At 31.8% G+C, this 68,965-nt stretch overlaps 5 protein-coding genes, 2 long non-coding RNA genes and 1 pseudogene across 11 annotated transcripts; 2 read left to right on the forward strand and 6 right to left on the reverse strand.

The window, feature by feature from the left end:
* Nucleotides 1–3,802: 3,802 nt before the first annotated feature.
* LOC129301901 (cysteine-rich receptor-like protein kinase 2) lies at nucleotides 3,803–18,151 on the reverse strand. 3 transcript variants are annotated; one of them, XM_054940529.1, is made up of 9 exons: nucleotides 17,566–18,143; nucleotides 14,310–14,710; nucleotides 13,311–13,436; nucleotides 12,761–12,888; nucleotides 12,467–12,680; nucleotides 11,686–11,917; nucleotides 11,157–11,313; nucleotides 10,700–10,932; nucleotides 3,803–4,164 (listed from the first exon to the last, which is right to left on the reverse strand). In XM_054940529.1, exons 1-8 carry the CDS (start codon nucleotides 17,955–17,957, stop codon nucleotides 10,702–10,704), a joined length of 1,881 nt encoding a protein of 626 aa, XP_054796504.1. In that variant the 5' UTR covers nucleotides 17,958–18,143; the 3' UTR covers nucleotides 3,803–4,164; nucleotides 10,700–10,701. The 3 variants fall into 3 exon arrangements, with proteins under 3 accessions (XP_054796504.1, XP_054796505.1, XP_054796506.1); XM_054940530.1 differs by lacking the exons at nucleotides 3,803–4,164; nucleotides 11,157–11,313 and having other exon boundaries at nucleotides 10,706–10,932; nucleotides 17,566–18,151; XM_054940531.1 differs by lacking the exons at nucleotides 3,803–4,164; nucleotides 10,700–10,932; nucleotides 11,157–11,313 and adding an exon at nucleotides 11,387–11,546 and having other exon boundaries at nucleotides 17,566–18,150.
* A 900-nt stretch (nucleotides 18,152–19,051) lies between these two features.
* On the reverse strand, nucleotides 19,052–23,317 carry LOC129301902 (cysteine-rich receptor-like protein kinase 2). Of its 2 annotated transcripts, XM_054940533.1 has the most exons (8): nucleotides 22,847–23,317; nucleotides 21,658–22,058; nucleotides 21,382–21,507; nucleotides 21,028–21,155; nucleotides 20,664–20,877; nucleotides 20,173–20,404; nucleotides 19,709–19,865; nucleotides 19,052–19,511 (listed from the first exon to the last, which is right to left on the reverse strand). In XM_054940533.1, the coding sequence occupies exons 1-8, from the start codon at nucleotides 23,236–23,238 to the stop codon at nucleotides 19,323–19,325; spliced, it is 1,839 nt and encodes a 612-aa protein (XP_054796508.1). In that variant the 5' UTR covers nucleotides 23,239–23,317; the 3' UTR covers nucleotides 19,052–19,322. The 2 variants fall into 2 exon arrangements, with proteins under 2 accessions (XP_054796508.1, XP_054796507.1); XM_054940532.1 differs by lacking the exon at nucleotides 20,173–20,404 and having other exon boundaries at nucleotides 19,709–19,782.
* Nucleotides 23,318–26,000: 2,683 nt separating this feature from the next.
* LOC129301909 (uncharacterized) lies at nucleotides 26,001–27,087 on the forward strand. Of its 2 annotated transcripts, XR_008591120.1 has the most exons (4): nucleotides 26,001–26,132; nucleotides 26,304–26,575; nucleotides 26,676–26,728; nucleotides 26,831–27,087. It is a non-coding gene; the product is annotated as an uncharacterized LOC129301909 (long non-coding RNA). The 2 variants fall into 2 exon arrangements; XR_008591119.1 differs by having other exon boundaries at nucleotides 26,012–26,575.
* Nucleotides 27,088–30,479: 3,392 nt separating this feature from the next.
* On the reverse strand, nucleotides 30,480–40,645 carry LOC129301907 (cysteine-rich receptor-like protein kinase 2; annotated as a pseudogene).
* On the forward strand, nucleotides 40,579–44,967 carry LOC129301906 (cysteine-rich receptor-like protein kinase 2). The gene is made up of 8 exons (XM_054940538.1): nucleotides 40,579–41,081; nucleotides 41,997–42,391; nucleotides 42,489–42,611; nucleotides 42,722–42,849; nucleotides 43,124–43,344; nucleotides 43,451–43,675; nucleotides 44,017–44,167; nucleotides 44,402–44,967. The coding sequence occupies exons 1-8, from the start codon at nucleotides 40,594–40,596 to the stop codon at nucleotides 44,714–44,716; spliced, it is 2,046 nt and encodes a 681-aa protein (XP_054796513.1). The 5' UTR covers nucleotides 40,579–40,593; the 3' UTR covers nucleotides 44,717–44,967.
* A 4,908-nt stretch (nucleotides 44,968–49,875) lies between these two features.
* LOC129301910 (uncharacterized) lies at nucleotides 49,876–50,638 on the reverse strand. The gene is made up of 3 exons (XR_008591121.1): nucleotides 50,519–50,638; nucleotides 50,231–50,427; nucleotides 49,876–50,129 (listed from the first exon to the last, which is right to left on the reverse strand). It is a non-coding gene; the product is annotated as an uncharacterized LOC129301910 (long non-coding RNA).
* Nucleotides 50,639–51,312: 674 nt separating this feature from the next.
* Nucleotides 51,313–53,225, reverse strand: LOC129302580 (cold-responsive protein kinase 1-like). Its single transcript, XM_054941507.1, has 5 exons — nucleotides 53,118–53,225; nucleotides 52,734–52,947; nucleotides 52,277–52,457; nucleotides 51,819–51,921; nucleotides 51,313–51,543 (listed from the first exon to the last, which is right to left on the reverse strand). The coding sequence occupies exons 1-5, from the start codon at nucleotides 53,223–53,225 to the stop codon at nucleotides 51,313–51,315; spliced, it is 837 nt and encodes a 278-aa protein (XP_054797482.1).
* On the reverse strand, nucleotides 53,118–56,491 carry LOC129301903 (cysteine-rich receptor-like protein kinase 42). The gene is made up of 4 exons (XM_054940534.1): nucleotides 56,027–56,491; nucleotides 53,998–54,401; nucleotides 53,447–53,567; nucleotides 53,118–53,245 (listed from the first exon to the last, which is right to left on the reverse strand). Exons 1-3 carry the CDS (start codon nucleotides 56,440–56,442, stop codon nucleotides 53,542–53,544), a joined length of 846 nt encoding a protein of 281 aa, XP_054796509.1. The 5' UTR covers nucleotides 56,443–56,491; the 3' UTR covers nucleotides 53,118–53,245; nucleotides 53,447–53,541.
* Nucleotides 56,492–68,965: the final 12,474 nt, after the last annotated feature.

Consider the following 68,965-nt stretch of genomic DNA (forward strand, 5'->3'; position numbering starts at 1 on the left):
ATAGTCATCAGATGGTCTTCCCAGATTGTTCGCAACACGTAGCGAAGGGACTGCTATTTCTATAGGCAAAACGGCCTCGTGCCCATATGTTAACACATACAGGCTCGTTCCCGTAGCTTCTCTTTTATATGTCTGGCATGCTCATAGTGTCTCGGGTAATCGTTTATACCATTCTTGACGATTCTCTTCAATTGTTTTCTTTAGAATTTTAAGGATGATCTTGTTGGAAACTTCAGCCTATCCATTTGCCTAAGGGTAATATAGTAAGGATGCCAATAATTTAATCCCACTTTCCTCGGCGAAGGCCTTGAATTCACTTCCAGTGAACATTGTCCCCTGGTCTGTTGTAATCATTTAAGGAATCCCAAATCGAAACACGATTTGTTCACGTACGAAGTTAATGACATCACCCTATTCTACTTTCTTTATAGGGGCGGCCTCGACCCATTTAGTGAAATAATCTATGGCCACCAAGATGAATGAGTGGCCCTTAGATGAGGTCGGATAGATTTTCCCTATTATATCCATGACATATCCTCAAAAAGGCTATAGTTTAATGATCAGATGCATGTTTGACGCTGGCACTTGTTGTGTTAGCCCGTGAGCCTGACATTTCTTCCACCTTCTAGCGTATTCGATGCAATCTTTTGTAATCAATGGCCAATAGTATCTATGCCTACGTATTAGCCATTATATCTTTGGCCTCGATTGATAAGGCCTGCAGACTCCTTCATGTACCTATCTTAAAACCTCCATATAATCAGTGAAGTCCAAACAACTAAGTAATAACCCATCGAAGCCCTTTCTGTATAACTCATCTCTAATTAAAATAAAGTGTTGAGTGCGTATCCTTATTCTGTAAAGATAACATTAACTAGGATCTTGCAGATAACTCTTAAAATCATCTCTCCAATCCTGGGCTAACCCTTGCGAGACCATACTACATTGTACTGTCAAACCATGCTGAACGATTGAGGGATATTCTTTTCATTCCACCGCAATTATTTTTCTAGTGAGTTTAGGCTACAACCTTAGCCCTAATGCTATTTGAGCCAGTTCATTGGCTTCTCAATTTTAAGCTCGAGGAACGTGAATTAATGTTACTGTTTCGAACACCTTTAGAATCTGGGAAGCCTTGGCATAATACATCATTAGAGCTAGGTTCGTGCACTTGTACTCAAAATTAACTGTTTGATGACTAACTGAGAATCCCCCTCTATGACTACCTCACGGGTCTTCATTTCTTGAAGAATCTCAAGCCCTGTGAGCAGTGCTTCGTATTCTGCCTAATTGTTAATACATTCAAAATTCAATTGAAGAGATAGTATTGTTTTTATCCTCGTAAGAGATATCATCACTATACCAGCCCCAGATGCCTATTCAGTACTAGGTCCATCGAACTTAAGCACCCAGGGCCCCGAATCTATTAAGAACACAAGTAGTTCCCGCTTATCTTCAAGGAGCCTGGTTGAGGGATGATCAGCTAGGAAGTCCGCTAATGCTTGGCCATTAACTAATTTTTAAGACAAGAATATTAAAGAAAATTCTACCAAGGCCAAGCTTTATTTCCCTATACAGCCCATCATGACTGGCCGATTAAGCATATACTTAATTAAATCAGAATAAGAAACTACATACACAATTGCGTTTATTATATAATGCCTTAATTTAGTACAAGCATAATATAGCATTAAGCACGCTATTTCCACAATTGAGTATAGCCTCAATGGGAGTTAAACACCTACTTAAATAATAGACTGCCTACTCACATCCCCTATCAACATTTTGGGCTAACATACAACCTATGGACGTGGTGGTAGAAACTAAATATAATAGAATGGGGTGTTCTCCCTCGGGGCTACTAAGACCGGAGGTTTTGTCAAGTGTTCTTTAAACTTGTCAAAGCCACCTGATGATATCTAGTCCAGGTGAATTCCTCAGCATTTTTAAGTTTCAAGAGTTCAGAAAACTCCTTCGTCTTTCCTGTAAGGTTCGGGATAAAACGCCTGAGATAATTGACTTACCCCAGGAACCTTTAAAGTTCTTTCTTATTGCTCAGTGCCTTTTCCTCCAAGATGGCCCGTGCTTTATTCCGGTCTACTTCAATCCCTCTTCTGTGGACCAAGAATCCAAGGAAGTTACCTGTAATTACACCGAAAGCACACTTTAGTGGATTTAACTTAAGGTCGACCTCCCTCATTCAGAGGAAACTCGTCCTCAAATGTTCAATATGATCATGTGCCTTCTTAGATTTTATCATTATGTCATCTATGTATACTTCTAGATGCTTTCCTATCATATTGTGAAAGATGACATTCATAGCTCGTTGATAGGTGGCCCCGACATTTTTCAAACCGAAGGGCATAACTACCCATTCAAATGTTCTAATGGAGCCTAGACACCTGAAAGCGGTCTTGTGAATGTCTTCTTTTGTGATAAATATTTGATTATATCCGGGGAAGTAATCCATAAATGATAATAAAGCATTTCCAATCCCAGCATCTATTAACTTGTCTGCAATAGGCATTACATACACGTCTTTAGGTATGGCCATGTTTATGTTTCAGAAATCTACGCAAACTCGCAGTTTCCCATTCTTCTTGATTACTAAGGTGTTTGAGAGCCACTGAGCATACCTGCAGGGCCGTATAAATCCGACCCGTAGGAGGTGTTTGATCTCCTCCTTTACTCGTCGCTCTACTTCTACGAATATTCTCTTGGTGGGCTATTGGTGTGGTCTATAGTTTGGCTTTATAAGAAGCCTGTGTTTTACCGACTGCCTAGCCAGCCCTGGCATTTCATCATAGTCCCATGCAAAGTAGTCCTTGAATTCCAGCAGTGTTAACTTGATGGCATCCTTCTGTTCTTTATCTAGTAATAAGCTAATGAATGTAATCCTCGGCTTTTTTGGGGGCCTGAGGTTTACTTCTTCTAATGGATCCTAGACCTTTGGGGCTATGTCTTCGAATTTCAGAGGTGTAGGGTCTAGCTCCTACAGTTGTGCTACCTTCTGGGTCTCATCTTCATATACAACTTTGATCCCATAGATCTTGGGTCCGTAGTCTTCTAGTTTCTCTTGTATATTGTGTAACTATAACTTTTGGATGGCTGCGGCTGCTACGACCTTTCCTTTGTTTGTTTTAGTCATCAATCAATTCTATGATGGGCTCGTGCCTCTATGAGGTTAAAGGCACTATAGCGTCCGTTGTTGTTCTATATGAGAGGATTCTTTGAGCCTTTCGAAATGTGAATGGGCCCATGTTAGCGTCGTAATACCTCGTATCCACGAAGTCAGTAGCTACTGTGAATGGCTTATCTTCAGCCCAGACCACTTCTACCTCCTCTCCTTTTCATATAAGGAGCATCTAGTGTAAAAGGGTGTCTTAAATTAAGACTTAATCATCAGACTAACTATAGTAAATCAAGGACTAACCTAAAAGGATTATCCTATAAGAGATTAACCTAAATAAATTCTTAACATGAATTTTCACAAACAATTCAATACAAAGGGATTCTAAGTCTTTAAAATATTCTAAGAACTCGTATCATTCAATTAGACATATGCGAAAGCATGATAAAGAAAACACATCAACATGGGAGAAGATCTTCTCCCTTTATTTTCTCTCTATGCCTTACTCTATAATACATATATATATATTTACAACATAATATTTGGCCACTCAAACCCTTCCATAACTGGCAGCGGAGGGCTAAGGTCTCAATCACATTTATCACAATGACTATTACCTAGTCATCATACTCTATATATCATCTATTCATCAATAGCCCATCATATGTATGAATTTTCCTTTTCATTTACATATGAATAATATCAACTGCTCACCCTTAGACATTAAAAACATAAGGGGAGACTATAACAATATTCAAGTTCTCAAATTAAGTAGATATTAACGATTTCCACTTGCACGAATATTTTAGCCTGTTAATATAGCACAAGCATCAAACCATATTTCCAATGGCCCAAAATACATTTTCACCCAACACAAAACCTATAACGCAAGTGGATCAAGAATGTATTATCCTAATTGTCAATATCATAAACTAAATACACATATCAAAATAAAAAGAGAAAGGCCTACAGAAGTGATTACTATCACTTGGTCTAATACTTCTTTCCTCTGTTCTTCTGAGATGAGCTAGCTCCTGTAATATGTTAAAAGAGAGGGGTGAGTACAACCACTCAATAACCAAAGTACATCTAAGTTATACAAATACATGATAATTAATCATGAATGTAAGTGGCCAATAAATTTATCAAGGTGACCATGCAAACAATCACATTAATAATGTGTTAATCACATTAACATTTAACTCATGTGAATAATTTTAAGAATAAAGTCAAGTATAAAATTTACACAAATAGCTACATATACATTATTCACATAATTACTATATGTTCTCATTTCTACAATTATAATCATATTCTCAACATAGCCATCAATCACTCAAATGGCATGATAATAACAATATGCTTGATCAATCTCTTCCTTAATCTCCTTATTTCCTCTGACATGAAATCAGTGGGCTACCAACCGGAAGGGATCGTCCATGTGGTGAGACTACCCAAGGCCTTAATCATATCGTGAAGGGCTATCAGGCCAGGGTTACCTTCCTCACTTATGAACACGATTTCCCCTAAATCACACACTATGGAGTGTCATACCCAAAACTAACTCTACCCAAAGCTCCAAGTTGGCCAATTAGGTCAAGTTCCTTAATAGGAACAATGCTATAGTACCTTACAAGGTAAGTAGCGACTATAACCCCTAGGATTATTGGTTAATAGCCAAGTACCACATGGATTTTGCATAACCACTAACTCCTTCACTGAGGTGAACTCCTGCCATATGATAATGCTCATGAGAAAATGCATTTCAAAAACTCATATATATAATTCACAATTATCCCACATGCTCATCAACTTTCTTGCTAAACAAACATCAAGAATCATCATATTTCCATCATGCCTCTTGCATTAATTTTTATATTATCACATAAAACCATATTAGCATCATATAAAACTCAACATGCTCATATACAATTCATCACTGTACATAATCCACAACTTATAACCAAGAGTATACACATCATCATCAACCATCAATCTCATTACTCACACCAAGTCACCATTAACTTGATCATAAGTCATAGAGTCTCAACAAAGCCACATGCATTACAAACAACCATTTCAAAATTTAGACACATATATATATATATATATGTATATGTATATGTATATGTATATATATTCTTTTATTTCACTAATATAATTAATTAATTAACATACAAATGCATAAAATAGATTTGGTGTCAAAAGAAAATTAATCTACAATTGATCATATCCCAATATGTCAATAATATTATTAACACAATTTTCACTCAAACTCTAACACCTAAGTACTTATTTTATTTTATTTTATTTTTTTAAGACCTTAGTCTTAGCCCTTTGAGTTCTAAAATTTAATTTCATGTATTTGAACCTATCTACTTAGTTCAATAGTCTCCTTCATAATAATTTCATTGAAGTTTGGCTACAAAACATCATTCAATAATTTTTAAATATCAAAATTTCTCTTTTTATTCCAAAAATTCGCACATAAAAATACCCAAAAATTATAAACTTGATTTCAAGCCTAGAATCATTATTTTATAGCCATAATAATTTATTTATCATCTCAAATAATCATCTAACTATCAACAAATCAATTTATATTTTTAGAATTAACCAAAAATATATCCATAAGGATCTAAGGATAAACTCAAATACGTCAAATTTCAACTCTATCAACAAAATAATACTCTAGAATATTTATTACACTACTAACAACCTCAATAATCAGATTTACTCATCAAAAATTCATCCCTCTTTCAAACCCTAGGTTTTTTAAAATCTTAAAGTCTACAACTCAAAGGGAAAAACGACTAAGAAAAAATGTTTAGAATACTTAACTAATCTTAGAATACTTAAAATCTCATCTGAAGTATCTTATTATGGAGCTTTATCTTCTAAATTAGCTCTTACAGCTACAGCGTCGCTCACTCTCTGTACACGGACGCTGAACGAAAAGGAAGAGGAAGGAAATGAAAAGCCAAAAAGGCTTTGTTAGCTTTTAAAATTCGTGTGGGTCCCACACTAATTCACACCTCTCTCTCTCTCTCTTTTTCTTTTGTTAATACATTACACACGCCGAATTGTCTGCCCCATCTCTTCATTTCATGTTTTTTTTGCACTATTTACACCTTAATACACACAAAAGCAAATATTACTTCCCTCCCCCCTCTTAAATTTTTTTTATGTTCCTTTTTATTCTTCTTTTTTTAATAATAATATTATTGCTATTTTTATTTACTATAAAATCATAACTTAAGATTTTAATCTAAATTAAATCCAATAATAATCTTCTAACTAAAATTATTTATATCTAAATATTTCTCCAAAATTACTCATTAACTTAATTAACCTTAGGTTAATTTTTGGGATGTTACATCTGGTGCAGTGAAGAGGGTACACATTCATTGGCATGGATCCAATCCCATCCTAGGAGGGCCTGGTATTGTGCTACGGTACTGATTATGAAGAAGGCCGTCAGTGACAACTTGGTCCCGACATCCACCTATAATGGTAGCATGTCGAGGACCTTAGATACATTCCCAATGAACCCTACAACTGATACCTCAGTCGGCATCAGATCATGCTCCTCTTGTCCCATCTTGATCATCATGTGAGCTGGCAGAATGTTCACTATCGAGCCATTGTTAACGAGGACCCTAGTCATTGGTCTCCTATTGAAATGTGCCCTAATGTATAAAGGCTTCAAGTGCTGAGTCATATTTACGTTGGGTTTCTCCAGGATAGCCCGCTTTAGTTTTCCTTTTATTGCTTGCAAAGTAATTTGATAGACGGGCTCTGCAATCTCTTCTTTCTGTGCCTGTGTGCTTATAGGCTCGTACTCTTCTTCTTTTCTTGGCTCCATTAGGCAGTACTGATACACGCCCATCTGTGTTAGCCTCGAGGAGTCTTACTTCTGCTAGCCTTGGGTATTGCCAGTGGTGGACCGAAAGTGAAAAGGTAATGTTTATGAGACCACGCAACAGAGGTTGAGTGGTATCTCTCCAATGTGGATGGTCTCATTTTTTTAATTTTCGACCTCGCTTCCTTTGTCCTGATCCTCGGTGGACTTCCTTTTGAACTTGCTAGCCTCCTATTGGATGTCGGGGCTATCCTGTACCTTAGTTTTTTGCTGTTCAAGATACCTCTGTGTAGCCCATTTTCATTGAAGACGTCGCTTCTTGGTTCTTGTCAAGGTAGTTGGGAATTTCTTGTGCCTCACAACTCTCCATTTCAGAAGCAGCACGTTGTCAAGTGGTGTAACAAACCTACCCGAGCCCTTAGCAACTTTTGGTTTTGAAGGAAGCTTTGTGCTATTCCTTGATGGCGTTAATGGTAGTAATTGTAGGCCATCAAGCCCTATATCCCAGCCTATTAGTGTCACCGTGAATGGTTCGCCTGATCTAAGGGGTGCTGAGTACTTTACAAAGAAGTCAAATCTACCAGATAGTTCCCCTAGGCGGTCCCAGACCACCTTAGATCTATCTAGTTCTGTTATCACTAATCCCCTTAGGCCAACATCCCATCCTGAGGGTTATTTGCTATTTTTCTTCCATTTCTACTGACTGTCTCCGTTTTGGGTTTTCCCCAAGCGGTCCCAAACTACTTTGGAGCCATCTAAGCTTTTCATGTTCTTCCCCTCTAGGCCTATGTCCCATTTAGAAGACCTATTCTTATTGGACCAGCTTGTAAGCTTCCCCAGGTAGTCTCATACTGTCTTAGAGTTTCCTTGAGCTACTTTACCCCTGTTCCAAACGTTCTAAGGTCTCCTATCCTTCTGCTTCCCATCACTCTTTTTGAGCCGTCATTTGCCAGAGGTTATCTCCACCATGTTAACCGTAGCAAATGGGGGAAATGGGTCTTTGTCTACCACCATGGATTCTTCCTTAGAGAATTTTAAAACTCTCTTGTTGATCCGGTCCTAGATGATGTTCTTGAATCCCCAACATGCCTTAATACCATGGCTCCACGAGTAATGATACTTACAGTATTCCTTCCCTCTTTGTTCTTCCTTCGAAGGAATCTTATGATCCATGGGCAGGGAGACGAAGGTTTCCTTGAGGAGGAAATCAAAAATTTCCTCTATTTTAATAGTATCAAAGGTGTACTGGACTACATTCGGTCTTTTGGGCAGTTCTCCAGCCTTCCTAACTAGAGCCGAGCATATGTAGTTACCAGTATTCTTTAGTTTTGCCACCCTATATCCAAGTCCCCAAAATAGGTCATAGCTGTAATCCGTCGGCGATGGTCCTCTTCCTTAAGTAATTCCTCATAACCCCATACTTTGGCCTCAAGTTCATAGGAATCTCAAAATTCCATCCCCTGAAATTTCTTTTGGAGCTCTATATCCAGTCCTGCCTGTGCTAACTTGATAAATTCGCTTTCTAGAAGCAGCACGTGGCACCTGCTCCTCAAATGTTTGAACCTCATGAAGCATTAATCTGCTATCTCTCCTACCTGTTGTGTGAGCTTATAGAGTTCTGCTATGCTGACTTCCGGCTCTGCTTTATAGAACTAGATGTGAAACTTCTACTCTATTTCTATCCAGCTGATGATTGAGTTATGAGGTAGCGACATATACCATGTGAACGCTACACCCCTGAGAGTATTTGTGAACAATCTCAGCTTCAAGTTAGCAAAATTCTCATAATTAGGAATCTCACCGCACTAGATTATGAACCTCCTAATGTGCTCCAGCAAAGAACCTTTAGTTCTCTTCCAGCTGCTTACCATCCGGTCTTGAATTCCTTACAGCACTTCTACCACAGGTTCGTTGGATATGATTAATAGGTTAGGTTGGCAACTTCCTGACTTTGAGCCAGGTCTTGTGCTATTGCTACCTGTTATCACTGGTACTACATGCTTATGATGTTCAGCTACTCCAGTATCGGGTGATAAGTATTCTGATCCTACGTGGTAGAGATCCCTTTTGGTTTGTGAGAATCAGCACCTGTTTCATTAGTCCTTTTATCTTTTCATGTCCTTGCATTCTTTGTTACACAAGTCCCACCGGGCGTGCCATAAATTATTCGTGGTTGAATAATAAATACCAGGCGTGCCAAAGACGCTGAGTCTCAATAGATAACGAAAAGGGTCCTGAGTTTCCTTATCACAGTTCGCTCGGATGTTAAAAGATAGAAGGCTTTGGTAGAAAAAGTGTATAATTTTATTGAAGTGCAGAAAATTACAAACTAAAAAAAACTAAGAACTGAAAAGGGCTAAAGAATGTAAAATATGCGAGTCTTGATTGGGTGTTGACTAGCTTTCTCTGTTTTTCTTCTTTCTATTTATAGTGTCAAATAGCAAAAGCCTTTCCTTTGGGACCTAGCACATTCTACCAAAGAATTAGGAATCCTGCTAAACTTATGGCACGGTCTCTCCATTTTGATAACCAACCCATTTTACTAAATTACTTGAGCATAGATTTCGGCATTACTTAGGATCATGCCTTCGTGCCAATGGTCTAATTTTGAAACTGACGAGATTTTGGCATGTTTACTTGTTATAGACTTTATTGAGCTTTGAGGCCGGCTTCTTTTAATTATATTAGGCCTGACGCTTCGATTACTCAGCTCAACTAGCCCCATGACCTATTTGAGCGACATTTCATATTTAACTCAAACAATATGAAAATGAAACAGATCTAAAACCCAGATCTGAAAAGGAAGCAAAACATATTTAAGGGAGTGTGAATATAGGGATGGATTGTCTTCGAAAAATGATGTATAGCTTTAAAGCTCTTACATTCAGCATCCATAGTGATTACCTGGAGACAACTGTGTATGGGCATTGAGGTGGGTTGTCCTTCTATGAAGGGATACGAAGGGTAGAGCATCGGGGGGAAAGGTCATCGGCCATGAGTGGAGAAGGCAAGAAGCTTGAGAAGGTTGATTTGTGATTGTGGCCTTAGCCTAAACAAAGAGGGAGGGGGAAAATTGGTGTATGGAGTAAAGAATTTGAAATCCTTAGAGTGTAGCATGGAAGCCAATTCTACCAAATTTGATGGATATGGAAATGAAAAATTTTCAAATTTCATGGTACCAAACAAACAATGTTCAAAATTTGACATCCATTTCCAATTACATACTCCAAATTCCAGCGAATTAAATAGGACTTAAAGTAACTCACTATTAAGTAATAACAGTAATAAGAGGCACAAAATGACGATAAAGTCACAATTCATCAACATAAGTAACTCACCCCTATCACTCTACTTTACGACCCATTCGATTGAATCCCATTGCAACTCTATGATATAATCAATGTCAATCCATATCTTCAAACCACAATCAACTAAAAGCGTGTGTTTGGTTACGTGGATATTTAACAATGGTGACGGTAATAAAGACTATAAAAAGAAAAAAGAATGGTAACGAAAGATTCATAAGGGTTTGGATATGAATACTCATTACCATCCATTTTATTCCAAAAATACCCTCAAGCTACTCGTCATCCCCTTCCTCCTTCCTTATCTAAATAAACCTTATGCTAGTGACACCATTGAACAATCAAGGCAGTAAGTAGAATTGGATGTAGAAGCATTGCAAGTAGGATTGTATTTCATCGTACCTTTAATTAGTTTCAATCAAGATAGGCATAGTGGGCTTCATATTCTCTAATAAATCCTTGTTTTGGAGCAAAACAACTACTTCAGACATCATTGGCCTTGCTTCTGGAGAAGCTTGAGTGCAAAGCAAACCAATCTCCATGATTTTCTTCACTTCTTCTGCATCATACCCATTAGGGTCCAAGGTATTATCCACCAACTCGAGGTGCATGCCTCTCTCGTATAATTTCCAAGCCTAACAATTTGAAAATTTAAGAGAAATGGAGTGAGAAGGCGTATATATTATGGGTAGAGCAAAACCTAGGTTAACATTTTCTTAAATATTTATTTTGGATTCTCGAAGGAATTACTAATTAATAGCTTTATTGAAAGAGTTAAATCCAACTTTAAAGATCAAGTCTTGAATCTAAATTATATAACAAAAAACAGCCTTTTAAAAAATCATGGGTATTTTCTCACTTTTTGAAGGAGGAATTCACCATCAGCATCATCATCAACATTTAATTCTTTGCTTTGTCGACCACTAATAATTTCTAAAACAACAACACCATAACTATAGATATCAGCCTTCTCTGATAATTGACCATGAATTATGTACTCAGGTGCTGTGTATCCCCTGATAAATGCAAAATATTTTAATTGGAATTATTATAACAATTAATAATGTCTCAATCATAATCACATAAACATAAGAAACAAAGCAATTGTTATTTATTTGAGCAATATTTTTTTCAATATAATTAGTAAACCACAAAAATATGAAATAGATGTAAGACACATAAAGGATTAATTGCATGATGTGCCAGATCAATACAGATTCTTCCTCGAAGTATTCACGGTATATAGAGGCTGAAAGGAAAAATATCAAAACTAATTAGAGATATAATAGGAGCGTTCCATTGACATATACATATATTTTAGCAATATCTTCAATAATTTATACCATATATAAGAAGTTAAGAAAATTAAACAAATATATTATACTTACAATGTTCCTGCAAATTTTGTGCTAAGATGAGATTTGTCTTCAGGTAAAAGTCTTGCCAACCCAAAATCAGCAATTCTAGGTTGTAGATTATCATCTAAGAGGATGTTGTTAGTCTTTATATCTCTATGTATGATACAAACATGAAATTCCTCATGAAGATAAGCCAAACCCTTTGCCGTTCCTAAAATTATATCATATCGTTGCCTCCAGTTGAGAGAACCTTTTCTTTCACCTATTTTCCAAGTTTATTTGAAAGGGTATGATTAAAAGAAGGCACTTATGTAAAGTCATCCTCAATATATTATACTCCCTTTGGTCTAAAATATAAGTAGTTTTTTAAAAAAAATCACATATAAATAAAGTTCTCATTCTCATAAAAATATACATTGTTTTTCTTTTTCACCCATAGTTTCAATTACCAATCACTTCATGATGAGAGTGAGAGATATATTTACACAAGAATTTAAGTTAATAAATACAAGGGGAAAAATAAGAAAAAGTTCTTTTTAATGTATTAGGTTGCTTATATTTTAAACCAAGATTTGCAAAGGGGAAAGGCTTATATTTTGGACTAAAGGGAGTAGTAAATTGATACAAAAGTTTACAAAAGTCCTTCAATAAGACCGATCATAAAGTGAATATTTTTTTTTTGTTGAGGGCGTCAATCATGTGTGGTTAAGTAAACAAAAAAATATATACGCCATGATGTTATGAATAAGTATAATAACTACTACTTAAAGACCAAGACTAACAAAAATATTGTGTGTTGAAAGGATCTTACCAAATAATAATTTGTCAAGACTGTTGTTTTTCATGTATTCATAAACAAGAATTCTGTTGTGCCCTTTACTGCAACAACCTAGAAGTCGAACAAGATTTAGATGATGAACATTACTTATCAGCTTCACTTCACTTTCAAAATCTTCCTCCATCTTTGTGAATTGGCGAAAATTTAATTTCTTGATTGCAACTACTTTTCCATTTTGCAGAATACCCTATTCATGATGGTTAAGAATTTCAATGATGGAAGTGTTTTTTGAATACATGAATATGCTGAAAATGGAAATAAATTTACCTTGTATACAACACCAAACCCTCCTTGTCCTAGTTTATTTTCTTCGCTAAAATTACTGGTTGCAGACTTCAAATCCCCATAACTGTAAGTAACTGGGCCGTCTAGCTTGCTTGCTCCAATTATCTCTCCTATTCAGCAGAACATTAGCCAATATTATTGGACCAAAATGTAGGACATCTTGTAGTTTTAAGAAATATCTTTCCATTTTTCCATTGTGTTGATCAATATGTGTGAGGAATAATTTTATGTAAGAAATTATGGATGTTAGTTGTGGATAAGGATAAAACAAGAAAAAAATCAATATTTATTATATTTTAACAAAATTGTATTTCTTGAATTTGTGGGATACATGTTGGCGAAGTGTCCTACATTATATTGTGGACTAGAAATATTATCTGTAATCTCTTTAAGAAGAACTATATATTAGGAATTGATCGCTACATAGAGATGAAAGACTATATTTTTTCAATGCAAAAGGTGAAAACCAATGTATCTTCTTAATTCTATAATTGAAAGTGCATAATATTTGAAGACTTTCCAAGTCATTTACCTCTGGGAATCTTCTTAGGGGTTTTTGGTCGTCTAATCCAGGTAAATAATGCAAAGAGGATCAAAAGAGAAGCTACACCTCCAACAACACCACCAATAATGTCCCCTTTCTTATTGCTGCTTGAACCTTCAAAGCAGGAAAATAGAGAACTTATTTTCATTAAATATGCCTCGTAAAATTTATACCAGCTCGCGTATATGTAAATTCATATTATACCGTCTGTGTTAAATTTAAAAATAGCATAGTTTCTAGGTTTTACATTCTACATTGATTATTTGTTATGAAACCGATGCATATAATTGATCTATTAAGTTAATCATGTGCTTTCCGATCCAAAAAATTCACGTGTTACGTTGTTGAATTGTTAAAAATTAAACTCATTTATATATCAAGTTTTTATTAAAACTTGTTAAACAACAAAGAAAAAACACCTATAAAGTCCATCCCATTCAAGAAAACATTTTTACATGTCTAGTCATATTCACCAACAAATTACGGAATATATAACAGGATAGTTTTCAAAAGAAAAAATTAATCTTTTAATCCTTCAACTTTTAACTCACTTGTAACTCAGTCTCTCAACTATAACTCGCTGTGACTCAGTTCTTCAACTTTTGATTCACATATAACTCGGTCCTTATTTTTTATTTTTTAAAAAAATTTCTTATCAAATAAGAAGGATAAAAAAATGCTCATATATTATTTTAATATACCCTTCTCTTGCTCATTGATGTGAGATATAAGCTAACATGAAAAAAATTAACAAAAGTTAAGAAAATAATTTGTAAATGATTCAAAAGTGAAGGGATTAAATCATAGGCAAGTCATAGTTGGGGAACTGAGTCACAACAAGTCATAGTTGAGGGACTGAATTACAAGTGACTTAAAAGTTCGAGAACAAAAAGATTAATTTTTCCTTTTCAAAATACACAAAATAAGCAAGTCAAATTGTCATGCTGCGCAATATTATATTGAAATCCTTGAATGAATTAACCGTACCTTGTTTGCCTAACAACGGAGTGACATCAATGGTCTGGTAATTATCAGGGAAGAATGAAGTGTTGGAGTATCTCATGTAGCACCCAGAAGCATAAGCTTTGCCATCAGAATTGGGAAAACAAGTAAGCATATTGTTGTACCCACTGTTCAAGCAATTGAGGCACCCACTCTGCGTGATAGTTTCAGTACATTGAGCAAACGCATAAATAGTTGAACCATTCTCAGGCAATTCTGCTTTTGTGGCTGCAAAAAACCCTTGTTTCATTGGTGACGTTGTTTGCAGATTCATTAGAACTTGTTGCACAATTGAGGTAAATGTGGTGGATTCTGTTGCAGTTTGATTACCACACGATACGGCATTGAAATCCGTTGTCTCCTCAAAGAAATCACTGATCTCGTGCCTGATCAATGCACAAAGTATACCATATATCATTTTTCTAAGTTCAATATGGTTTGGCTATTTACAAATCAAAATTACAAGAGGTAATTGAATGTTTCATCTGTGGGTTACTTTTATATTATTTTTGAACTGTGAATGCTATACTTATTTTTCAGAAAAATTTGTTAAGAACGTAGTACCATTAAATTGAACTTTTGCGATTGAGGTTTGTGGCCATGGGTTCAAAATGTGAATGCCTATCATCAAAGGCTATAAGAGGAACCAAATGGTTGTGGCACAGATAGTTATGGTTCGGATCCCTTAAACTTCATTTCAAGGAATTTGATTTTTGAAGGTGTATATTGAGAGCATTGCTTGAGAGAGAATACGCTTAGAGTTCATTGAAAATTAATCCCATGGTTACTGGTTGTGGGGATACCTTGTGAAATAAGAAAACAAGGCTATGCGAGAAAATTTCTAGTCACGCTTTTTGTATAAGACAGATGGCAACAAAATGATATGGAAAGGAGTGTTAGAACATTAATTAATGATGGATTGATATTAATAAAGTCTTACTATTTAAAACTCTTTCAGGGAACTTGCCTCCCCTCATATAGTATCTACTAATAGTTACTTGAACCATTTGTACACGAATTCGATTGATAAATTTGACAACTCTATTGATGATTTGTTGAAATTGATTTTATTTATATTATTATCCAAGTAAAATATTGTAAGTTAAGATATGATTTTGTATGTACTAATAATTTTCATATAATTTTTACTGTAAATGAAATATTTTTCATGAAAATGAATTAAAAATTGTTAATAATAATATCTCTTTTGTACCCTAAATTTTATGTAGTTATATAGATTCAGGTCCCAACCACAGACGTGCAATTACTAATTATAGTACCATTAATTTGGTAAAAGATTTTGGTATCTCTTTTGCCTTTATTTAATTAATGTAAATCACACAGAATATAATATACTACTCCCTCCGTCCTCAATTATAAAACACTTTTGAGAGAGATTTGTCATTTTAAAATATAAGACACTTTGAGAATATTAATATTTCATTAAATAAGTTTATTTTAATAGTAGTCTTTTCCGTTCTCTCTCTATTTAATACTAATTAAGTGTAAGTTTAAAGTTTTTAAATGAAGAATATTTTTAAAAGTTTATATTTTTATTTTAAAAAATAAAATTGCTAAGTATATTTAATAATTTTTATTGGTATGTGAGATTTTACCTAAAAGTGTATTATAATTTGACACGAAAGAAGTATTATATACACATGCACATACCATCTAGTGCAAAATATAATACGCTTTTCGTATGGATTCTCTAAGGGAGAGTTTGTGTCCGCTTTTAACTACTGCTACTACTACAAGAATCTAGTTAAAGATGATTTGTATCATTAAATAGGTAAGAAATTACCATTATTTTCTAAGATTACCTTCCAATTAAAATTAATTTATCTTGATTATGTTTAATCTTTTTCTTATAAAATCTCTCTCTACAATACAACTAATAAGGGAATTTGTAAGAAAAATAATCTAATACTATTGATATTATTTTTGCAAAATGGCCTATATTTTAGACCAAATTTAGTTAATAAGAAATGTCTTATATTTTGGATACAAGTTGTAAATAAAAATCCATCTATTTTTTTAATATAAGAGAAAATAATCAACTCACAAAGTTTAAGAAAGTTATTTAAGTGTAATAATTATATATAAAATAAAAAAAATGAACTAAATTATCTCTATAATTAATGAAATAAATTTGTTTAATCAAAATGAACCTTAACTTTATGAGGGACAATTTGGAAAAAATGGGATAGATGTTTCTTGAAATTTATAATTTTTTATAAATAAAAACAAAGAGAAACAAGATAGTTTCTCTTATATTTGAAAACATAGTATTGGAGTTTTGCTCAAAAAAAAAAAAAAGAAAACATAGTATTGGAGTAAAATACAATTATCATCTTTCTATTTTATTAAAATTACATATACATCCTCTCTATTTTCAGAACCTACACCTCAATCCAATCGGTTAAAAATTTTAAAATACTTAATTTCTTATTTCCAATTATGTTAAAAATTTTGAAATTGTTAATTTGCCGTTATGATCTTATTATTAAATAATTTATTATATTAATTCATATGTCATTATATTTTTTAAAATTACTTTATGAATATTATTTTAGATAATTTATATATTTAAATTTTTTAAAATTACTAAGTAAATACATTTACATAACTAAAAAATCTTAAATATAAATTAAAAATAAAATATATATGCATTACTTTTTTTGTGTAATTTGAAATATTTTTAGACAATATTAATAGACAATTGATGGTTGGGTGGAACCGTTCAACTAGTTGATAGAGTTGAATTAACTTATTTTAGGATCTCAAGTTTAGGTCTTAAGATATGCAGTCATGTTAAATAAATATATCAAAAATATTCCTGAAGTGCCCATGAGATCATGGTTGGTAAGAATAATCTCATACAGCAGGGGTTCAAATTAATTGAAGCAGAGGTGGTAATACCCAGATTTCTTAAGACACTAAGTGATGAAATAAATAAATAAAAAAATTAACGGTGGCTGGATGTAAATGTTGAAAACTAAAAAAAATAAAGGGCATGTTTATTTTTCCTAACTATTCATGCTAGATATAAGTTTCAAAAAATAAAAAGAAAATATATTTAATTAAGATAAAATAGAAGGAGTTCAGAGTTTATTCTTAACATTGCCGATAAATATGTTTTTTGGATATATAATGGTCAATGAATACCTTATCTTGACAATCTACAGTTAAAAGATACCAAGAAGAAGAACAGTGTATACGACTGGTAGAGGAGTTGAACCTGAGGAAGCAGCCGTCGTAGACAACACGGCCACCGGGTGCCACGGCGGGGCAGTTGCGGATTTCCACGGCAGCAACATCGAAACAGGTAACACAGTCATGAATAGAGAGGTAATTTCTGCACTGAAAAAGACTGTATACTGGGAATTCTCCGCTGCCTTGCTGCGCCGTCGCGAAGTACTTGTTCTGAGTAATGATCTGATCTCTGATGTCACTAAACGTTGCGTTTATGCTGTTCTCGATGATGGAGAAGTTGGTTGAGGTTAGTAATGTGGATGGAGTGCACCCTTTGTTTACAAGATTGATCTGTGGATCCGAAACGATGCCGTTAAGTGTCCACCATGACCAGAATATAAAGGTCCTGATTAAAGGGACGAAATTAGGCTGAAGCATGTTTTGTTGACGAGATCGATAGAGTGAAGATGAAGAAGAAAAGAGAGGTCATATATGTGGTGCTTCTTGGGTCCAGCTGAGCTTAATGTTTGCAGAAGATGGGCTTTGCGAAGACTAATTATTAATTCATTGGTGGAAGACTTGGAAGATTAATTGGAAATTCAAAACCATTACCCAATGAGAACAGCCGCCAACATGGAATTCAGCTTTCATCTTTTATATGTATTTTCTTTATTTACTTTAGCTTTTAGAGCAAATAAATTTTTAATTGTTTCTACAGTGTAATTCATATTATACTAATAAACAAATCACGCACTCAAAATTTTAATATAACAATCCCAAAATAAAAAAAGTTAACATTAATATTTTTAAATTGAATAGTAAATTTTATTATTAAAATAAGAGTAAAAAAAGGTCTAGCCATTTTGGGTTTTAAGTTTGTCAAAATCATCTAGTTCAAAACGGTTCAAAACAATTTAATTTTCGAAACAGGTTAACAAGTTAAATTAAGTCACTTTTATTATATGGGTAGCCGTCGGTCAGTCCGGGCTTAAGACACCAACCTTAATTGAAAAAGATGAAATTTCTCTTTTCTATATTTTACGTTTTATTTTACTATTATTTTGCTATAAAAGTAGCAATATATGGAAAGGATTCATCATGTGCAATTTATGGAAGTTCGTGACCCACAAGCTAGTTCTCAATTGTCTGTGGGCCCATCGGTTCAGGACACATTCAAAGGACGGACTTTGGAAGCCTAATTAGTGGAATTAATAAGCTAGATTTTGAGATTTCCAATTTAATAATAGATAGTTGCATAAAAATGTAAACGTCACTAACTTAACTATCAAAACATCTGCAACTTCTTTCCTAGTTGTTGCAGCATATCATGCATCCAGATTGATCCATTTATAATGTTTGTATAGTGATAGACATCATGGTGCAAAGTCATGTTTTGTAGAAAAATTAACTTCATCATTCAAAATAAAATTGGATTTTGAAAAAAAAAACAAAAAAAAGGATGTCACATATTAATTAACCAAACATCAAGGTAGATTAATGTAGTTAACTCAAAACTCTTTACACTATAGAAATTATCAATAGACAAATACTTCTATAAGGATTGACGTATGATTGCAAACAAATGTAGAAGAATAATGGAATAAAGAACAGTCATTTTGTATTTTCTTCTTCGATGTCTATTCTTATTCGTCCAACAAACACAACTGTATATCTTTCTGACACTAGAACTCAAGGCCGTAACAATGGACGAAGAGGAAGTTGATGTAGAAGCTAAGTGTAGTCCTCTCCATGGGCCCTTATTTAATTAGTTTCAACCAAGAAAGGCACAGTGGGTCTCATATTTTAAAATAAACCCTTGTTTTGGAGCAAGACAACAACTTCAGAAATTGTCGGTCTTATTGTAGGAGATGCTTGGGTGCAAAGCAAACCAATCTCTATGATTTTCTTTACTTCTTCTATATCACAGTCATTAGGGTCTAAAGTATTGTCCACCAACTCTAAATGCCTGCCTCTCTCATACAGTTTCCATGCCTAACAATAATTGGGATTAATTACAAGTTAAATAAAATAACCGAAATAGAAATGCAAAAGCCAAAAAAAAAAATTTGGTTAATTTTCAAAATTTTTAGATTATCTAACAAAGAAAAAATAGTGTTCGGTTACTAAAAAAATTCTGTCAAAACTTCCTCCAATGAATTAATTTTAAGTACTTATATTAATTTCCTTACCTTTTGAAGGAGGAATTCACCTTCAGCTTCACCATTGATGTTCAATTCTTCACTTTTTCGACCACTGATAATTTCTAGGATTACAACACCATAGCTATAGGCATCAGCCTTCTCAGATAATTGGCCATTTAATGCATACTCTGATGCTGTATATCCTCTGATAAATAATATATAGTATTTATTACATGAGCGATCATATTAATAACACAGACACAACCATATGTATTATAAATCTCAAGACAACAAAATCTGAAAGACTGGAACAAACATAATATTATGTCATGTGGACCATAGATATATGAACTCTTTCTCCAAGCATTCATGCTTTATAGACCAAAAAAAAAAGTTACAACTTGTTATTGATACAATAGGAGTGTTCTGTTGATCTAGACATACTTTATTTTCATACAATGCTGCGATAAAAAGTTAAAGAAAAATAGGTAAATGTAATTATTTCAACTTACAATGTTCCTGCAAATTTTGTGCTTAGATGAGATTTGTCCTCAGATAAAAGTTTTGCCAATCCAAAATCAGCAATTTTAGGTTGAAAATCATCATCCAAGAGGATGTTATTAGACTTTATATCTCTATGTATAATACAAATATGGAATTTCTCGTGTAGATAAGCCAAACCTCTTGCCGTGCCTAAAATTATATCATACCGTTGCTCCCAACCAAGAAAACCTTTCATTTTACCTGTTATCATGTTTACACATAGTAAAGTGCAAAAGGTAGAGATTATAATAAAAGTGATCCTCAAGATGTTTATAGATGAAATAGATGTAGACTTTTATTAATTCCTTCAATAAATGTTTACTACATATGAATAAGTTTGTTAGAAGAGTCAATTATATGAAATTGAAAAGATATCCACATGCTATAATATTATGAAGATGTCAAGTAGCTAATCCTTAAAGAACATTATGTAAATTTTGGTAGGTTGATAGGAGTTTACCAAATAAGAATTTGTCAAGACTGGTATTTTTCATGTATTCATAGACAAGAATTCTTGTATTGTCTTTGCTGCAATATCCAAGAAGTCGAACAAGATTTCGATGATGAACGTTACTTATAAGTTTCACTTCGCTCTCAAATTCATCCTCCACTTTAGTGGAATGGCGTAAAGTTAACTTTTTGACTGCAACTACTTTCCCATTCTTCAGAGTTCCCTGTTCATGATGATTAAGAATTTCAATCATGAAAGTAATATGATCCCCTTGTCCTTTAATAAATGCAAGTTTTTACAACACTAAATAAAACTCACATAAAAACATCCCTACTTTGGAAGATGATCCAGATCAAAATATGTAGCTACGTACCTCGTATACAGTACCAAATCCTCCTTGTCCAAGTTTATTATCTGCATTAAAATTTTTTGTTGAAAGCTTCAAATCCTTGTAACTGTAATTAACTGGACCTTTCAACTTGCTTGCTCCGGTTGTGTCTCCTGTAAGGAATTAAAACATTTGTCGGAGTATCTTCAGAAATTACCAAGTTTATATTCTGCATCCTTCAAATTTTCAAATCCTAATAAAACTGCAGGACTTTCAACTTGCTTGCCCCAATTATGTCTCTCGTAAGGAAAACGTTAGTCAAACTCTCTTCATAAATTAAAAGGCCCAATCAATTAGGATTAATATGCAGTGAATGAAGATTTTTCAAAACTTGTTTACCTCCACCTGGAACCCTTTTAGGATTTTTTGGTGGCTTGGCCCAAAGAAAAAATGCCAGGACAATCAAAGCAAGGATTACACTCCCAGCAACTGCTCCACCAATGATGGCCCCCTTATTGATCGAACCTGATGCAAGACATGAAAATCATCTAATCAAGCTAAGCAAATGGCATGAGACACACACACACACACACACATAAAACATGAGATTTAATTGAAATTACTCATAGGCAAATCAAATTGTGTTGTATTGAAATCTTGAAATGAACTATATACCTTGTTTATCCATGGGAGTGACATCAATGATCTGGTAATTATCAGGAAAGAATGAAGTTGTGGAGTATCTTAAGAAACAACCTTGATCAAAAGCCCTACCGTCTGACGTGGGAAGACAAGTCTGCATATTCTTGTATCCAACATTTAAGCAATTGAGGCACCCACTCTGTGTGATAGTTTCAGTACACTGAACAAAGGTATGTATAGTTGGACCAGTATTAGGAACATGCGTCTTCATCGCTGCCAAAAAACCAGGGATTGTAGATGTTTCTTTTTGCAGATTCATTAGCAGTTTTTGCACAGCTGAGGTAAACGCAGTGGCTTCTTCTGTAGTTTTATTCCCACACAATGCAGCATTGAAAGTATCCGTCGGACGGTCAAAGAAAGGACTGGCATCATACCTGATCAATATACCAAAAAGTTCTCCGTATCAGTTTTCCAAGTTCAATATGGACTTCGCCATATGTATGGATCAACCATATGTGAAGACTAGTTATTCATCCTTGGATGAAAATTGATTAAATCTTATTAATGTCAAACTATCATTATTTTAAGGTTATGTAGTATATTATGTGTACTCTCTAATAGGTGGAACCAACATAACAGACCATTACGCGTGTTAATGGTAAGGTGAGAAGGCAGCTTCTTTCAAATATGGAGGGACAAAAATAACTCAAAATTGAGTTCAAGGTACCTGCAAATCCTGAACGCAAAGTTCAGGGGCAAACATGACTTTTAATCCTAAAAAAAAATGATAATAGCATCCTTGACATACCGTGAGGCCAATGTTGATAATAACAGACTCATATAATGAGATCTGGATTAATTCAAGTGGATGGTGGTAATATTCCAAGTTTTCTAGAATAGGAGTTAAAACACGAGAGATATGTTGAAAAATCTAATTTTAGCCTATTTTGGCAAGCGATTTAAAATAAGCTAATCCAATTAACCTATCAAAATAATCCGAAAATAAAGGAACAATTATAAATCATTGAATCAATCAAAAATCAAGGGGTGTACTCTACAAACTACAATCAATCAATCTAGATTCTAAACAGCGCAAAGTTGCGTAAACTAGAATAATATAAGGTCGCAACAAATATCATATATATATATATATATATATTTCTCCGCCCAACAAAGAAGCAAGAAAAAGAACAAGTGGAACTCGGTGGACTAATCTTGTTACCTGCGGAAGCAGCCGTCGTAGACAACATGGCCGCCAGGAGCACCGGCGGGGCAGCTGCGGATTTGGACGGCAGCTACATCGAAGCAGGCGACACAGTCAGCAACTGAAAGGTAGTTTCTGCACTGAAAAAGAGTATACACGGGGCTTCCTCCACTGCCTTCCTGAACAGTACCGAAGTGCTTGCTTTGGTCTCTGATCTGTCCTCTGAGGTCTCGAAACGTTGCATTTAGGTTCTCATTGAAGATGGACAAGTCGGAAATGACGAACTGGTCAAATGGTGTGCATCCGAAGGTGAGAAGATGAGTTTGCGGGTCTGAAACGCCGCCGTCAAGAAGAGTACAGCATGACCAGAATAAGGAAAATAAGGTAAGGAGAAAAGAACGTTGAAGCATGTTTGATCAAGAGAAAGAAGATGAAGACATTGAGATACACTATGAGGATAATAACGAGAGGAGGGTCATGGTGTTTGAAATGGACCGCAACAACAGAGGAGTTGGGGCAGAGAAAAATTTGGATCATTCAGATTGGAATGGCAAAAGAAAATTTGTTTGATTTAATATTTTAATTTATATTTTTAAAATAAAAAATATAATTTAAAAAATTTTAATAAATACATTTATTAATCTAACAATCCAAATTTAATATTAAAAATTTAAATTAATTTTTTAAATATATTTTGAACAATTTAAATATATTTTAAACAGAATAATAAATTTATTAAAAAAATTTAATATTAAATTTAAATTATTAATATTAAATTTAAATTGCTAATAAATACATTTGTTAATCTAACAATCCAAATTTAATATTAAAAATTTAAATTAATTTTTTAAATATATTTTAAATAATTTAAATATATTTTAAACAGAATAATAAATTTATTAAAAATTTAATATTAAATTTAAATTACCGGATTGATTGTATATTTTTTATTTTAAAAATATAAATTAAAAATTTAAATTTTGACTGCACAAAATTTTCTCTGCCTCTCCACGCCTCACTGGAGAGGCAGAGGAGGCCTCCAGGGAAGCAAACTCCAACGACTGATGTGACCATTCAGGACTTTCATGTGTGGTAGATGATCATTTTGGGATACATTAAATATCACAAAGTGTAACTTACAAGTTACAGCTAAACTTGTCTCATTGTCTGTATCTCCCTTTTTTTTAATTCGGACTAAAAATATTTAAATATTTAGAGTCCATCCAAAGTAAAAGCACTCAGATTGACTTTAATTTTTAAAAAGATAAATTATTTAATTTTTATAATTTTAATTTAATTATAATTTAATAACTTTAATTTTTAACTTATTGTGATTTAATCATTATAGTTTTAATTGGGATGCAACTTAATATAAAAATTTTAATTTATTATAATTTAATTTTTATAATTTTAATAATTTTAAATATTAATTTTAAAATTTTAAAATAACTTTAGTCTTTATAATTTTATTTTTTAAAATATAAAAATAAATATTTTAAATAATTAAAATTATAAAAATTATGTTACATGGTTAAATTAAAATTTATGAACTGTTACAGTTAAATTAAAATTATAAAAATTAAATGATTTTTTTTTTGCCCCTTTTGACACTAACACTCACTGGAATGTCTCCTAACCCTATTCATATTTATCTGTTCTTCTCTTTTTTTCCAATATTGCTTCGTAAATTTGAATCTTTGGTGTTGAATTTTATATTCGTTCTCCCCCCGCTGAATCATAAAACATTCACTTTAATTAGGATTTTTCACATATATAATTTTGCCGACAGAAGAATTATATTAAAAACAACTTGTTAGAATTATATCGGGATATAAAACTTGTTAGAAAATGATACAACTTGCTTGAAATGTCTATGCTTGGCATCAAGCACAAAAACATCAAACACTCAACTGTTGATGGACTAAGATTCTTTCTTTTCTTCATCTTTTAAATAATTTTAGATGAATATTTATAAATAATAATATTTAAATTATTAAATATTTAATATTTTAACAATATTTATTAAATTTTATTTTTTTAAATTATTAAATTTTACTTTAATAAGACTTTAAAATGCCAATGCTCTTAAAAAAAAAGAGTTGAAGGACAAATTAATACATAATCAGAATCTTACCTATTATTATGTGTGAGTCTCACGCACATATCACATTAACAAAAGTCTGTAAAATTAACTGGTAACTAATGGAAGGATTTTTAGTTTCTCAAAAGAAATGATTTAAAGGAAAAATTATTTTACTTATTAGTATAGGATATCACACTTCTTGAAAAATTCATGGGCAAAAATAAACATGAATTCAAAGTTAAATTATATATGGCACTGTAGAACTATCCATTGAATGCAAATTACCAACAGAGGGAGAAGAGAGATTTCTAATTGTAATATGCCAACAATTGCATGGCCACATATTCCCTCTGAATCATAATATAAGGTATTACTTAGAAACCTTGTTTTGTTTAATTTAAAATATAAAGTATTAAGTAATTTTTATAATTGTTATTTAAAAAATGGTCCAATTGAAATTTTAATGATCAATACTTATTTAAAGTATTTAATGAAAATATAATTAAAATTATGTACACTTTCTTTTAGAACTAGCTAACAATGCCCCGTATTGTAATCTAGATACAGTATTTTTAATATACTTTTTTTTTTTTAAACCTTGTAATGAACACAAAATTGAGAAGCATATCTCCCTATTACAATTTGCGTTGGCGTCCCACCTTTTTAAAAAAATAATGTATAGTAATTTTTAAAATTATTATACGGCTTTATAATAAGATAGGCATGGGACTCATAATAAAAAAGAAAATTGAGTGGCAAATATAGAACTAATATTAAAAAAAAATCTGATTATAATATAGGATATTTTTTACAAACTTTACTTGATATAAAATGTAAGACATTGAATAACTTTTATAATTATATAAATAAATATATTAAAAATTTAATTTTTTTGATTATTTTTAAAATCAAACTCATTAAAATTTTCTCTCATTTTTTTGTTATATTGTAATTAAAATTTAATATCTTGCGCATCACACAGATATAAAATGTAGTCTAACGTAATAGCTGTGAGCGAACGGTGGCACAACAGAAAACTCATCTGTCTTTTACAATAATAAAAAATAAAAGTAATAAATAAATAAATAAAAGGCTCTGCTTCGCTTTGACGCAACCTGCAATGTTAAAGGCGGTTGTAGTTCACGATTTGTAGCAAGCAGAAGAAGTCGAAGCTCTCCCTCTTGAATCTAGCTCCTCTAATCCAAAACTGATTCGTATCCTGTAGCGTTTTTCTTTTCATTTTCTCTTCGGAAGAATCAAATCGTCTTCGGAAATTAATTATTTGTTTCCCCAAATTGGATTTCACTGTCTGCTTACTGAGTTTGAAGTTATGCTCTAGATTTCTGATTAAGACACTTTTTAAGTAACATTCTTGTAAATTTCGAATTGCAGATTGGAACGACTATGTTTTACTCGGTGAAATTTGAGTGTTCTGCTTCCAATTCTATTGGAGTGAAATTGGCATTTGGTAATATGGTTCGAGGGTCTGGCCCAGACCATCAGGGACTCGATCACCTAGCAGGAAGAGGATTGTGGTTTCAACCAATGTGGAAGCTTCTCCACTCAATTCGAGTTCAGCGACACCATTGAAGAGAATCCGTAGCAGGACATTCACTCTGAACTCTGAAAGGTCTCATCTCGAAGCCCTGCCTCAGGACATTCTTGTGAGTACCAGGAACAGCTAGTATATCTCTAGTATATATGACGGATTGTCTGAAATTTCTCTGTTTCCTGGTTAAATCTCAGATAAGTGTTTTGTGCCAGATCATGAAGATTTGAAACAGCTTTGTCTTGTATCGAAGACGATAAAAGAAGCAGTGAGTATCAATTAATAACTTGGTACTGTACGTGTTCATTATGATTGTTTTAGTTTTTAATTAGTGGCTGTAATTGGTAACTTCTGTTTCTTGCTACTTTAGGCTCTTATGACGAAGCCATGGCATTTCGAATATATTACTCCGAAGAAAACTTTCATCTCTGAAGAAATTGAAGCTTGGAATGCTCCACGGAGGAAATCCAAATCAAGGCTAAGTGGGATGCAAGTTATCTGACATCTCAGTTGCCATATTTGCTTAGAGCACTGAATTCAGATTCTGTGTAATGTAAGTAAATCGATGGGTAGAATATGCTGGCTGTAGATTAAATAGGAGTACTTGGAGGGGAGAAGATCTTTAATAAATAATAATTTTATATATATTTTTTAATTTAAATTTTTAAATATTTATTTAAAGTTAATTGAGTTTAATTAAATATTATTTAATTTTTATCAGTCAATTTTTAGTTTTTATATTTTAATTATCTAAATCTTTAATTTTAAAATATAAATGATATTTTTAATATTTTTGCATATTTGCTATTTAATTTTATTTTATTTATGTAAATTTTTTAAATTTAATTTGTAAGATATTAATAAAGGTTATTTTAGATAAGAAAGATATGAACATGTTTGAAGATTAAATTAATAATTAAATTTTTAAAACTTTGATTATTTTTATTTTGAGTTTTTTAGTGTAATTTTCAATTAGAGTTATTTAGATAGTTTAGTCTTTTTAATAAATTATTAGGTTTTATTAGAAAATAAAGAAAGAGTGACGCAGCACAATGTGTGTGTATATATATATATATAAAGCAAGCCACAAGGGAGACGAACGACTTGGACAAGAGAAAAGAAACAAAGTTAGCAATGCTGAATAGTTCGTGAGCGATGGCTCCTCATTTTCTTATGCAATGTTGTTTGGTTTTTAGTTCTATAAAGAGCTAATTTTTTTATATAATTAATCACAAATTATAATCTTAAATTTTAATTAAAGTCTTTGATATTTAGAAAAGATTTTATTTCAATTATAAACTTATTTTCTCTACTTCTAAATTTTATATTTTAAATGTTATTGCTGATTAAAGTAGCTTTATTATATAATTTTGGATTATAAATTTTATATAAAATTTTATTTGCTATAATCGATTGATATAATAATATAAGAGTAATTTAGCTTGGTTTAAGTGATTACTCATGCTTTGTTTTTGGTGTAGCTAACATAAAATAGTTGTTACATTGTGAGTTAAGGGAGATTTTAATTAATCTATAATTTAATTTCTTGTTTAATTCTTGAATGATAATTTAAGAAATATATAATAAAATTAAAATAATAAAGTTAAATAAAATTAATTTATTTTGTGGATGAGAAAGATTAAATTTAGATAATTGAATTGTAATTAATTGTGCTGCTTGTTCTTGATAACTTTTTCAGTTAAATTTTCTTTATTTTTATAATGTTGATTTAGGTTTTTTTTAATTAATTTCATTATAAACAAATCCCTCACAATTTACCCTTTTATAATTATAATTCAAATAGTTATTCTATTGATTTTTAAAAAGACGACTTAGATTACATGTTACTGTAAAATTTAATTTTTATTAATTTTGATGCTACTCGATAGTAGTATCAATCTCTTGAATTAGATTTTTTTAGCTGACTTTATACTTAACAGAAATCTTTCACAGGCCAGCCATATACTCAAATCTGTGTTGCTTTGGCTTGTCTCAGTGCATGGCCATAGTGATAGAGAAAGAAAAATCGTGGGGATTAATTTTGTTTGGAGGGCAATCTAAGGCCATTCTTGTCTGATAATTTTGGGAGTGTACAATTGATTCTGCAAACTCTTTGAACCTAATTAATGATTATATATAGTTTTTGACTTTTAGTATGGTTGAACTTGATCCTGTATAGAGTCAGTAATTTGAGTTAAGCTCGACGAGCCAGTTAGAATCTAGCCGAAAGTTTTAGAGCCAAGCCCAAAAAAATATTAATTTTTTATTGTTCGGGCCTATTCGAGTGGCCCGAATAGGCTAGAGAAAATTCAGGCCAAACCCGATCGAGTTTGGGCTTAGCTCGATATCCAAATAAAAAATAATTTTTTAAAAATATATAAAATATAATAACTATTAATTAATTTTTCAAGTTTTATATCATTTTATATTAAAATAATATATATATATATATATATAAGTGTTTTAATGTAGTTATTTTTTAAAAAAATTAAAAATAGTTATATTTCATATTTTTATTATTTTTAATCAATAAAATATCTCAAAATAATATTTAAAATATATTTTAATATTGATTTTAATATTTTAAGACCCAATTTTTTTAAAAAAAATTTTGAGTCTTATAAATCATTTCCATATAAAAAATAATTTGATATTTTTTATAAATTAAGATAATTAATTTTAAAGTAAAAATAAAATTAAAAATAATTTTAAAAATAAAATTTAGATATACACGAATTCCTGACTCTACTACTAGATAAACATAATAAATAAAATAATATTCTTGAATAATTACTTGGTTATTGTCTATACTAGATTTAGTTAAAAATAAACTAGAGTAAGAATCCTTTATATATAAGAGTTAAATAATATAAAAAGTTAAAAAAATAATTTCAAAAAAATAATATTTTATTCATAATTAAATAATTTTTTTATATAATATAATGATAGAAATTTTTTTATATTCATAAAAATAAAAAGTACAATTTACCTAAAAGTTATTAAAAACTTTGAACTAATTGGGATAATAATTTTAAGTTAGTAGTCTAACTGTGATTGAATTGAGATCAACTTAATCATAATTAAAATAATATAATTTAATTAAAATATATAAAATATTTATATATGACTATGATAAGAGCAATATTTAAACAACTAAGACATTAATTTATAAGTAAAGGAAACATTCATGAATAGATTATACATAATATAACAAAATAATAACAGAGCTACTTAAGTACAAAGTTGATAAGTTATTTTTTATTTTATTTTTTTAAAATTAAGATAATATTTTACGCTTAATAGAATTATTTAAAAATTAAAATTAATTTAAAAAATAAAGAAAAAATACTTTTAAAAAGTTTCAAGTATTCGGGCCTACTCGAATAAGCTTGAAGGTGTTAGGGTCGGGCTTGACTATATAGACTTTTTAGAAGAGATAGGATACTTTAAGCCCGATCCGAATAAGCTGACCCACCTGAATTACTGGCTCTAATCCTAGATACTTTTTTTTTTCCTGGTAGGATTTTTCTCTTGGCTTTTTCTGGAATGTCATTCCCTTTCAATACTTCAAGGGAAATTAGTCATTGTTCCCAAATAAAATACATTTTACGTTGATGTTCATGTGGACTATAATCTTCTTTGATAATAGTGAATGCATTGCATATACTCAGTGTTGTATATCCTTGGCAAAAGCATTGTGTTTATGGCACAATGGATCAAAACAACAGGATATATTTTCTTCAATACTTATTACAAGACACTTTTAAGTATTTCATTGTAACTAATGAATGAAAGTTAATTTATTAAATATGTTTTAAAATGAAAAAATTTTCAATTTCAACTCTATTAAAAATAGGAAAAGAGAAATATATAGTATATGATGAGTTATAAAATTAAATTTACAACAAAAGTATTGTTGAAAAATGGTAACAAACAATTCTTCATATATGTGTGTGTCTTATATTAATGACTAAAAAAAATCTGAAGGAGTATAGACATTGGACACATTATCAAATGGAAATTCATGCGAATGTTATAATGAATAATATTGAAATAATTATGTCGGGACATAAAATTTGTTGGAAAATGATGCAACAAATTGCTTCAAATGTCTGTGCTAGAGGCATTAAATTAAGCACAAAACATCAATAAAGATGCCTTCTTTTCTTCGTCTTCTATGTTATTTCTTGATTTTTGGGTTCAAAGATCGAAGTGGCTCTGATCTTAACTTAATTGCACATTCTTACAAAATAAAATAATTATCCCAGTTGCTCCTAGTTAAGTTTCAATCAAGATAGGCATAGTAGGTCTCATATTCTCCAATAAGCTTTTGTCTTGGAGCAAAACAATTACTTCGGATATCGTTGGCCTTAGTTCCGCAGATGCTTGGATGCATAGCAAACCAATTTCTGTAATTTTCTTCACTTCTTCTACATCGTAATCATTAAGGTCCAAGGTTTCGTCCACCAACTCTACAAGTCTGCCTCTCTCGTATAGTTTCCAAGCCTACCAACAAATGAGATTAAAGTGAAATGGAATAGGGTCAGAAAAACCAAAGGAAACAAAAGTTTACATGTCTTTTTATCTGTGTATTATTGAAATCCTTAAAATAGTTGTGTTGTTGACACAAATTTTCTCCAATGGGGGGGGGGATGAAATTGCCTTTCTAAATCGATAGGAAAATTGTCTCACCTTTTGAAGAAGGTATTCACCTTCAGTATCAGCATCAACCTTTAATTCATTGCTTCTTTGACCGCTAATAATTTCGAGAACTACAACACCGAAGCTACAGATATCTGCTTTCTCTGATAATTGGCCATGAATTGCATACTCTGGTGCTGTATATCCTCTAAATAATGAATAATATTTATCACATAATTGATAAAAAAAACAGTGGCTCAAACTAATAGACACAAATATTTAGAACCAACAATATTTGAAACATATGTATTGGAAACATAGAGAATTGCATCACGTCCCACATTCACGTGAATTCTTTCTTGAAACTAAGAAAATCATATAAATGCAAGTATTTTGACTTACAATGTTCCTGTAAATTTTGTGTTAAGATGAGATTTTTCTTCAAGTAAAAGCTTTGCCAAGCCAAAATCAGCGATTCTTGACTGTAGATCATCATCTAAAAGGATGTTATTAGTCTTTATATTCCTATGAATGATACGAACATGGAATTCCTCATGTAGATACATTAAGCCTTTCGCTGTTCCTAAAATTATTTCGTACCTTTGTTTCCAATCAAGTGAACCTTTCTTTTTACCTATTTTCCAAGTAAAAACATTTTCAAGTGCAGGTTAAAAAGGAATAAACATAAAAGAAATTCAACAAAATGCTTCAGTATGAAATTAATATATATGTTGTTTCATGAGATCTTCAATAAAATTATGACATATAAATGAATTTTTGTTAGGAAGTCAAATGATGTGTTGCTAAGTTGAAAATATGTCCATAGATTATAATGTCATCAAACAATATAATATACCTCATGCCTAAATAACTACATATAAGATTTGTTGGTTGATGTGAGATACCGAAAAAAAATTTTTCCAAACTGGTGTTCTTCATGTATTCATAAACAAGAATTCTCTCGTCGCCTTTACTGCAACATCCAAGAAGTCAAACGAGATTCCGATGATGAACATTACTTATAAGCTTCACTTCACTTTCAAATTCTTCCTCTACCTTATTGGAAATGCTATGGCGTAAGGTTAATTTCTTGACTGCAACAACTTTTCCATTCTTCAAGGTTCCCTATCCATGAGATTGAGAAATTCAATCATAAAAGTTTTATTAGATTGAAGTTATGTCTTTATCTTTTTAAAAAACTATGAAAGTCACTATCAAGAGTGCATCTTTAATAGTTTATCTTCAGAGAAATGCTGTTAAAAGATTCATTTTTTATAGTTTTTTATGGTAAAATTGCTTTTGTATGTCGAGTGCTAACATGAAATCCGTATCCTTTTAATTAAAAGTGCAATCACAAGTGAACCTTTTAATAACACTTCCTTAGAGAAATGTTATCTTATATCCTTCCACCCACACACTTTTTATGCACTTCTTTAAAGAAGCACTAATCTTATGAGAACTATTAAAAGTTATTATCTTTGGTGTAGTGTAAGTTTCTGTAATATATAAGGATCATGTTATGAGCATAAGCTTAAAAGAAAAACAAATTCAAGTGGAGAACTCATTCCAAGAAACTAACCTATTAGATGGGAGAGAATTCTTTAAATTTATAAGCAATTCACTTTTCTTGCAAGACTCCCCAATATTGGACTCTTAAACAAATCACTTGGCAACATCATTGTTTTGGAATATGATGATATTGGAAATCAACATATATAGTTACCTTATAAACAGCACCAAATCCTCCTTCTCCGAGTTTATTTTCTACGCTGAAATTCTTTGTTGCAAGCTTCAAATCTCCGTAATTGTAAATAACCGGTCCTCTCAACTTGCTTGCTCCAGTTATATCTCCTATAAAGAAAAACATTAGCCAAAGTTTCTCACCTTCACAAAGATGAAAGTCACTTTCTTTCTTTTTTCTTTCTTTCTTTTTTTCAGGGAAAGTTGAAAACAAATGCATCACCTTAAATCATTGCAAATTGATACACAGTGAGATAAGACTTTTGAAGTTGTTTACCTTGAGGAACCCTCTGAGAACGTTTTGGCTGTCTAATCCAAGCAAACAATGAAAGAAGGGTCAAAGTAAGGGCAGCACCTACAACAACTCCACAAATCATGGACCCCTTATTGCTTGGACCTCCAAGATCCAGAAAATAGAGTACTCATTTTCAAATTCAACTACGTAGATAACATGTAAATTATGAATAGCAATTTTAAATTTGTCATCTCCCACACAGAATATTGTCAGTACTAGTACTTAGATCATTTTCTATATCAAGCATATGCACACCAAAGGATAAAGTTAGATAAATTTTTGGATTTTGTGGTATCTGTTGCCCTTTCTACTGCCCCTGTAATGCCCAAAATTTCAGCTCTTCGTTTGGGAGAATTAGATGAAATTTCTCTAAAATGCTGAAATGAAAGGTCAAGATTTTGGGTATTAAGGGGGACAACAGACACCCCAAATCATAAATCTTCATAAAGGTTTGCTGTAAAATTTCTCATGAATCTATACATAAAATACAATAGAATCTTCTTTTTTTTAATGAAAAATGCAATAGAATCTTGTTTATCAATTTTTTGTTGATTAATAAGAAGTCTAATAGCAATAAATATTGAAAGAATGCGCCTAAGTTCCATCCAAATTAAAAAAAAAAACGTGTAATCAAACACTTAAATAAGACACACACATATATATAATGTAAGATTCAATTTTTTTTTTCTTTTGGAGTGAAGATTAAAAAATGCATATAAGAAAATCAAATTGTCATGCTGTAGCACTACCTCGTTTGAAGGCGGGAGTGATATCAATGGTCTGGTTATCAGGAAAGAAGGAAGTGGTCGAGTATCTCATGAAACACCCATCAGCATAAGCCCTACCATCTGAATTGGGAAGACAAGTCTGCATGTTATTGTAGCCAGCGTTCAAGCAATTGAGGCATCCATCTGGTGTGATAGTTCTTGTACATTGAGCAAAGGCATAAATAGTTGGACCATTATTAGGCACTTGCTTCTTTGTGGCTGCAATGAAGCCAGATATTTTTGGTGTTGCTGTTTGCAGATTCATTAGCACTTGTTGTGCAGCAGTGGTAAATGCAGTGGCTTCTCCGGCCGCAGATCGATTCCCACACGATGCCGTATTGAAAGATTGTGTTGTATCGTCAAAGAAATCGCTGCTGATATCAAACCTTAACAGATACACAGCCCACAAAGAATCCCCTATCATTTTTCCATGTTCAATAATTGCTATCCACAAATCAAGCTAATGTGAAGATGGACTTTTCATCTTTGGATTACAAAGATACGGTAAACCTATCTCTAGAATAGAAGAGTTGATCAATCTCTTCATTTCACGCCTTTTTGGAATTTTCAGTGAAAAATGTTGGAATATTAATTAATCATGTATTAATGTTATTAATACGTTGCAAATCTAATGAAGATATATAAGCGCTATATTTGATAGGAGAGAATTTTGAGAAATGATGAATATATATTTCTCATTCTCTTTAAGGATACCAGCTGCTTAGTTCATATCTAATCTGTTTATAGGCATTCATCCTTATTAGGATCAGCCTGAACAGTTAGAATGACATATATAATTACAACTGATGATACAATATCAAATTTTGAGCTTATAGAGTATCAAACATTGAATCAATCTTAGAAGCTGTTCATTTCTAGGCATATCATGGACCGAATTAGCCACTGAAGGTAAAATGGGATTTTAAAAGATCTTTTTCTTTTGTTAATATCTACAGTGGATTTCTTGTATCTATACTGAAATTGAAATAAAGTGCCTTATTTATGACTTATATATGAATAATATAACTCCTTATATTTTTATAATTTATATTGATGTTGTATTTTCTAAGAGAGGAGGGTGTGTGTACAAAAACTTCTATATATAGTCCTTAAAAAAGGACCTGATTCATTCCAGTCATTCAACGTACAATTTGTACTTGAATTTGGCAAAAAGTTCCTAATAAATATATACATCCCACTATAGACTATCATTCTTTGCCAAGTCACTATCATTCTAACCCACTAGGTTTACCTGAGGAAGCAGCCGTCATAAATAACACGGCCACCGGGGTTCCCGGAGGTGCAGTTGAGGATTTTAACTGCGGCAACGTCAAAACACGCAGCACAGTCGGCGATGGAGAGGTAGTTTCTACATTGAAAGAGAGTAGAAACAGGATTTTCTCCGCTGCCTTCTTGTGCCGTGGCAAAATGCTTATTTTGGCGACTGATCTGCCATCGTATGTCTATCAACGTTGCGTTTAGGTTCTCATCAAACATGGTGATATTGGACACGATGAAGGCATGTACGTAGGATGGATTGCATTCACTGGTAATAAGATGGGTCTGTGGGTCCGAAACAACGCCTTTAAGAATCCAGCATGAACAGACTATGAAGGTGAACGAGGGAAGGAGATTAACACGTTGAAGCAGCATATTTCTGTGTGTTGTGATGGTTCTGTGGAGAGTAAATGAAGATGAATGAAGGAAAGTTAGGTCATGTGGAATAATCTACCAATGGAGTACGTCGGAGTAAAGGCATGGTGTTTGAAAAAGACGAAGCTAATAGTGAGGTTTAGTCTATGATTTAATGATGAGAGTTGGATAAAAAATTTCCACCTTGTAAAGTGCTTTGGGTGAATGAGAGAAATTAAAAAAAAAAAGTTAATGGATATGGACAAGGGGTACTATCTTATCCATACTCTATCCAATAAAATTGCATCAATTCAATTAAATAAAATCTTATATGTAATACTTTTAATGACTTTTTTTTAAACTGAACTGCCTCTTTAATTTCTTGCTTATTTTCTCTCTACTATTATGATAAATTTGGGGGGGAGAAATGACAAGAAATTAAAATAATTTAAAGTAACATAAATAAAAAATAACACATAAGATTAAGTAAATTTGCAACATAACATGCTTTTATTAAATAATAACATATATATAATTATAGATGATATAGTGTATTGGTTTCATGTATGAATTTTTTTGTTTTCCAGTTTTTAAAAGGTGCAATGGCAATATGTGGAAGGATGAGAAGAATGCAATTTTGAAAGTTGTGACCCACACGGTTTTAAATTGTGTGTGGGCCAATTTCCTTGCGGGCTTCACGGACGCATGAAGACCAATTGGGGGAAGACTTGGAAATTTCCAACAATGATTTTGACCCAAACACAAAATGGCCATAGCATTCAATTCAGTCCAAAATAAGAGTCAAGTGGGCACCATTAGGAGAGTCATAGCCACAAAGTACACGTCTATATATGTACCAATTTGCTTAAATATTAATAGGAGAATAATGATAATTAAGTCTCTAAAGAGTTAACTAATGACAGTAAGGTCTCTAATAAAATTTTCTAAAAAATAAATTATAAATATTGATTCAAATAATTATAAATTTAAGAATTTCAATTGAAAATAAAATATTTAAATTCTTATAAATGTAATTATCAATTTGCATATATATATGGTATTCCTGTTATTAATTCTAGCTGTTAGGACTTTATTTTGACGCTCCCAATATCAATTGCTCTTTTAATAGGCTCATCAAGACTAAAATATACATTTAAATTTAAATAATATTTATAAAAATATTTATAAATCACTCACCAATAAAATTCTTACATCAATAATAATATTTGATACAAAATGAGTGAAAGTCTATCTTTTCCAAGTCACTTTTATATCATATAAAAGCATATCCATACAAATCAAGGCGAAAAGCAATGGACCATATTCTCCAAAAAGTGTTTCCTTTATATTTTCTGATAAAAATATTCTAAAGATCAAGAAAAATATTTTTTAAAAAAGGAATAATTTAACAAAAGCATATGTACATTAAAAAATAAAAAAAATTTTAATATGTTTAATTAATATTATTTTTATTAAACCCTAATAATATGAATCAAATAATATTTTGAGGGCATCTTATCAGTTGCGGTCATGATCATTACCGGTGGGCCAAGTGATTTCCAAGGTAAACGGTAAATAACGAAGAACCTTCATTTTCTTTCCAGATGATGCGTGAAGTGATGAGGAATACAGATTTTGAGACTTGCAAGTCTAAATGGGAGAAGACTTGGAAATTTCCAACAATGACTCAGAAAAGACATATCAATATTAAGAAATCTAGCTCCTAGTTAAACGTCAAGCGATAATGACGTCATAGAAGACTCTTGGAATTTTCCTAACAATGACTCAGAAAAGACATATCTGTATTAATAAATCCAGCCCCTAGTTAAACGTCAAGCGATAATGACGCTATTGGAGATAAAGAGATCAAAATATTATTTCAAACATAAAAAAAAATTTAAAATAAATATATACATAAAAAATGTTCCCCTTGTTTCAAAGTAATAAACAAAGAAAAAGCAGCAACTTTAATTCATTGTCTTTCTACCAACTTGTAAGAACGTAAATATCAATTATCAAATTACTTTTGCGAATTTGACATTGCCCTGATGACAAAATTTGCCACATTATTCATAATTTATATAGTATTATTTATAATTTATTTTATATTTATATTGAATATTGACATATTAATATTGATAATTGGGCAGTCGTTTTCGTGGGTGCCAGCCAAACAGGTTGTGGAAATTATATCAAGTTGACTCATTCTCACATACAAATAATTGTATGCTTCTGGTTCTGGACTTAATTTCCTTTTTTGACTAAATTATTATCAACATTTAGAAGTCTTCAAAGAGATAATGAAGATTACTGTATATCAAATAAAAAAGTGACAGAGATCACGAGCTAAATAATGGGGTGAAGAAAATAAGTATCAAGTTGCAATTTTGGTGGAGGACAGGGGACTTAGAAAACGTGGAAGTTGACGCAGACTTTAACGTTAATGTATATATTAAATAAAAGTATACAAAATACAAATAGATTAATATTAGATATTACACGTATATCCGTACACACATGTATATCTTAGGGTGTGTGATAAATAATAATTTTATATATTTTTATCTTTTTAATTGAAATTTTTTTAATATTTATTTGAAGTTAATTAAATTTAATTAAATATTTATTAATTTTATTGGAAAAGAGGAGGAATGGAAACAGTGGCGGGAGGCGCAGAATTGAAAGGAAAACAGAGATACAGAAGGCGGCGAAAGTGAATTGGAAAGGAGCAGAGATGTTGGCGATCGCTCTTCGTTTTTTCCTATTCAATTTTCTCGAGCCATGACTTCTCCTACTCTCATTCTCTGCCATTTGATTTTTACTTTTAGAACTCTATGAGAATTAATTTTTTGATGTAATCAATTATAAATTATAATTTTAAGCTATAATCAAAAAAATTTATATTTTAAAAAATTTTATTTTGACTTTATTTTAGTTTGCTTTTTTTCTTTCTACATCTAAATGCTTTGCCTTAATTGTTATTATGGATTAGAATAATTTTATTGCATAATTTTTGAATTATATATTTTATTTGATGTTTTGTTTTACTATAAGCGAGTAATATAACATCATAAGAGTAATTTGGCTTAGTTTAAGTAATTATACATGTTTTATTTTTAGTGTGGCTAATATAAAAATAATTTTTAGGTTGCAAGTTAAAGGCAATTTTAATTAGTCTATAACTTAATTTCTTGTTCAATCCTTAAATGATAGTTTAAAAAAATTATTAATAAAACCAAAATAATAAAGTTAAATAAATTTAATTTATTTTGTGGATGTGAAAGATTGAGTTTAGGCAATTTGGTTGTAATTGATTACGCTACTTGTGTTTGTTGATTTTCTTAGTTGACTTGATTTGTTTAATTAATTTTAATTTAAATTTTTAAATTAATTTTGTCATAAAAAATCTCTCCATTATTTAGATTTTCATAATTTTAATTCAATTAATTAATTTATTAACTTTTAAAGGGATGACCTAAGTCATGCTTTATTATAAATTTTAATTTTTATTAATTTTAGTACTATTTGATAATAGTATCAGTGTGTTTGTATTGATAAAAATGGAAAGCCGAAAATGTAATGTATAATGCAATTTTAAATCAAGGAAGTCTTGAGCTGTGCTCCCAGCAACTCACTTTCCTTTTCTTTAATATTTATCCGCTATTTTTATTTTAAAAATTATTTTATTTCATTTTTTATATCTTTGTATAGTTTTTCTAAAAGAAATTATATCCCATGAAAGTGCCCCAAGATTTTTTTATAAAATTATATGGAGAAGGAAAGCTTTCTTGACACAATTTACCTAAATTTTTTGAGGGAAAAAAAAAAAGAAAAAAAAGAGAGAAAGAAGGGAAGCTTCCATATACTCACCCACTATTCTAACTTTTGGAGAATTTATGTAAAATTGAATATTCTTTGTCTATCACCTTGGTATATAGTCAGGCATATTTCTATTGACCACAATGATTGTTTTGGTTTGAATCATTTGGAAAGAAAGAAAGTGGGCGGGTGAGGGAAGTGGGAGAGATATTTTGTGTTTAATATAAAAAATGACGTACTCTTTTCATGACATTTTTAAATAATTTTTTTAATCTTAAAATATAAAATATTTAAGTAAATTAAAATTTTATTAAATATATTAATTTTAATATTATTCTTTCTTTCTTTATAATTAATTTTCATTACTTCTCTTGTCAATATATTAAATGATGAGTATTTTAAAAAATTTATATTTTTATTTTAAAAAGATAAGATTGTTAAGTGTATTTAATGAGATTTATTGATATGTAAAATTTTATCTAAAAATATCTTATGATTTAAAAAGGAGAGAGTAATATAATAATAAATGATAAATCAAAACAGAAATAATTTCCTATTTTTAAAAAAGTTTCAACGGAAAACTCACAAACGCCCTCCGTTTTCATTCAACAAACAATCTCCACTAATAAGCTTGAAATCTTTTTTTTTTATCTACATAGTTTATAATTGATTTCTTTAGTTTAATTCGATTTTAAATATATGCAAACATTCATTGATTAATTTATTCAAAATATGATCATAATTAAAATTACAATATAATAAAAATATACAATTATGATGTTAGCAGCTGAATTTTTTTATATAACTATGTCATTCAAGTATGAGAATATTTATATTCAATTGAATTTTTATAAAAGTTGACTTTTCTCCCCCAATTTGGAGTCACAGTGGAAGACTGGGTCTTAGACGTCGACGTCTGCATTGGGACACCTTTAGCGTAGGCAATAGGGCATTTGAAATAGATATTTGTTGAAATGATGATAACACTAATCAAGCCACTAATATATGATCTTTAAATCCTCCAGACAGATTAGAATTATATTTTATATCTCTTAATTAGGGTGTGATTTGTATTGAAGAAAATGGAATAAAATGAAATATTTTATATATGCAAATTTAAATCAATACAAGCACTACCTAGACAAGAATTATTTTAGTAATTTAAATGTAAATTTATTGCATTTTTCGGGTATTTACCTTCGTATCCCCAAAATTTTCAGCGTCTTGGTTGCGAACACCATGCTTATTTATGCTCGTCAAACAGATCCTCTCCTTCATCGCGCGCGCTCTCTCTCTCTCTCTGCCCCCTCTCTGCAAGTAAGAAAAACGTCATGCTTCTGCAACAACAAAAAGCTTTCTTCTTCTTTTTCTTCCTTCTGGAGCTGCATAATCTGGTCATGGACTCTAGACGGTGTCGTTTCAGACCCACAGACCAGTTACGTGAAAATAGGGTGCAGCCAGTACAACGTCACTGACACGATTATCTTCCATGACAACCTGAAGTTGACATTCAGAGACTTGAAAGCACAGATCAAGAACCAAAGCAAACACTTCGCAACGTCGCAGGCAGTGAAGGGAAACAACCCAGCTTATAGTATTTTTCAGTGCAGAAACTACCTCTCCATCGTCGACTGCCTCGCTTGCTTCAGATTCGCCGCCCGGAATATTCGCAACTGCTCTTACGGCGCCACCGGTGCCCGTATCATCTATGAAGGATGCTTCCTCAGGTATCGTATTTTGATTGTTTTAGTATCAAACTACTGTGTAGTGGAACCCACCTATTCTTTGTTAATATTGTTAGGTTTTGACTAATTTGGTTAAATTGTTGACCAAAAAAATTTGAGTTAAATTAAATATGACCATAATAAAAGTATGAAAACACTCAAAAAGTGGCATCTGGATGCCCATTGCTTGAATTTTGAACGTGATATTATTGGTTAAAGTAGCATATATAGTTACTAAATGAGTTTCACAGTAGTTGGTATTTTGACTATATTTGAGTCTATAGGTATACAGATATACGATTCATCTTATAAAATCTATTAATATTTTGAATTATTTATAGGTTGCTATTCATTCTTCATTTCTGTGCAAAACACTAATAATTATTTTATGCTAAATTAAATGAATAAATTTTCTTCTTTAAAAAGTTTATTTGAATTGTTGTGGGTAAAGTCTGAATCTAACTCATTCGAGATAATATTTTTGAATTAATTATTGAAATTCACTTTAAAATAGAAAACTTATAATTTTTCAGCAACTTGAAGAGCTGTATTTATTCGTAAATTTCTTCCATTTATAAGGTAGGACCAATACGCATTTTTAACTTAATAATTAATAAAATAAAATGATCAAATCAAATAAAAAAAACAAATACATAAGCCATAGTCATGCAGTTATTGTCAATTCTTCCAAGGTAGGACCAACACAACTTTTCCAATTAATTTGGCTTTTTGTATCTGCACACAGAAGCTATCCCAAGGGCCAGAAATGGCAAATTTGACTCACTTTAATTTGAGCTGCAAATATTGAGAATCAAAGCATATTTATTTTGCATCAACTATTTTAAGAGGCTGGCAAAACTGACATTAATTAATTGGATACTCCTTTCTTGTGTTTTAATTTAATAATATTTATTTAAGGTACGAGAGCAGTGGATTCTTTGATCAGAACACAGACGCTGGCAACAACATTGTCTGTGGGGCTAAAGCAAGAAACTCCACTGAACTTGCTTCAACAGTGGAACAAGTACTAACAGATCTGGAAACAGCAACACCAAAAATACCTGGTTTCTATGCAGCCACTAAAACGCAAGTGCCTAATAGTAACACTTCAATTTATGCCTTTGCTCAATGTCTTGAGACTCTCACTCAAAGTGGCTGCCAGGACTGCTTAAAAACTGGCTTAAAAAATTTCCAGATTTGTCTTCCCAACTCAAACGCCAAGACTTATGATGCTGGTTGTTTCATGAGATACTCCACCACTGCTTTCTTTTCTGATAATCAAACTACTAATATCAAGCACTTCTTGAAACAAGGTGCAGTTTTAAACTTCAAAGACATTGCATCATATATACACTTGGGCTAGAAAAACTTGGAAATGGGGTCAACTGTTTTACTTGTGATTTGTAGGAGGAGGTTCAAGTAAGAAGAAGGCTATTATTGGTGGGGTTGTCGGAGGTGCATCTGTTATTTTGATTCTTCTTGCATTATTTGCTTTGCATAGACGATCACAGTTATCCAAGAGGAATCCTAGAGGTAAGATAACTAGGAAATGTGGCTTGGTTCTCACTTTTCTCTTTTTCAAAGAAATGTTATAGTTGTAAACTTTTATAGGGAGACAATTTAACTTTGGTTTTTCCTTACAGGAGACATTTTGGGAGCAACTGAGTTGAAAGGCCCTGTTAACTATAGGTATAAAGATCTCAAGGCAGCAACAAAAAATTTCAGTAAAGAAAATAAACTAGGAGAAGGAGGTTTCGGTGATGTTTACAAGGTAAACTTTCTAAACATTCACTTCCACTATTAAAATTGATATCATTTCTCGATTTGTATAAATTCAGTCTAGGTAGGCTATTTAGTTAATATTTGTTCACAAGATGATGAGAGTTTCACCATACTGCAGTTCTAACTTTTCGTGAATATCATTCTTTTATGAATAGTTTTTATGAATGAAGCAAAAGAGTGATCTCACACCCAAAAATAAAATGCTACATAAAGATAGAATTTCTATAAGCATATTTTATAGTCAAGCATGTTGTCTTGAACAGGGAACTTTGAAAAATGGAAAAGTTGTTGCTGTCAAGAAATTGGCGTTAGGCCAATCCAAAGAGATGGAGAAAAATTTTGAAAGTGAAGTGAAGCTGATAAGTAATGTTCATCATCGAAATCTTGTTCGACTTTTGGGATGTTGCAGTAAAGGACAAGAGAGACTCCTAGTTTACGAGTACATGAAAAACAACAATGTTGGCCAATACTTATTCGGTAGAACAAAATCAAATACTTGACTTAATTTCTTCAGTAGCTTTAAGAATAACATTTATATCTTGTGTTCTATTTTTTCCTTACTCTCTAAAGTGTTGGTAACAGGCAAAAATTAAAGGTTCTCTCAGTTGGAAGCTACGTTATGGTGTAATTTTGGGTATTGCAAGGGGTTTGGCCTATTTACATGAGGAATTTCATGTTTGTATCATACATAGAGATATAAAAACTAGCAATATCCTCTTGGATGATGATTTCCAACCTAAAATTGCTGATTTTGGACTAGCAAGGCTTTTGCCAAGAGACCAATCTCATCTCAACACAAGATTTGCAGGAACAATGTAAGTAGCATGCAAAAACACATGGCAATTTATCGTATTTTTATCCACTTATATATTATATTATATCACACAAAAAGAAAAGATATTGAATATGATGTATAGATAAAATGTAACATTTTCCTTTATATCCTTTTCATTGATTTTCATTGATGCTCTGTTTTTCTACAAAGGCCAAACATTTCAAGTGACATTGTATCCATTTATGATGCAGCAGCTGAAAATACGCATGCATGTATAACATGTCAAACTTTATTTTGTCAATGTTCATATTTGTTTTCATTTTCTGTTGTATATGTTCTTTGTTTTGATCCATAATGCCATATATATTATGTTTATATTAGGGGATACACAGCACCTGAATATGTAATGCATGGACAATTGTCAGAGAAAGTTGATACTTATAGCTATGGAGTTGTAGTCCTAGAAATTATAAGCGGACAAAAGAGTGGTGAAGTAAAGGGTAATAATGAAAGTGAATTACTCCTTCAAAAGGTAATCTTATTCCCATTAACCAATATAACAAAGAGCTACTTTTTACTGAAGAAACATCAATATATAACATGACCAATGACCCATGAACATTTTCGCATCTCCACACATGCCTCAAAAAAATATTTCAAATATTAGGGTTTCGTCTAAAGTACTTGATAGCAATAATCTCATAAAGCTTAAGATGTTACCTTCATTATTTTTCCTATGCTATATCACTTTTATCCCACTTGGCAGGCTTGGAAACTGTATGAGAGAGGGTTGCATATAGAGTTTGTGGACAATACCTTAGACTCAAGTGAGTATGATGCAGAAGAAGTCAAGAAAATCATAGAAATTGGGTTACTCTGCACTCAAGCATCTCCTGCTGCAAGGCCAACAATGTCTGAGATTGTTGTTATGCTCAAAAGCAAAGGCTTAATGGACCACAAGAAACCCACTATGCCTGTCTATGTTGATCCTAATTGGAGGCCCAAAAGAGACACCTCTACGACTAATAGTTCATCTTCATCAAATGCTACTGTGTCCCAGTCCATTCTATCAGGAAGGTGATTGCATTACTCAAGAACGTGCAGTTATGGGTCACTTGAAGTTTGAACCTGTAAAAATAATAAAGAAAATAGAGCAAGTGTTCTCCATCCATCAGTTGAAGTTAGAAATTTTGTGTGAAACAGTGGCTTCTTTCGCCTATGGTGTAAAATAACTTTGGTAAATGTAGCAGAAGCCTCTGAATTTTGTGTGAATGTGTAAGACACTGGACACTAATAAATTTCTACCGAAGCCATTTATTTATTTAATGATAATTGATGCATCGATCGAAATGAAATTAAACTAGTTTAGATATAATTATAGAAATATTTAAGGACTGGGAAGTAAATGTAAATATAAATAGGTCTTTGATGCACTAATTATATAAATGACAATGACAAGAGGCAAACACGTTTTCTCCGCTACCGCGTAATGCTTTGAGAAAAGAAAAAAAAAATACCGTATAATATTGCTCATTATGCGAAGTGATCCTGTGATCAATAACAAAATTCCCAAAAAAAAAAAAAGGTGGTCTTTGTATTGCATCTAAAATATAGTATTCTCTCTATTTTAAATTATAAAACACTTTTGAAGGAGTTTTTCCGTTTCAAAATATAAGACACTTTGAATTAAAATTTCATTAAATGCATCAATTTTAATATTATCCTTTCTCTCTCTATAATTAATTTCTCTTTTCTTTTTAATGTATTAAATGATAGATATTTTAAAAAGTTTATATTAAAATAAGGTTGTTAGATGTATTTAATAAGGTTTTGTTGGTATGTGAGATTTTGTCTGAAAATATTTTGTAATTTGAAACTAAGGAAGTATAATATTAACTAAATTATGTTATGCAATGAAGTCGCCAAGGCTTATAGAGAAGCTCAATGATCATTCTGGCACTCCAGTTTAATGTCCACAGCTCAATGTCGAGAATTAACTAAATTTGATCTTACAAACCCGGTCCTCAACAACCAACCAAACAGAGGGAAATTATTGAAGAATGGATGAGGAATGTTGAGACAAATTTCTAGCCCAATATTCAGCCGCGTTTGCATTCGATGAGCACCGAACACTCAGCATTACGTGGTTGAATCAAAGCCTTTCATTTTATCTTGAAATGATCGCAATCGTTTATTTTAAATGAATTTTTAAATATTTTAAATATTATATTTATGAATATAAAAATTATAAAAAATTTTGATATTAAATCTGGTCTGTTTTCCGTACTCATTCAAAAATGAGAACCATCACACTCATAATATTTGATGAAATCTGCACCATCTAAATTTAAAATTTTTTATTTTTAATTACATTTATCAAAATAAAAATTTTAAAAAATATAAAAAAATTTAATCAATTTGTTTATTACCAATTTAGTTAGTATAAATTTAATTGAAAGGTTCAATTTAACATTAAAAATTTTATAATTTTTATAATTTGACTATCTAGATATATTCTGGTGAGTTCAGTTACAATCTGAATGAGTCAGTTTAATATTAAAATTTTTACATATCATATAAATATACTCTAGCCAGTCCAGATTTAACATCAAAATTTTTATAATTTTTATATTAATAAATATAATATTTAAAATATTTAAAAATTAATTTTAAATGAACAGTATAGATCCATTCAAGATAAAATCAAAGGCCACGATTTGGCCACGTGTGTGATGAGCGCCCGGTGCTCATGTGCGAACGCATATTCGGCCTGTTCACCGTAACAATGACTCTGGAAGAATATTTATGACTGGCCCATTATTGTTTTCAGTCTATTCTCTATTGCTTCTAGAATTCTGTATCAGGGCGCCGCCACTTCGTTGTTTTGCCTTTCCTATAAATATCTCACCGCAATGGCCTACGATCATTAATGTCGCTGCCATCAAACCGTCCCAACAGGCTTCTTTTATTTCCCTCTCTTCCATCTTCACCATCTCCTTTTATTTCAATCGAATTAAACAATGAAAAAAATGCTATTTGGAAAGCTTAAATGCTTCCTTATTGGCATGAGTAGCGGCTTTTTTTTTTTTCCCCTTATTGATGGTAGTTCTTCTCCTCCAAATCCCTTTTTTACCTTTTGGAGAGTTAAATCCTGAATTTTCAGAATGATTTCAGTAAGATCAATTTAGTACTTTCAGTTTTATTTTCCTCTTTCATAGTCCCTGAGCTCACTAGTCATGTGATAAAACACAAGACAACTAGATGTATGTGGCTTGCTCTTGGACGTCTCTTCACTAAAATATCACAGGCCTGATTTTTACATTTACACAATCAACTTCTAAGAAAAGGAGATGAATCTGTCCCTAATTACAAACGTGTTGTGTTGATTTTTGATGCATTGAGTACTGGTAGAAAACCCATTGATGATATTGATTTTATCACTTGTCATTTTAATGGTCTTGGAACATACTACGAGTCCATTATTTCCTCCATTAGCACCTGCATTGGAGACATTTCACCTGAAGAAGTATCAAGTTACTTAATAATTCATGAATCGAGGTTCAATCATAATGATTACTCCTCTTCAACAGAGATTTATCATGGCAGAGTGTTAGCAGATCACACTTCTTGGCCCAAGTAAATAACAGTGCCCGCAAGAGTTAACAGTTGTCACCTTGTTAATCATGCAAGATTCTTGCTATTTCCACGTACACTATATATGCAGCCTTTATATTTATGATGCATTTGTAATCTACAAAATTCTATCTGATAAGAATGTATTAATATAGAACCATGTATATATGTTGCGTAACATTAGTCAACACACAATAACATATAATATTCACCTATTCATCTCCATCCCTATTCTTGCTCTTGGTACCAGTACCAGAGCCATTCAGTGAAAGCCATGCCATCACGAATAACCATGAGTTTCTCCAATTCCTCTACTACCCAACAAAACTCGATACCTCTCACCTCCACCATTCAAAAAGCCACCTCTCTTGCAACTTCCAATTCCTCTTCAACGTCTGTCAAGCTAGAGAGGCAAAACTACCATTTATGGCGATGCACCATTCTTCCCAATTTTCGAGGACATCGTCTCGAAGGATTTATAAATGGTTCCTTCCCTTGTCTTGTTGAATCACTCTGTGATGGTGACACCATCACTCATAACACCGCATTTGATGATTGGATCTCAACCGATCAACTGCTTCTTGGATGGCTATTCATGATGCTGCCACTTGAAATAGCAGCTTAGCTCGTTCATTGCTTCACGTCCTTTGAGCTTTGGCAGGCGACAAAAGATCTGAAACTCTTCTCCAAAATGAGCTCCAACGCACCAACAAAGGCTCCATACTAATGAATGATTATCTTGCTAAAATAAAATCAATCATTGACAATCTACTTCTTGCTGGTAATTCCATTTCCCCTAATGACCTTACCTCACAAGTTCTTGCAGGTCTAGATGCAAAATACAATCCTATAGTTTGCCAACTTCTTGAAAAAGATAACCTCAATTGGGTCAAATTGCAAGCAGCCCTATTGACTTTTGAGTTTCGCCTTGAACAACTCAATGATCTCAACAATATCAGCCTTAGTTCACTCTTTGTTAGTCTTGTTGTTTATGACAGCAACCATCATGCACTCTTTCGTGGAGGAGGTCATAGTTAATGTGGACGAGTTTATTCTGGCAATCATACCTTAAAAGGCACTAACAAAGTGGAGTGCCAACTCTATCATAAGTTTGGACACACTGTAAAAACTTGCTATCACAGATGCGACAAGTCCTTCACTGGTTCCTCTTCAGATTCTGGCCAAACCCCCTATATCACTCTACATTCATGGCAACACTTGAGACTGTGAAAGATGTTAATTAGTATCTTGATAGTGGTGCCACAGCTCATGTCACCAACAACTTTGATCACCTTGAAAATGGTTGTCCTTATGCTTGTCCTTCCAAGTTTACAAATTTTATTATATTGAATTGTTTCTCTTTAATTTTTATAACTATTGCAAATTATTCATTTTTATACTTTTAAAGATTATGGTTGGGCTCTAACGGGACAGCAAGAGCATAAAGTTAGAGTAGCAGAGATGAGAATGTTACGATGGATGTGCGGACATACACGTAAAGATAAAATTCAAAATGAGCACGTACGCGAAAAAGTGAGGGTGGCACCTATTGAGGAAAAAATGGTAGAAAATCGGTTGAGATGGTTTGGGCATGTACAAAGAAGACCAAGGGAGGCACCAGTGAGAAGAGTGGAACATATAACTTTGAGTCCGATTAAGAGAGGTAGAGAAAGGCCTAAGAGAACACTTTTGAAAGTTATTGAACGCGATCTGTTAATTAATAATATTTATAAAAGCTTGATAAATGATAAAGCACAATGACGTCTTGCAATTCATGTAGCTGACCCCACCTAGTGGGATAAAGGCTTGTTGTTGTTATTGTTGTTGTTGTAAAGATTATGGTTGGGACTTTATTCACTAAAAAAATATTTTTGGTCCTAGACACTTTAGCTGATGCTAATCCTCCTACTAACCCTTGAGGACTTTTAAATGTGTTGGGTGGAAAATTGAATGAAATACCTCCTTTTGATGTAATTATAAATACTCATGTATTTTATTTTTTGAAAGCATGAATAAGGGCTCCACATAAGCCATAATTAGGATTTTATTTTGATATTATGCTGTCTGCTGGCTGGAAGGAATTAAGCTCATTTATGATATGATATTTTGTTTAAAACAATATGTTGTAGAATTTTGAGAGATCCTATTTATAAGAAATGTTTTGTTGAAATTTTTACAAAAATATTAAAACTTTGTTATAATGGCTAGTGTCAAAAGTGTTAAAATTTTAATATAAATTTGATTACATTTTAAAAATGTAATTAATTTATGATTTGAAACTTATAGGGATGAGTAATATGATTCACATCTTATGCATGTTATCCTCTATTTTTAGAGCATGACAACAAGTATCTTGCCATTACATGTCAAATTTCTCTAACAAACATTTTACAAAGTTCTCCTCTCTTCCAATCTTATAATATACTATAAAATTATATTAAACTACCTACAAATTCAATAAATCTCCTTCTAACGTTGACACAATATAGTCAATCCTAATAATTCAAAGTTTCCTGAATTATATCACAGTTTTTTCATATAACTTTGGTCATAGCTAAATTATTAGAGAGAAAATCCTCTCATAGATCTTTCAACAATCACATAATAGGCACCAATTCCTAATTTATTTAGTGGAGCTTCTTAACTTCATTCATTGATCCAATAATTTATCAGCATCAATAATCAATTCAAGTTCAACTAAAATTCAATACCACACCATCATCCTTTTATTCTCTATACTAAAAATTTCAATTTAAATCAATTTCACCTTCATACTCAAACATACACGGCAGCACAGGGCAGGAAAAATTCCACAGCCTCAACCATTATGCCACACGCGCGCACCCATGGATTCAACACTCCTAAACATCACAGCGTTCCAGAAACAAAAAGAAACAACTAAGCCCCATTATCAGACTCACAGAAGTGCCATAAAGTGAAAGAGAAAAATTCGAATACTCACCTCAGATCAATCATGATGGAGCAGGGAGAAAAATTTTAAACTTCCCTTTTAACCAGTTCAGCGACGGTGAAGAAATAGAAGGGGAAGGAGTTGGTGCACCACACGACCACACCAGAACCATGACGACGCAGAACAGGGAGAGAGCTACACGAAGAGAGGAGAAGGGAATCACTGTAGAACAGGGGAAGAGGAAGGTCCTGCAAGTGCCACGGTAACGATGAACAAAAAAGAAAAGAAAGAAGCCGAAGCACCCAACAACACGAACAGAGAAGGACGATTCCAACGCACCCATAGTCACTATGACAATGAGAAAGAATGGTGGAAGAACGAAGTGAAGGATGGAGGATGAAGCTTCTGAATCCCAAGGTCTCCCTCTCTTGCTCTGTCAAGGAGGAGGGGGCCAAAAAAAAAAAAAAACCGGATGGTGACAAGGATATAATGGTAATTTTGTAAAGGCTGAAAATTCACAAAAATAATCCCAAGGATTCAAACTTGGAGTCTTAAATTTAATATTAAAGATACTTGCCGCTAAACCATTAAAAATGATTTAGCCCAAAGTATGTAAAAATATATTTAACATATCTTGTCACCAATTTTAAATTAATTTAATTTTTTTCTGGGTTATTACAAAACTACTTGTGACAAATCCATACTCTTGTGGTATATGCTTGACACAAACAAAAAAATAATAATTTCATTTAACAAATTATGTAGACATATTATCTTGATTAATTAAAAAAATTATAGTTGATAATATCACTTTAAAAATAATATAAATATCCTGTGTAGTTCAATCCAATTTTAAGAAATATTAATGTAATTTACTCAAAAATTACATGTAAGAATCAATTCACATATACTCTAGGATTGATATTGCAAAAAAAATATTGAAGAATGAAATGAAGGACAGCCTTGTTCTGATTGTTTTCCTTCTTCTATGCTTTTATTTCATTTTTGTGTTCAAAACTTGAAGTCACCCAAAATACAAATATCTTGCTAACGGTATAAAAGTCAAAGCGATAAGCATTATATGTAGAGAAGGCGCTTGAAATAGAGGCGTCTTCCATTCCATGAACCTCTAATTAATTAATTTCAATCAAAATAGGCATAGTGGGTCTCATATCCTCTGATAAACCTTTCTGTTGGAGCAAATGAACTACTTCAAACATTGTCGGTCTTATTTCTGCAGATGCTTGGGTGCAAAGCAAACCAATTTCTATTATTTTCTTCATTTCGTCTGCGTCATACTCATTAGGGTCTAAGGTATCATCCACCAACTCTAAGTGGATGCCTCTCTTGTATAAATTCCAAGCCTGCCAAGTGAGAATGAAGTGAAATGAATTAAGAATTAAGAAGGTTGAAAAGGAAAATCAAAACATAGGCTCATGTTTATTAAATAACAAATATTAAATTCTCCTATGAAAAAGGGATAGATTTTCAAAGAGTCAAGATAAGTCATTAAAAAAAGTCTTGCATCTATTTTTTTTCCCAAAATAGTTGCATTAGTTAATAGCTGTCAGAAGAAACTTTCTTACTTTTTGAAGGAGGAATTCGCCTTCAAAAGCACCATCGACCTTTAATTGATTACTTCTTTGACCACAATGATTTCTAGGACTACGATACCATAGCTATAGGTATCAACCTTTGCTGATAATTGACCATGAATTGCATACTCTGGTGCAGTGTATCCCCTGAAAAAATGCATCTCATTTATGATGTAATAGATCCTAAATGGTTCAAATTAACACAAACACAAATATTTAAGAAGAACAAAATAGGGGTGTGAGTTTGTGTGTGTCTATATATATAAGAACCAACCAAATCTGAGATAGACATACAGAATACAATAATATTCCATCAAGTTGTGTCCCACAACATGAATTCTTGATTCATTCTTGCATGTATAGAGGGAGAAAGTTAGAAACTATCTATCAAGTAATATGAATATTCCTATTATTCGTGTATAGATTTTATCATCACCTTCAATAATCCAAGAACTTCAATAGAACTTAAGAAAACTAAATAAATGAATTTTTTTGAACTTACAATGTTCCTGCAAACCTTGTGTTAAGATGAGATCTATCCTCAGGTAAAAGTCTTGCCAAGCCAAAATCAGCAATTTTAGGTTGTAAATCATCATCTAAGAGGATATTGCTAGTCTTTATATCTCTATGTATAATATGAACATGAAATTCCTCATGTAGATATGCCAAACCTCTTGCTGTTCCTAAAATTATATCATATCTTTGTTTCCAATTAAGGGAACCTTTATTTTTTCCTGGTAGAGAAAAAAGAAGGGTAACATCAAAGCAATTCACAAAATGTTTCAATAGGAAATTGACAAAGATACGTTTATTGATTTCTTTAATAAAATTGTGACATGTGAATTAATTTTTGTTAAAGGTTTTATGTTAAGTTCAAAATATTTTCACATGTCATAATGTTATTAAGAAAAATAATAGCTAATGCTTCAACATAAGCCTTGTTGAGTAATATAATATACCAAATAAGAATCTGTCAAGGCTGGTCCTTTCCATGTATTCATAGACAAGAATTCTCTTATTGCCTCTACTACAGCACCCGAGAAGCCGAACAAGATTCCGATGATTAACATTACTTATAAGCTTTACTTCACTCTCAAATTCTTCCTCCACCCGCTTGGATTGTCGTAAAGTTAATTTCTTGACTGCAACAGTTTTCCCATTCTTCAAAGTACCCTGTTCACAATGATTAAGAATTTCAATCTTGAAAATGTTATTCGAGGTTCTACCTTGTCCTTCAAAAATTGAAGCTTTTACAGCACTATATATATAAAACTCACTTAGAAATTTTCTTGATGTGGAACGTGATCTATGTCAAAATTTTGAAAGTCGAAATGTATAGTTACCTTATATACAGCACCAAATCCTCCTTCTCCAAGTTTATTTTCAAGGCTGAAATTATTTGTTGCCGACTTCAAATCCCCATAACTGTAATTAAGTGGGCCTTTCAACATGCTTATCCCACTTATATCTCCTGTTTAAGGACAACATTAGTCAATTTATCCTCCTAAAATGAAGAAAGAAAGAAAGAAAAAGAGTTAAGAGATTCCTACTTCCATGGAGATTAAAGTTCACCACTTTTTTATGTTGAGGGGGAAAAAGTGAAAAAAGAAAGCATTAAACCATTATACAAATTCGTGCATAGTAGTACAAGAACAACTTTCAAGTTGCTTACCTTTGGGAACCCTCTTCGGGTTTTTGGTGATCTAATCCAGGCAAAAAATGCAAGGAAGATCAAAACAAGCACTATACCTCCAACAATAAAACCAATCATGGCCCCTTATTGCTTGAACCAGCTGCGCAGGACAAGGATAAAATTACAGTCTAATATAATCAAGCCATGACACCAGACACGTATTAACACAAGTTTTAAGTTTATTCTTACAAAATGAAATCATCTTGTTTTGATACGTGTATTGTATTTAATATTTGAATCAATTGTACTTTGTTTACTCAAGGGAATTATATAAGTAGTGTGGATATTAGGAATGAAGTGGTGGAGTATCTCATGAAACTCTTATCGACTTTATTAAGTCCTACCATCTGAATCAGAAGCACAATTAAGCTTGCATATAGTATTGGACAGATATATGGATGCAATGTAGTAGTGTTTATTAAGTACTTGTGGCATAAATGAAGCACAGACAACATTTAAAAGTTTTCAAACTACACATAATTCTTTTTTCCCCTTGATAACACAAATTACACATAATTCTACATGCATACCATGTTTCAATAAGAAGCGGCTGATATCAGTGGTTTGATTATCAGCAAAGAAGGCGGTGGTAGAGTATCTCATAAAACAGCCAATGTCGTAGCTCTTAGCATCTGTGTTGGTAAGACAAGTCTTAAAGTGTGCTAACGCAATGTCCATGCAAGTCTGGCACCCAGCTTGTGAGACAGTGTCAACACATTGACCCAAGCCATAAATATTCAAACCATTACTGTTCGGCACAGGCGTCTTAGTGGCCACATAGAATCCAGGGATTCTTGGGGTTGCTATGTCTAGATTGTTGATAACTTGTTGCACAGTTGAAGCAAGATCAGGGGAATCTTTTATTGTCTGATTCCCACAGACTATGTTGTTCCAACTTTCGCTTGCCCAATCGAATATTTGGCTGCTCTCGTACCTGCATAATTACACGATTCAAACTTCCCTCCAATGTCCTTTTTAGTGTGTTGTGCCCAGAAAAATATGTAATTTCTGACAGCCTCATGCATAAACCAGATGGCTTTAAGTCCTCTTGATGTAAACAAGAAAGGGGGAAAAATGAAAACAGATATATTTATAAGGTTTACGGTACCAATGTAATTATCACTAGTTTTCTACCAATAATGAAGTGTGCTATAATGGTTAATTAAAATTTACTTGCGCCCATATGGCTACTGAAGAAGTCGAAAAATACACACTTATAATGATTAGTGTACAATCAAGTTAGTGTATCATGATTATAGTGTATAAGATATTTGCATTTGAGGACCAATGGATTTTGAAAGGGAAAATAACAATTACAAACTTTTTAAAGGAATTAATAACAATTAAAGACCTAGAATTATTAAAATGTCATGGAAGGACCAGTCTCTATTTGTAATTAAAAATAAATAATTATTAAAATAGCTAGTGGAATGTGTGATTCATGATTTCAAGTAAAGTAAGTTATCAATTTAAGTAATGTTATATGTGATTCAATGAAAAGTAAATTGTAAATGGATAGATAATTTTATGAATTAATGTATCATTATTTATGTATCACTTATGATTTAGGAATGTTGCTTGTGAATATATGGAACATATCATTTGTGAATGAATATAAATAGTTTTAATTGTCAATCAATGATTTAAAATTAATTTTGAATATTAATTCACAACTGACTTTTTATAAATTTACATGTAACTTTTCAAACCATGTCCATATTCATAAAAATTTTCTATCAATTCACACTTAACTTTTCGTATATTCACTAGTAATTTTCTTTAAATTGATAATCAATTTTTCTTAAATTCATAAGTGATTTTCTATTAGTTATTTCAATAAATAAGAATACTGTAATTACAAATTATGACTGTGGTCCTTTTATGGTATTTCAATATTTCAAAGTTTTTAATTGTCATTGGTATCTTTACAAGGTCCCAAATTATTATCCCCCCATTCTGAAATATCATTAAAGGAATAAACTGAAATTTAATTATCAATTACCAAAATGCACTTTACTTATTACGAAAAACAATCCCCCACCACCATCATTATCCGTAGCATTGGAGTCAATGAGCCCCATCATGGATGGCAAGGTCACTTGCGCTGAGCCAATGTGAGATTTGATTCCATAACATCTTGACTTAATAACAAAAATCAATAGCCATGAAATTACAAATAAATCTTCATTATAAACTCAGCTTATCATTTTACTAATTATTGCTTGTTTTATTGTCATATACAAATGAAAATAATATACTTCAATTATTTCAAAGTTTTATTATAATCAATTAGATTAATTATTAGGCTTGGATGTAATAACCATGTTATAATTAACTTACCTAATTTCTTTAATATGTGTGAATTACTAAATTAGTTCCTATATATCTTTATTATGATAGGGAGCATTTCTTTCATTGTAAATCATCGTAAATATTGTAATTATTGAATGTATACATAATAGAAACACAATAATATTGTCGCAATGAATATATTATTTCTACGCTCTGCTATTCAAAAGGGAAAAAATGTCAAAGTTGAATTATAAGAACTAGTAGTACCTCAGGAAGCAGCCGTCGTAGACGAGACGGCCGCCATATGCCCTGGCGGAGCAATTTCGGATATTCACGGCGGCGACGTCGAAGCAAGAGAGACAGTCGGCGACGGAGAGGTAGTTTCTGCACTGAAAAAGGGCATAAACGGGGATGCTGGACTTCACTGCCTGCGCTGTGGCGAAGCGTTTGCTCCGGTCTTTGATCTGAGCTCTCAGTTCTCGAAGCGTTTCGTTTAGGATCTCCTTCATGATGGACCCGTCAATGTCGCCTTCATTGTCACACCACAGTTTCACTAAATTGGTCTGCGGGTCTGAAACGACGCCGTCAAGAGTCCACCATGACCAGATCATGAAGTTAAAGAAGAATGCGAAGAAGAAGAAGGGACGCTTTTGTTGAAGGTTCTGCCGCGCGGTGTTTTTCATTCTTGCAGAAGAGGGTGAGAGGGAGGAAGAAGAATGAATGATTGGCCGAGCAAGGGCGGGACTGGAATGAGAATATTATATTGAAAATATTATATATACCGACCGTTGGACCTAACTTCATGATTGAGTAAAATATACTGACCCCTCTATTTTATCTTAATTATAGTTACTACCCTTTTATTTTTAAAATTTATATGAACCTCCTTTAATATAAATAGTTACAATTGCAAAACACAAACATCTCTTTTATTTTTAATATTTTAATTTCATCCATCCAACTGGTTATCTAACCATTAAGTCACATATATTTAACCAAAATATCTCTCTTTTATTTTTTGTCAAAAAATCATTCAAATCAGTCAAAACAAATTAATGCATGTTTTTTTTAATTTTTCATTTATATTACATTTTTGTTAGGCTAAAATAATATTCGAGCATGCAGTTTAAAAAATTTAAGAAATATTTTTATGAAAAAATTTATGAAATAAGAATTCAATATAATAAATTACTCAATAGAATTAGTTTATTTTTTAATTTAATTTATTTTAACACAAATATTTTAAATTATTTATATTAGTATTAACAATCTTAATTATACAAAGTTTGATTATAAGAATAAATTAATAATTTTAAAATTTTTTAACTAATTAGAAATAAAAAATTAAGTATTTTAACATTTTTAACGGAATATTCAGTATAAAGAATTAGACTAAAATGTATGTTTTGAAAATATAGATGACGCCTCTAGAATTTTAGCAAAATATAGGGGACGTTACTGTATTTTACTCTTTATCATTTTATTTTAAGACGAACAATCACGTGGCTCCTTCATTTGAGGCATATCATTAACGCATCTTTAGAAATTGGACAAAGACATGTCTAATTCTTTTTCTTTTTTTGCTGGGCGGAGAGATCAAAGACATGAAGAAGCCATCTCTGAAATTTCCAAGAATGACGACCATTCCAATTTCCAACACAGGAAAGACACCAACATTAAAATTTAGACAATAATTAAGCGTGCGCCTCTTGCATGGTTACGTCCTCATGCTGTGACAAACATTTTATACAGTCAAATGGTGCAAATGGTGCCCGTGTTCTCAAAGTAAACGGAAATGACAAACATTATTATATTCTTTTTAAAATTAAAAAATAAGATTACAGAATCAATGTGGGTAGAGCTCATGGTAAAGGAGAAGCAAAACAAGAGAAGTTGCGTGTATAGTCACTCTCAAAACATCAACATGCAAGTTCACATTAGACAAAGGAAGAATCTGAGGGGAAGAGTGATGCATGATGATCGATTAGGAAATAACGGCTGCCTTGAAGTTTTAATTTTGCTTTCGAATAATTGTTTCTCATAAATTTTAAATAAATACTAATTACTTTGTACCAGTAGTCCTTTCGACTCAAAGTATAAGATACTTTTAAAAAAAATTTTACGTTTCAAAATATAAATTTTTTTTTACTGAATTAAGATTTCATTAGAGTGTGTTTGGTTGAGGAGGAGGGGAAGGAAGGGGAGGGGCTCCCCTTCCCTCATTTGGTTAGAAAGATGGGAGAAAATTTTTTCTCCCCTCCCTTCCAAAGCCTTCCCTCCAAATTGGGTGAGAGCTCCCCTCCCTCCTCTCCCCTTACCTTCCCTCTCATCTTCTTGAACCAAACACACCCTAAAAATATCAATTTTATTATTATCTTTTTTTTATTTATAATTAACTTCTATCTCTTCTCTTTTTAATATATTAAATAATGAGTATTTTTAAAAATTTATATTTTTATTTTTAAAAATAAAATTATTAAATATATTTAATAAAATTTATTGAAATGTAAAATTTTATTTAAAAATATTTTATACTTTTAGATGGTGGGGCATCATTCTACCTTTCATAAATGAAAATTATGGAAAATCGTGAAGCGTCTTTTGAGTTTGACCAAAAAGTTAGGCGGCAAAGATGACGGTCACAAATGATTGACTTGCAACTTGAGAGATGCGAGTCAATCATTATGTCAACTTGGGGAGGCTCGGCTTTCATGGTAATTACAAGTTTACAACTGACAAAAAATATTCACTTTTTTGCTTAATAAACAGGACGGGAGATACAGTTTGCGCGTGTGAACTAGGCCTGTTCAAAATATAAGTAATTTTTTATTAATTTTAATTTAAAATATAAGTAATTTAATATTTGTAAAAAAAATTTTACTTTATTTTTCATATATATATTGACAGATTCTTGTGTGTATGTGAATTTATGATATTTTTTAACTTGTCATAAATTGAAATTAAAAATAAAAAATATATATTTTAATGGAAATAAAAAAATTTTTAATAAATGAATTTATGATATCTTAATTTGCCCTTTTCAACCTATTCATGACCCGATTCCCTGCTTGGTAGTCGCTCGTGGTGGTAACTACAAGCACTTCACCGTTCTTTAAAAAAAAAAAAAAGTTAAGTAAAATCTTAATTTTTTTAAAAAAAATATACATCTTTTTAATTTTACAATCATTAAATACACTATAGATAAATGTTTAATAATGACAATTAAAATTTTGATGTATCATTTTTTTAAAAAAAGAGTAATTAGTTGAAATATAAGACAATCTTGTTATATATTTTGCCTAAAATATTCATCTATTGTTCTGCCAGCATTTGGATTTCTTATATATGATTATCATTTGGCAGACTCATTTAGGCTTTTTTGGGGCAAAGTGAAGATTTAATGTGGGTTCCCCTGGTAGCATGATTGACAAATCTGATTTGGCTGTGAATTTTGTGTGGGAATTGAAAGTGTCTAACAATCTTCCCCTGTTGTGTGTTATTTTTAAGGCTATATTCTGCATAATGGTGATAAGCTTAGTTCAAGTGGATCCTTTTAATCTTGGTAAATCCAAGCTATATAGCTTCAAGTGAATTCCAAGTGAGAGCTATTAGAGATAAGAGAGAGAAACAAGAGAAGAATTGAAAAATGTCGTATGTATTATTGAGATAAAGATTTCATTATATACAAAGAAAATAAAAAATATAATAATGACTAATAACTATATAATAATATCAAATAATATCTCCTAATAATAATTGAGATATATATACAATAATAATAAAAAATATCTGGAGAATATTTTAGATAACATCCCCCCTCAAACTTAAGATGGCTTGACAGAAAGCAACTTGAGTTTGTCTACTAAAAACTAAAAGCGACTTGGATAAAAAGACTTTGTAAACAAGTCCGCCGGTTGATACTTGGTTCAAGTTGGAACAAGTCAGATGGTGCCCCGAACAATATGCTGTCGAGTAAAGTGACAATCAATCTCAATGTGTTTGGTTTGCTTATGAAATACATCATTGTGAGCAATCTTAATTGCAGCTTGATTATCATAATAAATGTCTGTGGAGGAGCTCTGAGATACTCCCAACTCATCAAGTAACCAACGAAGCCAAAGTACCTCAGCAGTGGTGTCTGCTAGTGCACGATATTTTGATTCAGCACTAGAGCGAGAGGCTAATGTCTGCTTCCTACTTCTCCAAGAGATAAGGGAATGATCGAGGAAGATACAAAAACCTGTCGTAGACCATCGATCATCACGATCACCACCCCAATCAACATCAGAGTAAGCTCACAGTGTAAGAGATGAGCTAGCAGAGAAGTGAAGCTCAAGATATAGAGTGCCTCTAATATATCAAATGATCCAAAGAAATGTTGCATAATGAGTTGTGCGAGGCTCAGACATAAACTGGCTAATAACATGAACTGCATAAGCAATATCAGGTTGTGTGACGGCAAGATAGATAAGGCCCCCAACCAATTGGCGATAACGAGTAGGATTATCCAACAAGGTGCCATCAGTAGAAGTATATTAAACATTTGGTTCAATAGGAGTAGTTTCAACTTCCTCATCAGAAAGGTGAGCTCAGGATATCAAATCGGTAACATACTTGACTTGAGAAAGAGATATACCATCACTCACATGGTGGACCTCAATTCCAAGAAAATAGTTCAATCTGCCAAGATCTTTCATTTTAAATTACTGGCCCAAGTATGTCTTGAGCTCATGAACTCTTGTATCATCACTACCTATGATAATCATGTCATCAATATACAGTAGTAACAAAACAATACCATGAGCCGTAGAGCAAACAAAAAGAGCCGAGTCGTGAGGACTATAAGAAAAATTCAATTGATTTATAGTGTTACTAAACTTAGCAAACCATGCACGTGGAGCCTGCTTGAGCCCATATAAAGCTCGACGAAGATGACAGACCTTGTCTTTTGGATGTTGATACCCAAGTAGAAGCTTCATATACACTTCTTCTTCTAAATCTCCATTTAGAAAGGCGTTTTTAACATCCATCTGGTGAAGAGGCCAGTGCTTAATAGTAGTAATGGCTAGAAGGCTGTGAATAGAAGCCATATGAGCTACAGGTACAAAAGCTTTCTCATAGTCAACACCATACTCTTGAGTGAATCCTTGGGCTACCAAACGGGCCTTATGTTGCTTCAAAGAGCCATCAGAATGAGTCTTGTTCTTGTAGATTCATCGGCACCCAACTAAAGTTTTACTAGGAGGAAGATCAATAAGATCTCAAGTATGCATTTTCTCTAGGGCCTGCAATTCATCATCTATAGCTTGCTGTCAAAAGGGATCACAAGAGGCTTCCTTAAAGGATTTGGGTTCTTGAAATTGGAGAATAGTGAAAAATCAATGGTAATCATTAAGGTAAGAGGGAGGATTTCTTACACGATTGGATTAAGAGTCAGTGGACGATATGGGCTCAATAGGCGTGACTTGTGTTGGAGGAGCAATAGGTGTGATAGTAGGCATATCTGGAGCGGGCGCGGCGTCGATCGTGGAAACGAGCTCAACAAAAGAATCTGTACTCAAGTCACTAGGAAAAAGATCAGTAGAAATATCTGTAAAAATAGGAGGCAAAGAAGATAAGAACGACGAGAGATCGGTTAGAGATGAAAACTTGATATTTTCCTAAAAGACATGTCGAGAAATACGAATGCGATAAGAGAGAGGATCTTAACAACGATAACCTTTATGCTCAGAATCATAACCAAGAAAATAATAAACATGAGAACGAGCTTGAAGTTTGTTTGTCTTAAGAGACAGAAGAAGAACAAAGCAGGCACAAGCAAAGACTTTCAAAAGACTATAATCAAGAGGATAACCATAGAGACACTCAAAAGGAGAAATGTTATCGATAACAGGAGATGGGAATCGATTGATGCAAAAGACAGAGGTTAAGGCTGCTTCACCCCAAAACCGTTCAAGACAAGAAGAGGAAATGAGCAATGCTCTAATAGAATCAAGAATATGACGGTGTTTACACTCAGCACGACCATTTTGTTGAGAAGTATAAGGACAAGAATATTGAGAAATAGTACCTTAAGAATCAAGGAAGGTGAGTAATTTAGAGTCACGATATTTCAAAGCATTATAACGATGAAAAATTTTGGTGACTTTAGAATACTGAGTGTGAACCAGAGTAGCAAATTTGATATAAAGTTTAGGTAACTCAAATCGAGGTTTCATCATATAAATCCAGGTAAAATGAGAAAAATCATCAATAAAAATCACAAAATATCTAGATCCTCCCATAGAGGGAGTAGGTGCAGGGCCCTAAATATCAGAATAAATCAAATCAAATGGAGAAGCAGCAATAGAATCATTTTTATGAAAAGACAAAGTGGGTTGTTTGGCAGTCTGACAAGAAATGCATCACAAAGAATGACTATGAACATGACCTAAAAGACCACTAGAAATTAAAGGACACAATTTACTCAAAGAAGGGTGAGCAAGACGACGATGCCATAAGTCAAAAGAAGAATCAGGAGAAGAGGATGTGGAGGCAACACACAATGTGGAAACAGTGATCTCAGGTAGGTGCATTGAGGTGAGCTCGAACATGCAACCAACTTTGCACCTGGTCCCAACAACCTATCCTGTTTGAGAATCCATCACAACACAACCACGTTTATTAAATAACATGTCATAACCCATATCAACAAGTTGTTCAATAGAAAGAAGGTTAAAGTTAATGGTAGGAACAAAATATGTATCATGAATGGATAGGGAAGGCAAGGAGACAGTACCAATATGACTAAAAGGCATTTGAGAATTATCAGCGGTGTGTATAGGATAGGCAGTAGAGTTAGGTGTCATAGAAGAGAAGAAATTTTCTTGACCTGTCATATGATTGCAGCAAGCAGAGTCAAAATACCAAGTGGATTTATCGGTGAGAGTATATAAGACAGTAGGTGGGCTAGAGAAACCGGAGATGAATGTGCGCAACAAAGTTTCAAGCTCAATTGGAGAGGATCCTAAAGTAGGTTGAGCAAGATCACATTTTTCCAACCAAAGACGGTAATTACAACCATTCAAAGTAACTAATACAGATTGAGTAATATCTGAATTTTTCATTTTTTTTAAGGGAAAAAAAGGCTTATAAAAGAGAATGAAGGATTAAAAACATCTAAACCAAAGACTGTAGTGCAAATGGCATAGCGCTCACACTAGGAAACCAATCAACGATCTGACCGTTCATAATGACGTGTTGGATGTTCTTTACTTGTTGAACAAATTTCAGCATGATCCAACGGTTAATGCATCTAAAAATATTGATTTACCGAAGCTGCCTGTGGATATGCGAAAATAAAGTTAAGGTAGATATGAACTCGTGACGAAAGACGGCAACACTGTTGTGAAAGAAAGCTAATGCTCTTCAAAACCTGACTTATTGTGGAAAAAAAAAATTATGTGGCTCTGATACCATGAGAGCTATAAGAGACAAGAGAGAGAAACTAGAAAAGAATTAAAAAATGTTGTATATATTATTGAGATGAAGATTATTATATACAAAAAAAATAGAAAATACAATAATGACTAATAACTATATAATAATATCAAATAATTTTAATAATAATTGAGGTATATATATAATAATAATAAAAGATATTTAAAAAATATTTTAAATAACACCAAGTTTGTTTCTATCAACGAAACATAACCTATAAAGGGATGTGCTTGAAAGATCGGGTGTATATGCCCCAATCCCCACTCACTTTCTTCCTATCTGGTTCTGGGTTGGCTAGGATTCTTCTTTGTCAGGCTCTTTTTCTCCTTGCATTTATGTTTGCTACTGCTATATTTTGGGGTTTTTTTTTTGGGTTTCAGTTGGACTATTTTTTGTTTGTTCGTTTTTCTTCTAACTTAGTTTTATTATAATTGTTACTATTGTGTTGTGGCAAAAAAAAAAAGATCCAAAATTCCTCAAAATATATGCGTCAAAACCATCAAATTATAACCTGCTACCAAGCTTCAGTTATTGCAAACTAATGATGATGCTATACGTTAATTGGATTTTCTACAACCACTAAACCGTGCGAGCACAGTCCACTGAGCGTCACTATGCCAATTCAATTCTGGGGTTCTGGAGTTGTGTGCTTTAAATTGGAACCTTTGCTACAAAAAGCCTAAAAAAAAGGTGAAAAACATATTTGCTTCAATTAAACCACTTGAAAAACCCATTTCTTGCAATATTTACATTAAGTTTCATCTAATATAATTAATCCAATCTTTTTTAATAAATAATCAATCAAACATAATCCATCAATGCATTGATGAATACCAAATTATATGCACCCAAAAAACCTTGTCCATGCTAGTGTTCTCACGGTTTGTTTTCAAATTAATTTTTCAAAACACGTTATTCTAACATTTTCTTTTTGATTTCTTATTCCCAAAACTTTTCTAACAATAGTGGATTGCGATAATTATTTTCAGAACACAAAAATAGAAATAAGAAGTAACCAAACTCAACATTTCTAGCTTTTTTTTTCTTTAAATGCCAAGAGGCGAATAGTTTTGTAGTTGTCATTTCTTTTTCCCCCACCAAAGACGAAGCACATTTGTTGTGGAGGCGTATCATAAACGCATCGTAGAAATTTCCTTGAATGATTGATGGAGAAAATACAACATTAAATTGCGTAAACTACGAATTTCACAATTGGAGTAAATGGTGCCCGTGTTTTCAAGTGAACGAAAATGGTCAATATTATTATTATTATTATTATTATTGTAATATTGAAAAAATTTTATATTTATTTTTTATTTTTTATAACTAATATATATTTTTTATTAAAAATAATTATATTTAAAATATGGTTGAATATTAAATGTGAATATTTCTTATAAAATAAATTTAAATATTGATTCTCAATGTTATAAGAGGTTAGCCCCTTCTATTAAATCCAACCTCCTCATTAATTATTTTTTTAACTATATTTCTATTTCATTTATTAATCTTTTTTATCAAAAGTGATATATTGAAATTTTAATAATTATGATTATCAAGGTATTTTATATGTATTCAATGAAAATAAAATTAAAAAATTATAAAAAATTTTAAGATATTAATGTACTACTCTTTTTAGTTTCATTTGTAAATTACATTCTAAAAGATTTATTTAATCTCATTTATGAGTCACAATGTAATTTTTTAAATAATATTTAAAATATATTTTTAAAATTATCTTTTATAAAAAAATAACATGTCGACATTATTTTTTTATTTATTATGTATAAATATATTTAAAATTTTATATATTTTTATTTTATATATTTTTTTGTATTAATATTGAGGAGATTGATATAAATAATTTATACATAACATGGGAGGAGAAACTACCTAAAGATCATGACATACTGTAATGAGAAGGGAGTACAATATTATTTACAGAATCAATTAATAATGAGCAGAAATCGTGGTACAAAAGAGTCCCATTGAGACAGGCTGGATACAGTCACACTCAAAAGTCAAAACATCGACAAGCCAAATAGGACAAAGAGTCCAGGGGCCGGAGGGGAATGGGGACCTTCTAAAAATGGGCAACCAAGAGGATGAGATGATGCACGTATATTTAGAAAAGCAATATTTAAAGACCTTCTAAATATATTGCTAAAGAAGGACCTTCTAAAAATATTGATTGCATTTGACGTCCCTAAAACATGAAATTTAAGAAAAAGATTATGATACTTAGTTGAAATTAAAATTTTCCTTATTGAAATTTTTCAATACCCATCTTTCATACTTTGTACCACTTTTCCACGTTTTCAATGGTTAACATTAACATTTTCAATACTCAATCTTTTATATTTTTCACCATAGATATTTTCAATACTCATTTTTCATAATTTCAATACTAAAAATTAAAAATAAGTGCATAAAGATTGAAAGATAAATGTTATACAGTAATAAAAACATGGATGATGAGTATTGAGAATATCAAAAATAACTATTGAAAAATGAAAAATATGAGCCTTGAAAATGCAAGAGTGAATACGTACTAAAAATATAAAGAATGACTAATTAAAATATTAATTTCAACTAAGAATCATTGTTGTTTATGAAATTTCGTAATTTTAGTATCCTTAATTATGATTATTATTCTTAATGGTGCTCAATTAAATATCATTTTCCCCAAACATGCACTTGCGCACATATATATAATGGGGTCAAATGCTCTAAAAAAGAAAGAAATTAATGACTAATTTCTCATAACGTGATAAATTAATGTTTGAATCCTCATTAGAAAAGGCACCCATCATATTTAGTATCAAATTATACCTCAAACACGTTGCCTTCAATAAGGGGGTACATGTGCACAATCAAAAAGAAATTAGTTACCTTTTCTTTAGTAATTGTTGCTTTCAGAATAATGGGCCATTCCCATTCGTAGTGTATAGTTTTAGTAAAGTAATTTTTTTTTTGTGGCATTTTACCTTTCATTAACCTAAATCATGTCATGATTTAGGACAAAAGGATAAAAATACTCATGAAGTTATTGGTCAGGAGTATTTAATAACCTAAAGTGAAAAAAGAAAAAAAATACCGATAATGTTATTTAAGTTGGTATGAGAGTGATCAGATCATTAATTTGCTCAAACTCTATTAATTGCTAGTGTTAAATGCTAAGTGTGATTGCCATGTGTCAATCTTGACTTTTCTAACTTGCTAATATGGACTAAAAAGGAGGCAAAAATATTCACAAAATCATCGACTAAGAGCATCTAGTAGTTTAAAATAAAAAAAAAGGGGGTAGAAATATCCATAATATTACTTTAGTAGATGCAATAATGACCAATCCATCAAATACCTTAAATGTAGTAGTTGACCATTTTTTGCTAAAGTGGACAAAAAATCTTCCCAAGTAGAATTTTGCAGAGGTTGATTGGTCATCTTATGATGATAAGTCTCCACTTGAAGTTTTGGTTTTGACGGTTAAGGTGGCATCGGAGGGTGATTTGCCTTTCTTCATTATCATCTCCTTAGTCTCACTTCTACTATGCCCACTACCGCTTCTATTAAGGGAGAAAAATGCAACTTTGTATAACTTAAAGGACTAAATGTGGTAGTGGGCATATTAGAAGTGGGACCGAAGAAATTATGGAAGAAGAAAGGCAGATCGTCTTCCGTAGAATTACACTTGGAAGAAGAAAGGCAAATCGCCCTCCTATGTCGCCCTTATTGTCAAAACTAGAGCTTCAAGTGGAGATTCATCATCATCATACGATGATCGATTAGCCTCCCTATAATTTCTCTTGAGAATATTTTTTGTCCATATTAATGAAAAAATGGTCAACTATTACTTAGATATTAGTTAAACGGTCAACGTTTAAGGAATTTAATAAATTAATCATTGTTACACCTACTAAAGTAATATTATGGGTATTACTGCTATTTTGCTCACTTTGAGCTATTAGATACTCCTAGTCAATGATTTCGTGAGTATTTATGCCTCTTTTTTAGTTCAGGTCAATAAGTCAAAGAAGTCAAGATCGACACATGACAATTGCACTTAGTGTTTAACACCGACAATTAACGATTTAATCATTCTTACACCAATTTAAGTAATATTATGGATATTTTTATTTTTTTTTTCACTTTAAGCTACTAGATACTTTTAACTGACTACTTAATAGGGTTTTTTGTCCCTTTGCCCCATTATTTATATAGTTGAAATACTATAATATTTTTTTTATCATAGAAATGATATAATATGTTAATTTTTAATAATCTAAGGAGTAGACTCTACTGACAACAGGGATTATCTCCTCTGAGATATGAAATGAAAAGAGTATATATTTTTCAAATAAGTTATTACATACACAAGGGTTAAAATTTGAATCCTCAACTATTTGTCTAAATGATAAGAGCTCTAACTACATGTGCCAACTTTAGTTGGTATAATGCTTTATTATTTTAATTCAAAGATATATTAGAAAAATACCATTTGGTTTTGTAATAACTTAAGATATTCAATGAACTTTTTAAATATTTGTGCCTAATTTTAAACAACATTTATTTTGAAACAGAAGTAAGATTGTATGAGTGTTTCATCAATAAAAATAATTTAAATTCTTTAAAAAATAAGTTAAATATTAAAAAAAGGTAAGAACATCTTTTTCATTAAAAAAAAAAGCAAATGTATGTACTTTAATGAAAAGAGATACTGCCTCTATCTCAATTTATAAGAAATTTTTAGGAGATATTGGATGTTTCAAAATATACTATAGTTTAATAAAAATAATGCTTTATTAATGTTGTTTTTTCTAATATGACTTTTTTTATTATTATATCATTTCTTTTTTAAATGGAGTATTAAATAAATGTTATTTTTAAAAATTTATATTTTTATTTTAAAAAATAAATTTATAAAATGTATTTAATAAACTTTATTAATATATATAATTTTATTTAAATGTTTTATAAATTATGATGGAGGGAGTATTATGTTCATAATGAAAAAATAAAGGTTATTAATTAATTTGACTTAAATGGTTGGGGAAAAAAATAATTTGACTTAAATGATTTACGTTGAGCATAGTAATATATATCTAATAATCTTATTTTTGGAGGATAAAGTGAAATTGTCACCGTGTCCTTTTACCATTGGATCTCAAGATGATAGTGAGGTGAAGACATGTTTAGCCTTCGATTGTCATCTGAGATTCGATCGAGTTGCCATTTGACAAACCAACGAGTCATTCGTGTAAGTGGTGGCGTCGCTCTCATGTCAAGTACATGTTGATGTTGATTTTGGCATAAAAGCCTGCAAATAGATTAGCTATATAAATATTATCAGATCGGATCAAATGGTGAAAATATCTTTTTTTTTTTCCTCAAAAGACCATGACATTTTAAACTTTTTTTAAAATATTTTTATTTCAGAAGTTTCAAAAATAAACCATTTTTGCCCTATTGTAAAAAATTTCTAACATTAACTGTTAATTAAAGTTTGAAGTTTGATTAATATATTTTATAATTTTATCCCATTTTGTGTTTGTGTTTTTTGGTTTTTGTTTTCATTAGTTGGAAGAAAGAAAGTTAAATAATTCACTGAAAAAATAAATCAAAAACTAAACATAAAAGAAAGGAGGGAACAAAATATAAAAATATCCTTGATCAAATTTGATAAAAATATCCTTGAGTTTAACGGTTAATGTTAGAAATTTTTAACAG

This window comes from Prosopis cineraria, unplaced genomic scaffold (genome assembly GCF_029017545.1).
Source record: "Prosopis cineraria cultivar Desert tree isolate PC_DT_omini unplaced genomic scaffold, ASM2901754v1 PC2, whole genome shotgun sequence".
NCBI classification, from domain to species: domain Eukaryota; kingdom Viridiplantae; phylum Streptophyta; class Magnoliopsida; order Fabales; family Fabaceae; genus Prosopis; species Prosopis cineraria.

What these genes read in the sequence shown, in the direction of transcription:
- LOC129301901 (XM_054940529.1), bottom strand. Translation starts at nt 17,957, where the DNA reads ATGCTTCAGCCTAATTTCGTCCCTTTAATCAGGACCTTTATATTCTGG. An exon ending in TACGACGGCTGCTTCCTCAG is followed by an intron (nt 14,711 to 17,565) that starts GTTCAACTCCTC and finishes TGCATTGATCAG; the next exon opens with GCACGAGATCAGTGATTTCT. An exon ending in TCTTGACAAATTATTATTTG is followed by an intron (nt 11,918 to 12,466) that starts GTAAGATCCTTT and finishes CTTGGAAAATAG; the next exon opens with GTGAAAGAAAAGGTTCTCTC.
- LOC129301903 (XM_054940534.1), bottom strand. Translation starts at nt 56,442, where the DNA reads ATGAAAAACACCGCGCGGCAGAACCTTCAACAAAAGCGTCCCTTCTTC. An exon ending in TACGACGGCTGCTTCCTGAG is followed by an intron (nt 54,402 to 56,026) that starts GTACTACTAGTT and finishes GTAATTATGCAG; the next exon opens with GTACGAGAGCAGCCAAATAT. An exon ending in CCGCTTCTTATTGAAACATG is followed by an intron (nt 53,568 to 53,997) that starts GTATGCATGTAG and finishes TGTCCTGCGCAG; the next exon opens with CTGGTTCAAGCAATAAGGGG.
- LOC129302580 (XM_054941507.1), bottom strand. Translation starts at nt 53,225, where the DNA reads ATGTTGAAAGGCCCACTTAATTACAGTTATGGGGATTTGAAGTCGGCA. An exon ending in GATTTGGTGCTGTATATAAG is followed by an intron (nt 52,948 to 53,117) that starts GTAACTATACAT and finishes CATTGTGAACAG; the next exon opens with GGTACTTTGAAGAATGGGAA. An exon ending in AAATCATTGTGGTCAAAGAA is followed by an intron (nt 51,544 to 51,818) that starts GTAATCAATTAA and finishes CTCACTTGGCAG; the next exon opens with GCTTGGAATTTATACAAGAG.
- LOC129301906 (XM_054940538.1), top strand. Translation starts at nt 40,594, where the DNA reads ATGCTTATTTATGCTCGTCAAACAGATCCTCTCCTTCATCGCGCGCGC. An exon ending in ATCCAAGAGGAATCCTAGAG is followed by an intron (nt 42,612 to 42,721) that starts GTAAGATAACTA and finishes TTTTCCTTACAG; the next exon opens with GAGACATTTTGGGAGCAACT. An exon ending in ACAAGATTTGCAGGAACAAT is followed by an intron (nt 43,676 to 44,016) that starts GTAAGTAGCATG and finishes TGTTTATATTAG; the next exon opens with GGGATACACAGCACCTGAAT.
- LOC129301902 (XM_054940533.1), bottom strand. Translation starts at nt 23,238, where the DNA reads ATGCTTCAACGTTCTTTTCTCCTTACCTTATTTTCCTTATTCTGGTCA. An exon ending in GATTTGGTACTGTATACGAG is followed by an intron (nt 20,878 to 21,027) that starts GTACGTAGCTAC and finishes CATCATGAACAG; the next exon opens with GGAACTCTGAAGAATGGGAA. An exon ending in ACAAAATTTGCAGGAACATT is followed by an intron (nt 19,866 to 20,172) that starts GTAAGTTGAAAT and finishes ATTATTTATCAG; the next exon opens with AGGATATACAGCATCAGAGT.